This window comes from Anopheles cruzii, chromosome 2, assembly GCF_943734635.1.
Source record: "Anopheles cruzii chromosome 2, idAnoCruzAS_RS32_06, whole genome shotgun sequence".
NCBI classification, from domain to species: domain Eukaryota; kingdom Metazoa; phylum Arthropoda; class Insecta; order Diptera; family Culicidae; genus Anopheles; species Anopheles cruzii.
The window spans coordinates 52,698,370-52,766,730 of NC_069144.1; the positions used below are offsets into that span (position 1 = coordinate 52,698,370).

The following is a 68,361-nucleotide window of genomic DNA, read 5'->3' on the forward strand; positions in this document are numbered from 1 at the left end:
ACTACTTTATGACTCCTTCAAAACTTTCCCAACGTCTGTAGCCGTTAGGGATGGAATCGTTACAATTGCACACGTGTGTCGAGTAGAAACATTTACATTCTACTTCGAGCGTCATGATGCAAGCAAAAAACTTATTTCATATTTCTTTGGCGATCAAGATCGTAGTTGTCTATCGGCACGGTTCTATTCACAAGTTCCACTTCTCGCTGGAACAGGAATCTGGAATCAAGCAGATCAATAAAACAAAACTAAGACAACCCCAAAAAATGCAAACGTATCATTAACTTCGATTCATGATTTAACAATTTCACCACTCAACCGCCTAGAGGTGATAACTGTGGTGATCCGATTGTATCTTCCCACGGTTCAGCGGAAGATTCCGCTTTGCGGTGCCAATTTGACTAACAACAACATTACCCGTCGCCCCCGGACCCCACCTGTAGCCCTTGTCTCATTATGAGTCTAATATTTACTTCCCACATAGAACCATAGAAGCTTCGCGGTCCCTCAGAGTGATCTGCTTTTTTTGCGTATGAGCTAATCGAAAGCGATTAATGGCGAAAACAAATCATTGGCTGCGGCGTGTTACTCGAGTAGGCGACGGGTGGCAACAACAACTCTCGGTACCGCGCAGCATCGTTGCTTCGATGTGAGAGGCGTGGGCAATGCGTTGAGGCGCGAGCAACCGCCAGTTCAATTATGCAAATCACATTCGCTTCGCACCTCGCATGAAAGTGAGGTTAGGGGAAATCGAAGCTGCTGGGAACTTAACGGGCAGGGAAAAATGATGATTCCCAACACATACCCCCGCGGGAGGAGATGCTTCCTGAAAGGCCTAACCTCGAAACACACACACACACTTGCACCGGTCCAGAGGTACCCGAACAATGGCGATTTGGCGCGACGCCCGACTGTGTCTCACGAGGAACAGAGCAATAGAGGGAAACCAAGTGGCTGGTGCTTTACATACGATAAAGTAAGTTGGCGTGACGCCGATCACTAATCACGATCATGATCGAGAGTAGTGTAATTTATGGTCAATTTGTTGCTCGAGAAGCAGATGGTGAATTCGTGATGCTTTCTACAGCCGGGCTTGGCTTTTTCCCCATTAATACTGTATAAAACAAAGAAATATTAGAAGTATTAATTAGATTTGGAATTAGCACTGTCAAGAAAATACTGACGGAATAAAACCAGCTTGAAGATGAACACGACACAATGAGCTACAAAGAGCGCAATGACACCTTACTTTTTGTCCAGCCAGTAAACCGACTGGCTGACTCTGCCGGAGCACGATGCTCGTCGTAAAATGGCATAATTAAAGTGTGCAGAAAAAAGCATCCGGTTGTAGTGGCACACGGCGGTGGAAACATTAGTTCCTCCTGCACTGGAACAAATATTTTGCCTGGCCAAACATTTCCTCGTCGAGCCCGTTAGTAGCCCCGACACGGGGGTAGACACACCACTGCATACACAACTGCCATCATCTTGAAGCAACGCTTTTTATCTTATCAACCCACCGGCCGCAACGACACCGAGAGTTGCCGCGCCACCACAGGCAAGAAGATCGTTAATCATGGCCCAGCCTGCCAGCTGGAGAGGGCTGCTTTTTCGTTCTTATGTCGTTGCCACCGATGGACAACAGGTGCACCGGGCATGATGCAACGATGCACTCCGTATCGAACGTAAAAACAATGATAGTGGCCACTCGTTAGTGGCCCCGACCAGTAGCCACACAGTGCCAGACAAAGCTCGATCTTACTAGTACTCGTGATCCATAAGCCCTTATGAACACTCCAGACATCAGGCTCAGTCCCTCAGTGGTGGCCGTAAATCGCGCACGACATACTGAACGGTTTGGCGCAATTAAACGAAATTTACGACCGCAGCAGCGCCACATTATTTGATTAATATCGAAAGATGCATCTCGCTGCAGATGCATTGATAGGTGGGCGGCCATTTTTTGCACTTTGTTCGTTCCCCTGGCGGTACAGTGGCGTGGCATGTCGTGGAAGACACACACAGGTTGTTGTTACACACAGTGATTGGCGCGAAAGTGAATGTACTGGCGATGCGCATTCATTCATGCGCAGTTATTATTACTATTTTCTAGCTGAATGGGTCGATCCTGTAGGAACCGTGAAATGTTTAGCACCATTCGCGCGAGAGCGTCGGATTTGAATGTTGGCAATTCAGTTGGCCGCAGGCGTGTGGCACGCGCAGTAATCTACCGTTTAATTGCAGTGAAGGGCGATTCGGTGGTCAATTTGCTTGAAATTGCTTGAGGTTTTGCATCCCATCAACGGGTGCTGGTGGCAAACTTCGTCGACCAGGGAGCGGGTAAATTAGATGCAACGATCTATACCGATCGAGAAGTGGGTAAATTTATCGCAATCGAATTCGAATCGAAACAATGCCTGGCGGCGGCGACTGGACCGCACGTTGGATGAAACATTAGCAACGATATGGCGCGTTCGGAAAAGGTGACTACAAATCAACGGTCAATCGAGCCACTCGCCCATCGCATGCTTGGCTAGTTCCAGGTGCGAAGACTATACTTAGGTGGGAAAAATGATAGCTAATATTGTACATCAACCACTAGCCTGTGACGAGTTTATGGTGAATAATTGTAGTACCGGCAGCCGGCGGGAACATTTGCCACCACACGCCAAAGGATAATTTGAGAAGCATTTCCTCGCCGTTATATGTTGAAAATACATATTTAAAAAAAAAACGCGTCCATTTGGTATTCGTCCACCTGTCGCGAATGGTCGCGCCTCGTGGTTTCAATCCGCCGACATCTTTAGTTGCTATCAGCGGTGCAAAACCTCAAAAATCGTACCGAGGTGTACCGAACCACGGGGTCCGTCGGAATGATGTGAAGGTATTAAAAATAGCACAGCACAGCAGGCCAAAAACGCGAGTAACGTTGTTCGGCACACGACAGGCCCAAGCGTGGCCCAAGGTGGTCGTCCATAAGTGCTTATGTTGGGAGAAGAAAACCCTTCTCCGTTTGGTGAAACAGAAGAAAAACGCTACGAGCTACTTACCTTGCTGTGTTCAAACTATCCACGTCCTTTGTGTACGTTAAACGATTTCCGACTTTCTGTAGCCGCCGGATGTTTCGAGGCGTGTTGTGGAGTATGTTTCGAACAGGGTATTTTAGGCCGGATGTATCGTGAAGAGCACGCTTAGAGACTGCCTCCTAAATAACATGCATTGAAAATTGTTCCGTCCCAGTCGTGAGTAACACTTGCAGCAATGGGTTCTAGGACAGGAGCACTAACGCCGGTGTAGATTTGAACGCGGAACACAGGGGTCAAGTTCATGGCCAAAACGTGAGCTGTGTTGCGGTGGTACAGAAACATAACAAACCGACATAATTGTCTCCACTATTTTCACTTCAATAATCGTACACTAAAACTTAGGACCCGTTTTGACCCACAAGACACGTGTCAGTAAAGAACCACCGCGAAATGGATAGTACGATAAAGCGAAATGCAAGTAAACAAATCCACTGATGAAAAGTAACACAACTATCGCACGGCATGTGCAATGAAATTCGTCGCCAGCAGCTGACCGTCAGTGGAAGGACGAATGCATTGCCCAGGATTGGCAAGTCCAGTGAAATGCCGCATTAGACTAACTTCGCTTCGTTGTCTCGGCAACACCTTTATACACCATGACGATTGCATCAGACACACTCACCCGAACTGCAGAAGCCGCAGGAATCGGAAAACCGGCCCGCCGGGAAACACGGCGGCCTGCAGACCAGCGGAAAATGAGTGCCTCGGCGGCACGAACGACGAAGGCACTCGCGAGTGAGCCAACCGAAGATTTGAACCACGAGTTTGAACCATACAAAACGAAAACAAACCCGAAAATGCGTAGCCTGCTCGGCATGAACTGCACCGCTGCATGAAAAACATTTTCCAACGTCAAGTGGTTGCATTCGGTCGAAAGCCGAGCGCTGCAGGTGGAAACCCTTTCTCTGCCTTCCGGCGGAAAATCACCGGCTCTACCGCAGACGATGGGGACGCAGGGTTCAAAGCGAACCATTAGTAGCGCCAAGTGCAAGGTCAATGAATCAAGCGTAGCTCACAAGGTGAAGGGAGTCCGTGTCGTACCGTTTGTCGGTTTTTTGCTGGATTGGACCTGGCGGCGTGTGCCTGTGGTCGCACCGGTCACTTTTCTGTCTAATTCATCGTCGTCGTTTCGTGTTTCACACTTGGGGGGCAGAGAGAGAGACAGAAAGGTGGAGTCATAAAAATTGATCATGCTTTAATTGGACGCGTTTGTGACCGAGTCACGATCGCAACGCGTCGACGATTTTTCGTTTGACCATTACATTTGAATCGTAAGCGGCAAAAACCCCCGAAAGCTGAAATTAAAAGGTTTGCCTCATGAACATTAATTGCAAAAATGTTACATTGAATATTCTTCAAGGTGGGCTAACGAAAAAAAAATCAAGGTGATTAGCCTAGTGAATAATTTTGCGATTGTTATCAAAATGATGAATTTTAATATTTTAAGTAGCAATTTGAGTCAGCAACCAAGCAACCAAGCAACCAAGTGTGTTCGTGTGGGTATAATTTGTATAGTGTAAAGACTTCAGCTGTTGTATTATTGCACTTTAAACACACACCCACAAAAACCAATAATTATAGATAATAAAACAAACCTTATTCTATAAAAATGTGATGAATTTAGACAATTTGTTGCATAAATTGGTGTCGGAACATAAAACAAACGAAAATAAAATAACGTGTTTATCTATCTTTATTTTCTAAACGGAATCTTTGTAGATAATGTTCCGAACCACGTGGAGCAAACGCAGTTCGATTTGAAACGAGCTTGGGTCAATAGAGAAGCAAAATGAAAATGGAAACCGATCGGAACCGGCCCTGCCGTATACTTACGATGATTCGCGATTCGGCGGGCGGGTCCGTGACGGTCATGTCTTTGATCGGTAGCCACAGCTCTTCGGTACTAAACTTCAGCTTGCCCGGGTCTGCCCACTGGCATCACCGGTGAAGCACTTCGGATCGAGAAAGTACGTCGCCGAGCCGAGACTGCGCTGGCTTTCGCTCGTGGAGAACTTCTTCGGGCTCGGCTTCTGGTCGCCGTTTCCGTTCCTCTCGTTCGCCGGGTCGATATCCTTGACCAGCTCTCCGATCACCGGTTTATCCTTCAACCGCTGGCTGCCTTGCCGGATGCTATGCGGGCGGGTGTGTGCACCTCGTCCTTCAGACGCATCTGCAGTTTTCCTTCAAACTGTTTTTCAGCAATTGGCCCGCAAAAGTGCTGGCCATGCTGGCCCACAGTGCTTCGCATCTGCTTCGAGTACTAAGTTGGCTCCGGGACGTACATGGCGCCCCGTTTAAATAAAAACGCCCGTTGGAATATAAACGCAGCTCGATAACATCGCACTGATTCTATGTTTAGAAACTGCGCGATGTTTTTGTTCCCGCGTTTAAGGTGCTAAGTTAGGATTGACAGCTTCTGTCACAAAGTAAATAAACAAACAAGAGTTCGTAAAAGAGGTGCGAAAATTAGTGACTTAATTTTTCCAGAAGTAATTATTGAATAATACACAATAATGGCGCACATACCGGCAACATCGCTAGGAAATAAGAACAAGAAGCATTTTCTCGGTGTTCCGGCTCCGCTCGGCTACGTAGCAGGCGTTGGACGAGGGTAAGTATGCGACAACCGGCCCCACGGGCCTTTACCGGAAAAGCGACCAGCAAGTATGAAACAAAGAGATTAATCATCGGTTTCTGCCTTTTTCAGTGCCACCGGATTCACTACACGATCTGATATTGGTCCGGCCCGTGATGCAAATGATGTTTCGTAAGTTCCACAATTGTTCCTTGTAACGCCGGATAGTTCGGTGCTCACCTTGCATTTTGCCCTCTGCGTTTCAGGGATGACCGACATGCGCCACCAGCAGCCAAGCGCAAAAAGAAGGAAGAGGAGGAGGAGGATGATGAAGATTTGAACGATTCCAACTACGACGAGTTCAGCGGGTACAGTGGTTCACTGTTCTCGAAAGACCCGTACGATAAGGATGATGCCGAAGCGGATGCCATCTACGAGAGCATCGACAAGCGAATGGACGAGAAGCGAAAGGAGTACCGCGAGAAGCGTTTGAAGGAAGATTTGGAACGCTACCGCCAGGAGCGCCCAAAGATTCAGCAGCAGTTTTCCGATCTGAAGCGAAATCTGATCGCTGTCTCGGAAGAGGAGTGGTCCAATCTGCCGGAGGTTGGCGACAGCCGCAACAAAAAGCAGCGTAATCCGCGGGCTGAAAAATTCACCCCGCTTCCGGATAGCGTGTTGTCACGCAATCTTGGCGGTGAGGCGACCACGGCCATCGATGGACGGTCCGGGTTAGCTTCCATGATACCGGGAGTGGCCACACCGGGCATGCTGACTCCCAGCGGTGATCTTGATCTGCGTAAAATCGGTCAAGCGCGTAACACGTTGATGAACGTGAAGCTATCGCAGGTATCGGATTCCGTCACCGGTCAGACGGTGGTCGATCCGAAGGGTTATCTAACGGATCTACAAAGCATGATTCCCACGTACGGTGGTGACATCAACGACATCAAAAAGGCGCGCATGCTGCTGAAGAGTGTGCGCGAAACCAATCCGTATCATCCGCCGGCATGGATCGCCTCGGCCCGTTTGGAGGAAGTAACCGGAAAGCTGCAAATGGCTCGCAATCTTATCATGCGCGGTTGTGAGCAAAATCCGCAGAGCGAAGATCTGTGGCTGGAGGCGGCCCGTCTACAGCCCCCGGACACGGCCAAAGGTGTGATCGCGCAGGCCGCCCGACGTATTCCGACTTCGGTGCGTATCTGGATTAAGGCGGCCGATCTCGAGACCGAAGCTAAGGCGAAGCGTCGTGTATTTCGCAAAGCCCTTGAGCACATTCCAAACTCGGTGCGCCTGTGGAAAGCGGCGGTCGAAATGGAAAATCCGGAAGATGCTAAAATTCTGCTGTCCCGCGCCGTCGAGTGTTGTGGCACCAGCGTCGAACTGTGGCTGGCTCTGGCTCGGTTGGAAACGTACGAAAATGCCCGTAAGGTACTGAACAAGGCGCGTGAAAAGATCCCCACTGATCGTCAGATTTGGACAACGGCTGCTAAGCTGGAGGAAGCAAACGGTAATATCCACATGGTGGAGAAGATCATCGATCGAGCACTGTCTTCGTTGGGCGCAAACGGTGTAGAGATCAATCGCGACCAGTGGCTACAGGAAGCGATCGAGGCGGAGAAATCGGGAGCGATTCGCTGCTGCCAAGCGATCGTACGTGCCGTCATTGCGATCGGCATCGATGATGAAGACCGCAAACAATCGTGGATTGACGATGCGGAGAATTGCGCCAAAGAGGGCGCGTTCGAATGCGCCCGAGCGGTGTATGGATTCGCATTGACCGAGTTCCCATCCAAGAAGAGCATCTGGTTGCGTGCGGCGTACTTTGAGAAGAATCACGGAACGCGCGAAAGTCTTGAGGCATTGCTGCAAAATGCCGTGGCCCACTGTCCGCAGTCGGAGGTACTGTGGTTGATGGGAGCCAAATCGAAGTGGTTGGCCGGAGATGTACCAGCCGCTCGGGGTATCCTCTCGTTTGCTTTCCAGGCCAATCCCAACTCCGAGGACATTTGGTTGGCGGCGGTGAAGCTCGAGTCGGAGAACGCCGAATATGAGCGTGCTCGGCGGCTGTTGGCAAAGGCACGGGCTTCCGCTCCGACACCACGGGTCATGATGAAATCGGCCAAGCTCGAGTGGGCTCTCAATGATCTCGAGGAGGCACTTGGACTGCTCGAGGATGCCGTCAAGGTATTTCCGGACTTTGCCAAGTTGTGGATGATGAAAGGACAGATCGAGGAGCAAAAGCAGTTGCTGGAACGCGCAGCTGAATCGTACAATGCTGGACTGAAGAAGTGTCCCAATTCAATACCACTCTGGTTGCTGCTGGCTGCGCTCGAAGAGAAGCGGCAACTGCTGACGAAGGCGCGTTCGGTCCTCGAACGCGGTCGATTGAAGAACCCAAAAAATCCACTACTCTGGTTAGCGGCCATACGCATCGAAATTCGCGCCGGCATGAAGGACATGGCACACACACTGATGGCTCGTGCGCTCCAGGATTGCCCGAATGCTGGTGAACTGTGGGCGGAATCGATCTTTCTCGAAGCGCGTCCACAAAGGAAAACCAAATCGGTGAGTAGAGATGCCGTTCAATCGACAATGGACACGTCAGCTTATGATTTATTTTAATTTAATTCTTTTCGTTCCTTACAGGTTGATGCGTTGAAGAAGTGTGAACACGATCCACATGTGCTGTTGGCCGTTTCGAAGCTCTTCTGGAGTGAACGTAAGCTCCAAAAATGTCGTGACTGGTTCAATCGAACGGTAAGTGTACAAAATAAAGCCCTTCGTTCGTTTTAATTTTACTTTATAAATTCAACATCAACGTGTTTCCCGCATTTTCAGATAAAAATTGATCCAGATTTTGGTGATGCTTGGGCATACTTTTACAAGTTCGAACAGCAGCACGGAACAGAACAGCAGCAGAACGAGCTGATCGAGCGATGCAACGTGGCGGAACCGAAGCATGGGGAAGAGTGGTGCAAGGTCAGCAAGGACATCGCTAACTGGTGTTTCAAGACAGATGATGTGCTGAAGGCGGTCGTCCGTGATCTACCCACACCGATTTAAATCGGGAATGATAGGATAACTTTGCCCTTTATAACTAGACGAGACAGAGTTTTCACGTGTTAATATATTACGAATAAAAATGGCACGATTCCAACTCTCATCGATATTTGTGAACCAAAGCTCAGTCCGGTTTGTTTCATTCTTTATTTAATTTTTGTTTATAACTATTACCATTTTTGAGTTATTTGTAAAGCTTGAAACTTTAATTATCTCAAGATTCCATTTCCATTTGCATATTCCTGTGAGCTTCACATTGTTCCGATTACAGCTAATGTTTCCGGTATACATGTATGTTATTCGTCCATTATCACTCCACGAACCTTGGAAGGAATTAGGAATTAGTTTCGAAGAAAACTGTACAAGAACGATCAAACTATTAGGAACACAAGCCATGAGATATTAAAACAACAAATATTGATGAACAATATTTCAATGTTAAAAATACTATGATAAAAATAAACAATCTAACAAGGTTCTAACGTAAAACAAGAGCCTTAAGCTCTATACTTTCAAAGCTCCCACTTAGGTAAGTATGATTGCAAAACATTCTTCTCTTCCGAACTCGGAAAAACCGTAACCTAGAGGCCTGGCATTACGTAGGCAATGTTGTCCAGCGTGTTTTGAAACAGGTGTCTCAAGTGGTCCGAGTTCCGCTCCATTCCTGGTATTTGCAGCGTGAGACACATCAGCGGGCCAAGTGAGCAGATCAAACTGTCCAATAGCACCGATAAACTGCCGGACACCGCAATCTGTCCCTAGAACACCGAATGCATTAAAAACGCCCGGAATACAATAAACTTTCCAGAAGTGTTTCTCCTTACTTCATGTTCCTTCAAGCGTTCTCCGATGAGCATCAAACTGTCGCCGAGCAGGGTTAGATGTGCCGCTACATCCGTTGGCTGATAATCGGGAGGCTTGAATACTCCCAGCTTGTCCTTCTTACGGTACGAGTTACTTCTCGTTCGCTTTTTCCCTTTCCGACGCTTCGTTCGATTTCCGTCACTTCGAGAATGCTTTCGGCGAGTTTTGTCCTCTTTACTTTTTGACCCCTTAAAATGTTGTACAAACAAAGGCAAAGTTAGCTTCACTAATCAGCAGCTTTCGAGCAAAGGGGTTACCTTTTTCAGCTTCTCCGCCGGATGATGGTCTAGTTTGAACGGAGCATCAATCATTAGTTCGCCCTCGCTTCTATCCGCGTCTTCCTGTGTCCCGAACCCTTCTTCGTGTTCCATCGCTTCCTCTTCATCGCTACTAAAGGATTCGCTTCCGCTCGGATCGGATTCACCATATCCATCGGATTCTGTGTGCGCCTCGTCGAGCAGCCCGTGCACGGCATCCTGGTCATGAAATTGTTTTGCTCAAAAGCTTTGTAAAACACCACTTTTCTTACAATATTCCTACCTGTGAGTTGAACAGCTTTATCGTGGTACGGACGGGCTTTTTCTGTTTCGCCTCGATGTCGTCCGGCGATTGAAAGTCCATCAACTTGGACGGTTTCTTGCAAACTCGACCACTTCGCGACACACCAGACACATGAGATCCATGATCCAGATTTAGATCCATGGGTTTGGGTAGAAAGGGACTGCTGCACTGCATGGAGTCGCAGACTTCGGTTTGTGCTTCCTACAATTGGATTAAAGCAGTTTATTAAAAAATGTAGTTTATTAAATATGTAGGAACGCACAATGTATCAGAATTTTTGTTTGTTTACCAAATTTGACATTTCACCAAACTGTGAAATGTCACAGGGTGATCCATACAAAACAATGCAGGTACACACACACACAACTGCAGTTCAACGGAAAATTTTTCAGTTAAGGCGGGAAAACGCATGGCATCAGTTGTTTCTCAGTTGTTGATTGTTTTGTGTTTTGTACCTACTCTCCTACAATAACCTTTCCGCTTTCGATGTGAATCTTGCCATTTGCACGTTTACTTGGTTGTTGTTCTAGGGTGTTTTTAGAGAAATAAAAGTTTGTAAACTGCGGCTTCGTTCTGTGAGTGACTGGTCGTGTTCGTCTGATCAAATACTGATTTGTTTCTGTTCCGCTAACAGCGAAAGCGATGGCTCACCAAGGTACACCGCGATTGCGTGCACCTCTTGCCGAAATTACGACCGCTCACCATGTAACGCCGGACCAGGTAGCACCCGGCACGACGCGTCGCACGGCTCTCAACCCGAGAATCATCGACAGCCCGACGGACAATATTCCCGACAGCATTCTCAGCCCGACACTATCGCCAGAAGAAGCTCTCATCCAGCAGCGTGGACGACGCCGTATGGCCGTCATGTGGTCTCCCGACAATCGATCACTCTATCCGTCGCCGATGAAAACACCCACCAAAAGCATGACGTCGATGACGCTTCGAAGCTCGCCGCGCAAACGTTCTCTAATCCAGGAACTATCTGATGTGTCTGGCCAATCGATTGGTTCACCCGCGAAACGACTTCTATCCCCTCGAACATCCTCCGGTTGCGCCACACCGAGCACGACCGCCGCTAAGAAAATGAAGCTGGAAGAATCGGCCATGAATCGCCAGAACGATGGCATCCCGTTGGAAACTATTCTCAATGGCTATAGCAAAGCGCAGCTGATCGAGATCATTGGCTCATTGGTTGATGGTAACGAGCAGATTGAGAAATCAGTACGCAACGAATTACCTCTCCCGGACATTGGTCCACTCGAGGCCGAGCTATCTAAGTTGAAGAAGAACATCTTTGCCAGCGTCCCCCAGCAGAAGCTTTACAGTCGTACCGATGGCCACGGCTTTCTCCGCGCGGCAACCCATCTTACCACCTTCAAGCAAACGATCCACAGTCAATCGCAAACGCTACACACTTCCCGTCACTGGGATGCACTGCTCGATTACGTTCTGGTTGCATGGCCTTACGTGCGCGACACGCCAGTTTACGAGAACGCTAAGCACAACGCTATCCGGCGATACTGTTTCAAATTGCTTTCGCACCATGCCACCAACGCACTGAAGCACGGATCGACCGGACTGGGACAGGAGCGTATCGTTCGCTTGCAGCAGAAGCTCCCGGCCATGGTGGCTGACTGGTCAGAGATTGGCGAATGCAATCGATGTCTTGATTATATTCTGAACAGCTTCTAAAGGAAGCGTACGCTCACAAATTTCTACCGAGAAAAAGGTAGCCGTCTAGTTTAATCTGTCTTGCATGTTTTGTGTTTGTAATTTCCACCGCATGATAATCATTAATAAAGCAATTATTTTACCTATAAATCAGTTTTTCACAAATGCTTAGTTCCAGTTCCTTTGTTTTTTATTCCCTTCGTTGACTCGCAAGCCATAGCAAGCAGGATTACGTAAAGCTTAAATAAAATAATTGACTGTCATGTGTAAGGATTCGTTCCAGCATTTAAACTATTGACTTATGAGTGAGGTAAGCAAACCTTTATTTAAATCCTTATATAGTGGTCCCTCCCCAAAATAGGAATGTAACGTTTCGCCGGAAATAATCCATTTTAAAATCTCATCAATATGACAATCTCGTGCTCGACCAAACTATTGCCTCGTGTTAAAAAGCATTGCCGCGCGGAACCTTAGCTCCATTGCGCTGATGATGCTAACAGTCTTTTAGTGTAAAATAAAGGTTCGGTTTACGATCAGATTTGCAGCACTAAGCCGGACCCGGAAATGTTATCGCCAGCACCGACCGTTTGTATCGCATTTTTGCAGATCAAAACAGGAGCGACACAAATTTCTACGTCAATCGACTGCCGCTGGTGCGCTGTTGGTTCATTTCCCAACGGAATGGTCTCCTCCCAGCACGATACCGGATTGCGGTTCTCGAAATGAATGCGCCGAGCATTTGGTGTGGCTGATACAGCGAAGCTGCCATCCATTTGAAGGTAGGCCGCATCCGGGTTAACGATGTTGGTTGCACACACGTGACGATGTGCGGTAAGCGAAGCTTTGGCCGCTGCCTGTTTCGTATGACGCCAGCTACTTCCTTTTGTCACAATGAACGCCTGATAAGCTAGAGTGTGAAGATGCATTCGAGACAGTGGCCTTCGGCCAACAACATTGCTTGCCTGGTTCAACAGGGCAAACACCGATCGTGCTTGATCGAGCGAGTGAGCAACGCGTGGATTGCAATCGGCCACGAAGCTGATGCGGCCCGTTTCCAACACCTGCTGCAGATTGTCCAGTTCCTGTTCGTTCATGCCGATCGAGTCGCTAAACGGCAAAACGTTGCGCATCAATAGCTGCAATAATTTCAGCTCCACAAAGCTGGCCATTTCGAAGTGGATGCGTGTGTGGGGTGATTGCGCTTGCAGCTGTTGCCGTACTTTACCCAGGCGCGTTTCACGCACTCCCTCCGGGTACACGTAGTTGTCCATCATTTGGAGACCACTTACGATGAACAAATCTGGATCGAAGCCTTCGAGGGCTGCTTCAAACTCCTCCAGCGAACTGACTAGTGGATTGTGATGATCGTTGTGTAGAATGTAGCGATTGGCCCGCGGGGAAACTAACCCTCCCCACGTGTCGCCGGTATTGTACTCCAGGATGAGATGTATATCGTCGTCCTCGACGAGGCTCCCGGTGAGACGCACCTCTGGCCGCAAGTGCGTTTTTAATCTTAAACCACAGTCGTTTGAGAATGAATTTGAGGATTATGGACTTTTAAGCAACTTTGGCCGGCCAACTTACTTGGAAGACATTTTTGCACCAAGCACTACGTTCGCACCTTCAATGGCCATTCGTGTACCTATTACTGGTGCGTTGCCACCCAGCGCCCAGTGGTGCTCGGCGGTGGAAGATTTTTTTGCCCTTTGCACCAGGTTGAGGAACAGCTCCCGATTGGCAGTGAAACGTCTACGAGAAAAAACAAATCAAAACATTAATTATAAGAATCATGCCTTCGGATTGCAAACTGTGACCCTTACTCGGCAGCAGCCCCACGTTGAAAATAATACGCAAAGTTAAGCAGAAACTCCTGTTCGCTGGTAATGTCGCCGAACGTATACTCGCTGGTGTTTAGGGCTCTGCCAATGTTTTCGTCGTATCGCAGAAAATCTACTGCCCGCACGTGAAGATCACCGCAAGAACCGTAACCAATGGCGACCCGTACTTGGTCCGTGACCGAGTGCTCCACTTCCAAGTCTCGTAAATGCTGCAGAATAACCGTTAGCCGGACCAGTTCGTTCGACGATAGATATGCTTGGAAGACGATGGCGAACAGTGCGGTAAACGCACCCAGCATACTCGCTGTACTGAGCAGGGAAAACATCGTGGCGGGTTTGCCGCTTCGCTCTAAAGGCACCAATCTTACATAAAGGAACCTAATTATCACTTTTAGCGAGGAATTTTAAAAGACCGCCGGTCGAATCTTTTCAGCCGGTCGAATCGATTTTATTTGTTGACGTTGCAATAAGCCGGCCAATTCCGGTTTGTTTTGGTTGTTAACGTCATTTTGCATTTGACAGCTTGAGTGAAATATGTCATCGAACGTTCGTGAAATATATCCGCTTTATTTGAATGCACAGAAAATTAAAGTTAAGTTTATTTAAAATCTTCTTCTATAACATAACCCCAGATAAATTGTACTAGTGTTTTTACCCTTTAGTTACCCCATTTAGCCACTTTTTACTGTTTCAATTGCTTGGTAAACTATTTCGAAGCGTCGCTAGATAAGGCCGATCCAACGTGGGACAACTGAAACGCTCAAATTCCCTCTGTACTAGTTCTGATTTATTGCCCAATGGTTCCAGCATGTTGTTCCAGTAGCTGTTGGCCGCAATCGCGTGGCCCCGTTGACTAAAGTGAAAACAATCAACCGAAGCAAAACTCGCATCCGTATCACCGTTTGGCAGCGAGGGCAAGCGTATCCGCTCCGGAAACGATTGATAGTTGACCGTAAAATCTGTGACATTTTGGAACTCTAGTAGACTGGCAACCCGCTCCTCTACGCGATTCCATTCATTCATGATACGGTTCAAGCGTGGCTGCAGGTCCTTAAACGTGGAACCGAAAATGCAGGAACACTCCGCCAGGTGTGTGGTAACGCATTGGGAAGGCCGAGGGCGGAAGGTCCTTAAAACGTTGACATCTGAGAAGGAACGATAAATGAGTGTGAGCCGTCCTAATTACCCCACTGTAAAGCCGTACTTATGGCGGCCACAATGTTGACCATCGTCCTGGGCAGATATTTCTTCAAGAGCCGCAATGCAGTGATCAGGTTCTGTTCGTGATAATATAGGGCCTTTTCCGGTCGCGGCAGATAGCACACTCTGCTGCAGAAATCGTTGTGCCCGATCAGGATGGTGATCAACTTCCAATGGTTCTTCATGTCCACGTTGCGGTCCCCGAGCATTCGTTTGATTAGGTTGCGCGCTTGATGCGGTAAATCAGCACTCATTCCGCCGATTTCGGCCACGTCAAACCTGAACCAGCACTTGAATTAGCGTACAACTCGAAAAGATAACGGTGATCTGCTGCACCCGCTCCTACCTTGATGCCTTGTCGATCGAGAGGCTGTCAGCCACAACGTATCCGTTCAGGTTAGGATTGAACATTTTCAGAATGTTGGGGACAGTGAGGTACTCGCGCCACGTACCTTGACCTCCGATACTCCACGAGAGTCCACGATTCTCTATTACTAATTCCAATATCCCGGTTGCGAGAACTCCGGTTCCTGCTGTCAAGGAATCGCCCATGGACGCTATCACATCGATGTCCCCGGGTCGCAACTCGTGTACCGACGTCGGTGGTTGTGGGCTTCGCATTCCTTGTGTTGCACACGGAAAGCTTTGATCAGATGGTATCCGAGTTTGAATTTTCTGCAAAAGCAATCGGTCAATGTGGAATCCAAACCGTACTGCGCTCGGTGCACTTTATCCATACCCCAAGAGACCGGGCACGATTCAGGCGATCAGGGTTGGCGCTATTGGGGCCAACAAAATTGAACAGGAGACCGTGAAGCTCGCGATATAACGCGAGAAACGGTGGTCCATCAAGGAACGTTATTTGGTCCTGGGTTCGCCCGATTGTTGGACCACAGGACAAGATTCCTACCAGGATAGCTAGCAGCGTGATGATGGTCATGTTTCCTTCAAAGATCAATAATATAGCATGGTTATGGAAGATTTTTATTGAAATGACAAGTACCGCATCATCCGCACAGTCGTGATGTGATGACCTTCGCAGCGATCGTACCTCCTCACTGAAATTGTTCGGATCGGGAAGGCAGCTACAACGCTTTGTTCCAGAATAGCAAGAGATAAACTACGGACTAAGCTGCTCGGTTCTGGTACCGGGCGCTTTTATAGCCGCGTGCAAATCCTTCACGATGCAAAACAGAATATACACGTAACTGCTGTAACTCTAAACCCGTTGCTCTTCGGAGAACCGTTCGTTCAGAGTTACCGAGCCTCGTTCAGTACCATCTACATTTCACGATCGGCTTAATTGTGTAAAAACTGTGCAGGGGGACTCGTCTGTGAGCGTAGCCAAGATCAAGCGTAGTTGTTATGAACGAATGATATCCAACGCATTGTCGACACCGTTTGGTGTGAATTTTGTCACAGAGTCACGTACATCGACTAACCTTGAGATGCGATGCATGCGAAGCGCGGCTTCTTAAGGAAATCAACCTGAAATTTGGGGTTTGCCCATCCCAGGAAAGACCATTCAATACTATGGCTAAGACTTTTCGGATGCATTTCCCGACCAAAGAGAACCAGCCAAGCGTGTTTGACATGAGATGCAGATGAGATTTCTTTTTCTTTAATGAGATAACCTAAAGTAGCTTTGCTTTAAATGTACTGGAGTGCATTGGCGTAGTGTCGGCCTTTCCTTACTCCCGGTGATGAGCTGCGATGAGAAGCGATGCACCTTAACCAAAATCTTTGCTTAGTAGAAAAATTGCACATGAGAGAATGGGTGCCAGCGCCTTACACCGTCGCGATGCCCATTTGCTACTGAACCTACTATAAATATCACAATCAGTTACAATGCCGGCAGTGTTTGTCCGCTACTTCCTCCCGTCCTTCCTAACTGTTTCCGGGGGTCCGCAGAAACGGCATCTCGGCGCTGGGACACTTGAACCGCGTAAACTCCCGTTCCCAGCTCATCGTTTTTCCACCGACCGGTTCGAGCATATTATTCCACAGTGCGTTCGAGGCCAGTGCGTAGCCCTTCTGGCTCAGATGGAAGCAGTCGAGCGACATGTACGTAAAGTCTGTGCCACCCGTCGGTGTCTCTGGGAAGGTAAGATTCATCGTAAATGGTTGATAAACAACGGCAAAGTCTGGCTTGCTGTGGAACTCTTCCCGCGCGACAATCTCCATCTGCAGCATGTTCCAGTCTTCGATCAGCTTGCTGAAGCGCCGCCGCTGCTTCCGGAACCGAGACGCGATCAGACACGGACACTCGATCACGTGCATCGAAACGCACTCCTGCGGTTTGTTCTTGAACCGGGCCAGAATGTCGACCTCTGTAGGCGAAAGTGGGACGAGAGAAACCCAAGTAGTGCCGGTTCGATTTTTTACCTGCGTAACTCTGCGGGACTCACTGGGACTGGCGGCAAGATTTACGAACGTCCGCGGCAGATAATCCCGGAAGGTGCGTAGAGCGCTGACTATGTTCTTCTCATGATACTGTAGAATCTTCTCCGGGGTGGACATGTAGCAGATCTCGGCGCAAAAGTCGTTGCCTCCGATCATGAGCGTGATCACTTTCCAGTGGTTCGCAACGTCTACGTGCCGATCGGACAGCATCCGCTTGACGAGGTTGCGCGCCTGATACGGAATGTCCTGCGACATGGCACCGCCCTCCGCTGCGTTGAACCTAGACTCCCGGCGAGTGATGGGAACGATTGTATTCAGGAAAAGTTAGCACCTGAGGACTCTCAGTGGACTTACAGAGCGGCCTTTCTCGACGAGAGCCCGTCGCTGGTCGGATACCCGTACAATTGCGGGTTGAACTCTTTCAAAATGTTGGGCAGCGTAAGGTACTGGCGCCACGTGCCCTGGCCCCCGATGCTCCACGAGAGGCCCTTGTTCTCGATCAGTACCTCCATCATGTTCGTAGCCATCGCTCCGTTGCCCGCCGTCAGGGAATCTCCGATGGCGCCCACAATGTCGATGTCTCCCGGCCGAAGCCGATCCACCGAAGTGGGCACCGTTTCGCTGCGCATTCCCGCTGTGTCACAAAAAAACGGCTCGTCGGAACTGAACTGCCGTTGAACTTTCTGCAAGGAGCATATGATGGAACATAAACATAAGGCACTAGCGAAATCGTTTGTTCTGTGGCTACTTACCCCTTTCTTGAGATTGGCCAGAAACTTGTTCTTGCTGGTGCCGGTCGGGCCGATGAAGTTGAACATAATTTCGCGCATTTTCCGGTACTGGGTGAGGAACAGTGGTGAATCGAGCGCTGTGATCTGCGCCTGACCTTCACACGGCTGCAAGGCGGCGAGCGAAACCACTAGCATCACTAGCGCCAACAGACACCGATCCGCCGTGCCGTAGACAGAAAGCGTGCGTGCTCTGAAGCTGGCAGATGCCATGATGATGATACTTTTACCGAAGTGCGTTCTGTGCGTGATGTCTGAGTGCGAAATTCGAAGTGGAATTGGAATGCAATCGTAGAACCCTGCGTACTGGTCTAGGTGATAGGACCTCACTCAAAACGAGACGTCAAACCGCGGCCAACCTAACCGGCCTTTTCGAGCCGCGCCCTTAATTAAATCTAATTGTCCTAGGGTAGTCTAAATCAAAAGTTGTTAATAAACCGAGAACCGTGTGGCCTTACGACGCGGAAGCCCAAAACCGGACTTGAGTATGGGTTGTCCAAGATGCTAACCGACCAGGGTCGGCCACGTGAGTGAACAAGAGCGCGATAACGTGAAACGAAGTTTAGGGGAGGCCTGTTTTAAAATCCTAGTTCCGAAAGTTTCGACACCACCAGAATGCTCTATATGAATTCAGGTCCAACTAGTTTAACCACTACGCCAACAAGGGTATGTTGAACTTGGAAGCGAGTGGCACTGAATGGCAGACCAATACTGTCCATTGAACCGTTTCGGGTCGATAGTTGTATGACTCAACTAGTTTTTGGTCCGCCACAAACAGACCAATAAAACAACAGTAAATAAAGCATCATAAAAAGTGGTTTAAATGCTTCCACTTTAGATCTTTACGTTCAGTTTTATGCACAGAACTATGCTGCTGGCAACATATTGTGGTGTTTTTTAATACTCAACATACGAACGCTATTTTTGGGGTATCTAAAAAAACGATCAAACAAAAACTCCGCTACTATGGACAAAAATAATATTTTTATCTTCTCCAAACAGGGAAACGGTATTCATTCACATTAAGGTTTGTTGAGTTAGTTAATGTGACAAAAGCAGTTCTAAATATAGCAATGCAAGCATCGAAATAGAAGAGTCCTCCTGAGGCCGCTGATGTGGACATTTCAGATAGTGCCAAGTTCTGCTTGACGCGATTTGATCGCTCTTTAGCCGCCGTTCCGTTCGTCACGCAAACCTGATCCTCGATAGCATTGTGAAGGCCCATCAAACTGTGCAGCTGATCGCTTCTGGCCACAAGGAATGTACTTAACGCGGGATGGTTCACACGGCGCATGGTAGCCCAGCAGTGACCGTTACCGGTAGTGGCGGCAAGTGGGCTGCGTTCGCATATTAATTCATATCATGCCGCTGCTCAAACAATCTACCCAAACGGAATGGTAAAATGTTGAGTAAATTGCAAACAACCAACAGCGCCGTTGTTTTCCTAAGGCCTCAGGAAGGGTGTGGCCTCGGTACGGTTCTAATCGACAGTCGTCGCTTCCATGAGCTCATTACCATACAACTCAAAGCTTTCTCGCCAAAGCTTTTCAAACTGTTCCGTAAGTCGTACCGATTCCATTCTGAGGTTAATCAACCCAGGTTCAATGCCGGTCGCCAGTTGATGGGTACTCCCACCCGAAGATGGGTATTGCCGCTCGGCACCCGTAGACCTCAACATTCCCATGTGACCCCATAAAGCATAACGAACCCTGCCTGCTGAACCCCTAGGACGCATCGCAAAAAATGACATGAAAAACGCAATGATAAATGCATCGATTGCATTCCGTCGCGTGCATCGGCACGATACCCACGATACGCGCACAGACAAACGAGTCACGAAATGCAACGACGGGGCGAACGTGCCGACAACGGCGTATTGCCACCGGAAACCGGATTCTCGCCAGATCCTAACTGTTGTTGGTGCTGGCGGTTCAAGGACGAACTCTCCTGACCTGCCGTGATCGCCGTGCAAGACGGTCCCCGTCCCAAGACAGCGCTTGTGGTAGGTTCGCTAGTTTGTTTACTGAAGAAAGCGAACCTGAGCTATGTTGTCTGGGCCAAACAGGAATATCGAACGGCAATGAAATGGATGCGTACATTTACTTGCTTCCATCTACTGTTCCAAGCGAGACACTTTTGGGTAAAGAATTTCACCGTCACTCAAGTACCGGAATACTTGGCATAGTTTGCTGCTAAAAAAGGAGTCTTTCACGTGCCGTATAAACCACGGGTTGACCTTCACGGGGTCGATGAAAAGGTGAATCTTCACCCAGTCTATGTTGACATCGCGATCATGAATCATCGCTTCCCGTTTCTTTGCCCTTTTCTCTGCTTAATTTCACACGCATCGCAGGCTTCCAGAAAGAGATTCCTCCGGAAGTAAAAATAAGCCCGCCGAAGGATGAACACGGCACGCAATTGTTTCCCGCTGTGTGTTTCTGTTTAACACAACCAGTCACAAATTTATCATCATTACTGTGGCTTCCGTCGTGGTGAATCGGTTACAAAGGAAAGGTCTGTTCGATATTGAGCATTAAATATTTCTTTTATAGGACATTATTGTTGACACTGGACACCGCGGATTGGTCCACCCGCCTCGGTTACAGTACGCTGCATCGCAATTATAAATTTAAACATGGTTCCGTGAGGTTATTACTACGTAAGGCGTATGTAATCATAGCGTGTCCCATTTGTCACCAAGATAAATCGTGTGCCACTTGCTGCATTATCGATGATTTTATTACTGTCCCATCACTTGTTTTCTATACACAGTTGGTGGGAAATTATTCATACTTCAAGCAATAAAAAAACAGTGCATCGGAAATGAGTTGACACATGAACACTAATAAAATCACAGCTTTTTTATCTAATTCTATTCCTGTTAGATATTACAACAACCAAACCGTGACCACACGTAGCTTTTATCCACTTTATCGTCGCCTATAGATTGGGATACACTTGGCAGGATGCATTAGACAAACTCCTAATGTTATTTACTACGTCGCGATCCCATGCTCGAGCCTCAGTATCAAGTGTAGTATTGTGTAAGGGAGAACCCAGAGGAAAGCGAAACGTGTGTCAAGATCACGGTCCCACCACCTCGAAGGTGGGGCCTCCATCGACACTCAGTGGCTCGTATTAGCCTTCGGCTAATTCAGTGCTTGACGTACACTCAGCTCCCGACCTGCGGTATGCATCGCGATCCGGGGGCCTGAGTAGAGTTAATTCTAGTCTTGTTACACTCTGCTTTACATCATCGAGTGGGCCGATGTCGATGATGGGGCCGTTTGAGATGTTTACGAAACAACATTGTAGAAGTTCACTGTAGTGCATTTGTTGTTCAAATATTGTCCGTTGCACTTGACGTAACAAGTGTCTTGCCCTAAAATATGCTTAATTCTTGTAAGGCTTTGATGGACGTATCCTGAACTAGCTAGTAATCGAATAAAGTGACATACCTTTTCGTACTTGAATCGTCGATATCGATATCATTACAATGTTTTCGCGTAGCCATTGGGGCGCAATCGGTTCAACAACCCCAAGACGCGGTTACAACTGGTTCGCCTACTTCGAGGAACGTTTCAATCCATAGAAACCCTCGGCAGTGACTTTGAACTACATTCTGAAACCGATCCACATCCCACCCGAAAACCGGAATCGTGCTAGCTGTCGTCAAGGTGCACGTGTCTTGGATGGACCGCACCAGAAGGTGCAATTCTGCCGGCCCTGGTGCATAGGGCAAGCAATATTCCGTCAACCCTCGGCTCCATGGGCCGTACTACGTTCGGCGATGGCCGATGCCGATGGAAATAAATTCGCTTTCTCCCCAACAAGACCGGGCCACCGGGATTCCCTTTCCAGAAACCGGTATCAGACTTTTGACGTCGGTCATGGTGCCGGTCGAAAGTGACACGGGGCACGGGTCTGCTGCCTACTAGAATTGTTAAGCATCACTCGTGGCGATGCGGCATAAAGACCGTCGTCGTCGTCGTCATCGTCAGCAAGGCACGGCACTGCGATAAATCATCATGCCTCATGCCGTTGCTGCTGGTGATGCTGGCCACCGTATGCTGTACACGACAGCGCGGCCTGTCCATGCAAAATTCATCGCCCTCGCGGATATGCTGAACACGCACGGCACCACACCCCACTTGCTACGCCCTTCGCACTCTTTCTTCCCGGACATGCTGTGATCGCTCGGAATTAGACAAACAGCTTCATTCCTACCGGCTCCGTGTTGCTAATCCGACCTAAGCTACACCGTCCAGCGCACGAGAAGTTTGTAGGCCCGCTGGCGATGCTGGCTGGCTGGCCGCCGGAAGGATGTTTGTTTGCGCAGGACAAACAGCAGCCGTTGCTGCGACCGAGGACCGACCGCCCTCGTCAAAAAGCCCAACTTAAGGGAGTTGCTTACTCGGTCGGCAAATAGTGTAGTTTAAATTTTTGACAACTCATCCATCCGGACTACATGAACCTGGGAATCACTTCCGGAAACCCGGAGGCGTCGGGCCGTTCCGGCAAAGCCGGCGCCGATTCCGAATCACTAGGCACTGAGCACGGGGGAACCAGTTTTATGGCTGGCTCTACGATGTGACGCACAAGGAGTGTGACGCTAATAAAACACATCTTCAGAAACCGGTGCGCCCCTCGGAGGAATTCAAATTTTACTTTGCGATATAAATTTTGGGAGGCTTTGAACGAAACGAAACACAAGTGTGGGGGTAAACAGGCGATAAAACAAACAATAGACCCCAGAGGAACGATTGCAATTAATTGTGGTACTAAATTTGTGGCCACCCGGATTGACGTCACGACACATGCCTGTCAAGAATGTCTCAAGCTTTTCTGAAGTGCCCACGCGGTTAGCATTCTGGCGCCGAAAGGCTACTCCGATGTCAGAAGTTGAGTAAAGGAGCGAAACATCGTGACGTCTGAGATGCCTCAGATTATTCTTGGTCCCAAAATAATTACGTCAGAATACTATAAATCGGGTTCTACGGGTTGTTTTGTTCCTGTTTTAATCATGGGCTACGATTATCTCATCTCAGCTCCCTGGTCCCAGTCCGCGTAATGAGACGCAATCACTGGATCGTTGCGTCGCTGGTCATCAATTTCTCTCTACGCAGATCCTCACAGACAACCCCTGGGTCTCCGGACTAGGCAAGTTTGCCTTGGCGTTGGGGCAAATCAAAGATGATACGAGGATAATTGTGACCCCTCCGTTCGGACGGACCTGTCCACCACCAGCCATTGGAACCGTTACAGACTCAACAACGATCCGACCGTCAGACTGGTGATGAACAGTACATCATCACGAAGGCGCCAGCTAACTGCTCATCAACCGTTCACGGGGGCCGTCGAGCGTCGAGGTCGCTAAACGGCCCGCCTGCCGGTCGATCGACTGATTAACCCATCTTTGGCCGCACCGGGTTGCACCGAGCATTTCCGCCATCCTTGGATGGACGATGAGACGAGCTTCCGAGAGATGAGACGCGTATGGTGCTCTTATTTGAAATTGATTTGCTGTTACATGGCGAGCGACCCTCTAATCAGCGACCAATTTGACATTTGGTGCAACGCCACAGTGACATTGAACCGGGCGACAAGCTGCCATTACCATTGGTAGCGTCCGTATTCAAATTGCCCGTTCGGTGCAAGCGCGGAACACGCGGTACCGATCTATTTCCGGGCTCTCCGGTGATGGTCACGGTTGCATTTATCTCCACGTGGTGCCCGCATCGGTGAATTGTTTTGGCGGGAAAACAACCACAATCTTGCGTCGGTCAAGGACTGTGGGTTTGGGTGTAACAGTGGTCACGGGTCGAAGATTTCCGTTTGTTTGTCCGAGATTGAGTAATTGTAGCTCACGCTGGGTCACCTATGCATATTGTGGAGCTTGCCACAAAGTCCGTTTTCTAAAATTAAAAGCAAAATTACCCATTTGAGGCATACGGCTGTCCAGCCATGCGGAAGTCGTGGCCGCTCCTCGGAGTGGCCGACTACATTAACACACACGTGCTAATTGGGCGTCGACACGGCCCGTGGGGGGGGGTTGATGGTTGAACATCAAACACGCGGTGCACGACGTGACAAGTCAACGTCCGATCCGATCGGCGATTGCACGATGATGGAGCGATGTTCTCGTTTGTAAATTTAATTCGTTGGGCATCTAATCTGCAAATCATCTTTATTGAAAGCGTTTACTGTTTCTTTGGATGGCACCCGGTTTTACTTTATTCTTTCTTCATTCAATATTTACTATCGAGTGGCATCAATGCTTGGTGAAAAAAGAAGGCCTCTGAACGATTCTTTAATTTCTTTTGGCGATTCCATCGCGAACTGCTTTGTGAGGTCCGATGCGGTGTGATGTAATCGGCAAGTTGGGCTCGGTTGGCTGTAAACCTTCGGCTGAACACCGCGATAAAAATTGATACTTGATACATTGATAACCGAATGAGAATGTTTTATGAATCCAACATGAGTCATAAATTCGTCGCTTATCAGTCGAACGATGAACGAGTTGAAGATTGAAGTTTGCGTTCGCTCAAATAAAAATTTAAATAAAAAGCTTAACTAGCGGCCAATAGTTATGAAAGTGGAGAAAAAGGCAAAATATATAGAAGTGTAAGGAAATACACTTTGAACCCAACTGGAATTAAGTTACACACAATCCACTTCACATCGCTAAATACCCGATCGCCCTCGAAAGTCCTGCTGTACGCCGTGCAATGTCCACCTAACCGTGAACCGCCGGGTGGTCCCGGTCGAGATAATTTGTATCAAAACTGTATCACTATGATTGACCTTCATCAGCGCCATCGATAAGCGCCACCCGACTTGTGATTACTACCGCCGGAGCCCCCAGAGCCCCCGGAGTAATGATCCGGTCGGTGGCCGGGCGCGGTCACAACCTTTAGGGTCGAGATCCCGCGCCCATTAATCACACCGGCGGAGTGTAATCGAAGTGTGGGGCTACGGTCCGTAGTATGCAGATTTTGACGGTCTCTCTTAATTGCTGGCCAGCGAAAGACGCTACCGACTTCCCGTCCCCGTGACCTAGACCTAGGACTTGGCCAAGGGGCAGAGCACGCCGCACGCCGAGGAAAGCCGGCACCGTATGGCGGTGCTAATTTTAGTGTGTCTCCAAAAACCTGTTGCTGTTGTTGTCGTTGCGCGGTCGACCATTTTACGATCATTGACCGGGCTAACTACTTCTCGGCCTGCCACGGGAGGTAAACACAATTCGGTCCAGCGAGAGGTACGTGTCACACCACGGAGGGGAAGGTACATAAACGCCCCGGCGAGGGGCTGCCAGCCCTTGAACTTGTTTGCTTTATCGGTCGCGAACGACCGACCGAGAGGGGTCGAGATTTCGGTCGCCAAAAAGGCGGAAGTGCGCGCGGAGAGGACCACACAGTGGGGTAGTTTAAGTACCATTAGATCGGTGTGATCTCCAGCCCAAGTGTTCGTGGTTTTTTTTCTCACGACAATCGCACCAAAATGCCAACGGCAGCGCGGTGTCTCAGCGATTGCATCAGCTCGCCGCGTGTCGAGTGCGGAATACCGGGCGAAGTTACTACTTGAGTACCCTCCTCCGGCTCTTGGAGGATGCTGACACATTTCCGAAATGTTGTTGGACCATTGAGAGAATTTTGCATATCATTGGAGCGCCTTCGTGAGTCAACGATTGGGAACCTACGTTGAAGATCATTCTGGGCCGCATTCCCGCCGTATTCTGCTCGAGCTTCCAAAGCCTATTCCCTTTCGGCTTGCTCTTCATTCTTACTCTTGACAGTTGAAATGATAATCATCCCCATCCGAGCCGTTAGTGACGCCAGTCTTCAGAAGGTTCTGAACAGCATCGCTGGAAGGCCTCGTGGCTAGGGCAACGGAAGGCACCTCTTATTGCCTGTGCCTCTGCTACGTCCTCTCCCCGCCGTGTACACAAAGGTTATGTCATTACTTTCAAGTTTAAGCTTCTTCGGCCACCAAGCCGATGGGCATGTAATCGTCTTACGTGGAAAGGCTGGGCCTGACGGATGTTCTTTGTGTCCCCGCCGAAGCCAACGGTTGACGATTGTGACAATTGTGACAATTGTTTCTCACTCGCCTTGCGGGCCCACCACCGGCATATTTTATGTGCCAATGAACCAGAACAATGTGGTCATGCGCTCGGCGACACACCAATTTGGCACATCGCATTTGGCATTCAAGCGTCTCCCTGTCGTCGTCGGATGCGATATGCGACATGATTTATGAGGGCGAAACATGGGCTCAAACATGATGTTTCTTTTTTCTCTCTGTGACCGCGGCAAAAGTTCCGAGCGCCAAATGAGTGGCAATTGTGGCGGTGAATCGAGAACTACCACCTGCTGAGAGCTTTCGTGGATCGTGGATCCTATCGCTTCTCAGGGCATCGTTTTGAAGAAGTAACCATGTGGTGTTTTTAAAGGGAGAACAGAGTGCTTACGGTTGATAGGATCCGTCCGTCATTTCAAAGTGTTCGAAGTCCATTTTTAGGATAATTGTTTTGCCTTGTTTTCCATAACACTATACCAGTCAAAGCGTTAGCCTTATTGGGTTAGTGACACTACTTTTTGATTATAAATAATTCGTTTTTTAACATTTCGTAAACAGTCCATGATGAACACATCATTAGTACATCATTTCCACTAACTAAACCTACCTTTAGAGTTTTTAAACCACTGGTTTTGCACTACGAGGAACATAGAATGAACTGCACTACTTCGATTAGAGGGCCGTGTCAAGGTTGAACTACTTTCCACAAACACTACACTCTTAGTTCATAAGAAGAAAGATAATGCCTTTTGGGTTGTCGTTTGCAGCATTAAATTCACAGCACGTTCATCTCGTTTCGCAAAGAAAATTACTCGTTGTACTACACCGTACGATAATCGTCCGTAATTACACGTTCACACCCACGAGGGAGATGCCTTTTTCTAGCCTCACAAACGAAGCACCGATGTTCGTTCGCCAAACATTATCATGCAGATCGGAGAATATGGAGACTGCATTGTAAAGTGCGAACCGGAGGCGCTTCGCAATCACTGCCGCCGAGCAGCACGGTCGAGAACAGAATGCTGATGACCGAACGCGATCGGGTGCCTCATATACGATCCCGCGGACGCGGAACGCCGGATCCGCGAAGTAAAAGGACCGTCGCGCCGCGGTTCTAGCGTTCCGTTCTACGCCAGAACGGTTCGGCAATCGCAGTCGCTCTCTCTCTTCCGTTCGAGAACGCTCTCTCTCTTTCTCAGTCTCTTTCGTTTCTCACATCGCGCGCGAGTAGGTGAGATGGCGTGAGATGAGCTTTTCACCATGGCAACCATCAGGCACAGGCTGGTGGGGCCGCGGGAGGCTGCTGATCGGCGCCCGGTGAACCCGTTAGCAACCGTAACCTTATGTTAACTCTATCAATTAATTGTCCCTGCCCACCCATGCACATGACTAAAAGTGGACGGCACACACACGCACGCGCCTCGCACGCAAATTAAATTGTTTACACACGAGAAACACATGCGCACGGTAATGACTGCCAATGAGATCGCGATGATGATGATCGGTTGATTGATCGAACCGTCAGTCGATGAGAGAGGCATTGTTTTCACTCTCTTCCGTTTCGCCTCCGCGGTGCACTGCTAGGATGCTGTGTGTGTGTGTTTTTTTAATGGGAAGGGAAAAGCTAACCCCGATCAGTGCTTTCCGGCTCATTTGATTATGTCAGCTCCATTGGCCGGATCGATTATTGTGTCTGACCGTCGCCGTGGCCTTGACCATGGCAAGCAGTTTCGGTGCAACCGGTTCTAGATTCTTCTCCGGAACCGAGTGCAGTGGAGTTTCCCTTTTTCTGCAATTGGCAGCTACTGACAGCCGTAGGCTTTGAGCGTAATGTGGTGTACGCGGTGAAAGAAGATCATTAAAATCTTCGAGATGGAAGAGGTTATGGAACTTCGTTTTGAATTTTGTGAAAATATACTCTCGGGAAATGTTGGATGAATGTAGCAATATTCCTAAAACCAATGTTCTATAACTTATAGTATTATAAGTTAAAATATCATATTTATATATTCTCTATATTTTAAGGCATTTCTCGTAAAAGAAACTCTTAAAATAACGACGCGTTACAAGTAAATACTTGTCCCACAAATTGCATGTAATGCAATTAACATTTTGATGAAATACATAATTATGCGATGAACCTTTTACTTATTTGGTCTGACTTAGCCATTAGCTATGTTTATTCCTTCAGTCTCCATTTTTGCAAAATGCATTGCCAAGGTCCGAATTGGACTTCTTACGCACGACAACCGATTAATTGCTGAAATTGAGTTAAGTTAACCACTGAACCGACTGAATTTTAACAGCCGATGACAGTACATTTATAAATCATTATTTTCTAATTACTCGAACCAGGCACTGGGAGATTATTTGAGACAGTATCGCACAGTTCGAGAAAGTAACAAATGTTTGCCAAAGTCTCTTATCCAGACGCATCGATAGAATTTGATAACATAGCTAAGGCACAGCTCATTGATCTTTCCTGGAAAAGCGAAAAAACAAAACAAATAACGACATATCATAAATTGGGCTAGTATAGGTTTTATAATGCCCCATACATAGCACCAACGACCGGCGGACCCAAAACGATTGATGGAACAGCACAAATTTGTGGTTATCGGCTTTTTGGGCAGGGTAAAGCCATAACCATACTGTACGATGAGAACATTCTTATCAAAAATCGCAATAATGAACACGTAATGCCCTCGACCGCACAAAGTCGGCAGTTCCATTTGGATCGTCCGGAAAGAAGGACCCAAGTTCATCGCCACCATCCGACTACACATAATCATCAGCAAAAAATGTACAGACAGCGCGGTAATGATTTTCAAAACGACTTTTGTTGTAAGCATACTTAATCTTCGATGTTTTTTTCTGCGTAGCCTCCTGGCAACATTGCCAGCCCAACGTCCCGCTCCCTCGGAATGCCGTCTTAGCTGGCCACGATTCGGACGGCTCACCGCTCTTCGTTGGACGGGCGATCCACGAGGGTGGTCAGCTGCCAGGGAAAATTGTAGCAAACAGGCATATCGCCTATGTTTGCTGCAATGGCAAAGAGCACGAGAAACCGTTGTTTGAGGTGCTATGCGGCGGCAACGTTTCCTGGCAGCAGTCGGGATTTGGCCAAGTACCACCGAATGCTGTTCTCGGGGGACGTACCTCTGGTGGAGAACCCCTGTACATTGGTCGAGCCCATCATAACGGTAGCCTAACACCGGGAAAAGTTCACCCAAGTCACAGTGCGCTCTACATTCCGTACGGTGGTTCGGAACTCAATATGAAAAATTACGAAATTCTCGTAGAAAAGTGAGAAAAGTGGCGTAGTTTACACTGTTCGAAGGCTAAACTATAACAATAATAAACAACACATTTAGCGCAGAAAGTTAAACGATAGAAACTATTGAATGGTAAAAAAAATTCGTCTTTCTCCTACTGTAAAATTTAGGAGTGCTTTGGATTTCCTTATAATATGCTCATGATGATAAAATGGAATATGATGTAACTTTCCCTGAACTGTTCATGGAAAAGTGCAGTAAATTGTCGCAATCGTTCATTGTTGTGAATCTATACGATAAGATAAGATTAACAAGTGAATGTTTTATCAGCGAGCACGCTGCTAACGAAGATGTCGGTGTTATTGAAAAACTGCTCAGCTTATTAGGTTTGATTTGCTAAAAGTTAACCTTGCTAATCGACATGAAACGTAGATTGCAATGGCTTCCACTCCTGCAATTGAGGTGTAAATGTTCAGACAGGGAGTTTGTTAAAAGAGGTTCTTGGATTTTCGGATTTGGTTGCTTCGCCCGTTCGTTTATTTCAGCTAGGAAGAAACTTTAACAACTCACCACACTCAACTAACAGCTTGATTGATGTGACACATACATTCATATCTTCTTTCATACATTCATATCTTCATACACGATATTTTGATAATTAACATTCTTTTTTTAAGTATTATAGTTTTCTAAACAAAACAATCAATTAGTTTCATTAATTATTACAAACGTTAATAATTAAAAAATCTTCCTTTTCTGTCGCAGTCGCGACGTTGTTTGCTTGCGTGAAATGTTGCGTGCGAGTAGAGTAATCACCGCAACGTTGAACTTGAACTCAGCGAGGTTGTTGGAGCCGAACGGAAACCGAAGATCATCTCCAAAGCCGACTAAGCACGTGGAGCCGAAGCCGAACGACCGCGTGCTCACTTCGGAAACGATCGTGTCGATCTTGATTCAGACGCAATGATCGTGAAAGATGCTGTGAGTGAATGGTTGCCGGAGGTTCTAGCATCCGTGACAAACGTTCACTAAATGATAATATACAATTTAAAAAAGGGTGGGTTGTCAAAAGAACTTAATTAAGTTTTTAAATTTGCATATTAAATTCAAGATATCTTTACATCTCCCGGGGTCTGCACTTTAACAAAACAAAGTGTAAAAGCAAACAGTGTCCTTCTTTGCCATTCTCTTCACGTTACCAACACGCGACGTTCACTCGCTTGGTTCATTCCTAGATCGGCCGTTGCACATTCTCAATCTACGTATGTTTTTGTTTTACTAAGATTTTCAAACCACGCATTGCGGTGTGTAGTTTCTTTGAGTATGGGTATGGTAATCAAACAAGTTTTACGTCTGTAATGATACACCATCTTATCATTTCCCCTTTTTTATACCAGAATATATTGATACAAATTTCCCTTCTTTATCACATGCTTCGAGGTGACCGGCACTCAGTGCTCTATATAAGCTTAAGGCATCTGGTACGAGGTGAACAGTTCTGCCTAGATCGCTTCGACAGAAGGGCCCCCTACTCTGAGCTGAAAGCTGTGATCATTTACTATCGTCGCGCATCACAACCATTTGATAAGTCGAAATGGATAAAGGTAAGCAACACTGTGTAACCTTCCAACGGCATTTTACATTAAACTACACTAAATTCGTTTAGCGCTCTGTTTGCTTCTGCTGGCCACTTGGGAGTTCTGTCCACCCAACGCTCCAATCCCGCAAAATGCCATCTTAGCTGGTCACGATACGGATGGTTCTCCGCTTTACGTAGGGCGCGCGATTTACAAGGATGATCAACTACCAGGGAAGGTGGCAGCGAACAGGCATCTGGCCTATGTCAGCTACGGAGGCCGGGAGCATACGAAATCGTCGTTTGAGGTGCTGGTCAACGGCAACGTGTCGTGGGTACGGTCTGGGTTTGGCGAAGTACCACGTAACGCCATTGTGGGTGGCCGCACCACGAGCGATGAGCCAATGTACATAGGTCGTGCAAATTATCAGGGTAGCCTGACACCAGGCAAAATTTCCCAGCGCGACAGGGCGCTTTACATTGCGTACGGCGGTAGGGAAATCTATATCAGAAACTATGAAGTCCTGGTAGAGAATTAACGGCGCAGTTGTCGTCGGTAGACTTTAGAAGAAACTGCTCTGCCCGGGGTTTCCGCGGAGTTGTGGCATTGAAATTTCATTCATCTGGCGAGCTAGTGAGATGATAAATCGGGCCTCCGTGCCTTGCAAGTGCAGAGATTTCATTTCCCAGAAACGTAATCAAACACTTCCCTAAAAAGGTAATGAGCCTTTCCAATAAAAATATCATACCGAGCATAATATAGTAATATTCTGAATTTTATCTCAATTCGAAGTTGAGTCAATTTGTTGCGAATACTTGAGTAGCAAGCGGTAAATCTTATCTTTCTTACGATGTAAACATCCGATTCAAAACAGAAATCATTGCGCAAGGTTTTGAACTATTCCTTTTCTAGAAATTCTAAAAGCTTGCAAACAATAAGACGCGTGGCTCTTAATTTGCTCTTCGCTATCTGTCTCGCACTATTTTGTGTTTCTAGTAAATCACTATAAATAACGAGCTTTGTACATTTTCTCGAAAAGAGCTTTGTAGTTCACAAAACGTTCCTGCGTACTACGGCTGATTATGAAGACCTAAAGAAAGTGTTTGATTGCTGCGAAAGATAACGTGGAGAGTGTTTGATAACGCCTTTTAACAGTTCTTCGCATGCATCTCGCAATTTCACTGTCTAGTAAACCATCCAACGACACGCTACCGTAAACCACACGTTCCGTACCGTTGGAACAACAAAACAATCAAAATCGGCCAAAGTTGAAATTGTTCCTAAGTAGATTCTTTCAATTGTTAATTGTTAATTCAATTCTATTGGAATCATTCAAAAATAATTTTAACAAATCTCCGTTTGATTCGTTCCCACATTCATCGTCGCACCGAAAATATTGTAAGAAATTTGAATATCGGAAACATTTCGTCAATATTTCTTGTACAGGAAAAGTAAACAAAAATGAATGCTTTTCCACTATTATAAACACGGTACGTTGCCAATTGTATTCGACTGTGGGATTCAAATCTCTTTTACGCCTGAAATGATGCACCATCTTATCATTTCCCCTATTTATACCAGAATATATTGATACAAATTTCCCTTCTTTATCACATGCTTCGCAGCCCGAACAAAATGGTAACTCAGTTTTTCCATACTGAGAAGAAAAATTTGAGAGCCAATTCTTTTCTCACCAAAGGCCAGAAAGAGAACGCGACAGGGGGCAAAATTTTCTCTCTCTGTCACGCCAATATAGCGTCCAGTCCGCCACTCAAACGACAAACTGTTGGAGATTTTTGGTTCAGTGCAAAAGCATAAATGGATAAAGGCCAGAAAGAGAGCTCAAGCGAGAAATATTTTCTGTCTTCTTCGCACTATAGTGCCGCAGTATAATGCGGCACACTTCACGGAACGTTCCAAGCTGCCAAAATGTACGCTTCATTTTCTTGGTTTAGATTCGCGGTGTAAACGAAAATTATTGTGCGCGAAAATCTTGTTAAATAGATAATTTAAAGCATCTGTTTATTACGGTAAGTAACTTTAAAGTGAAGAGCAGTGAAAGTGGTTGTGTTTACATGAATCTTTGCACTCGGCTAATAGGTTTTATTATTGTTCTGGGGCAACACTTCAGTGAGCAGGGACTTTGGCGCGGAGCGTTCCGGTGCATTTCGGCAACAACGCGTCAGATTGGCAACAGCGCGACATTTCGATGCAACGTAATGTAAGTACATGTAATGTATACAGCAAATGTATCATTATACTAATCAATAAATTCAAAGTTTTTCAGATGCCTTCCCAAGCCAACCATTGCCTTTGGCATTGAATGCCAACGAAGGAGCGGACAATGCTGTGCGGACAATGCTGTGCGGATGATGGAATGCGGCCGCGTAGTGCTAAACTTAATCAAGGAGTGCAGTGAAAAGTGCTTGCCGGAAGCATTAAACAATTGTAGAAAAGTTGTAGAGTAAGGATAGTGAATAAATATAAAACATTGTTTACAAAACAGTCTGTTTGACAGTTCAATGGGAGTGAGAGGATAGTGAGAAAGAAAAATATATGAGACGGAGCACTCACGACGTGAGACTCACCAGTGAGACGCTTTTCTAATATAAAACGGGTATTGCCACATAACTGTACGAAAGTGAGCCGTTTTTCAAATATAAGACCATAGTGAGAGGGGTCTTCTCACAGGTTGAGATCTGCGATTAAAAAAATGAAAAATTGAGTGAATTTTTCGTTCGGGAAGCTTACAGCATCTGCTATGAGTTGAACAGTTCTGCCTGGATCGCTTCGACAGAAGGGCCTTCATATTCTGAGCTGAAATCTGTGATCATTTACTACCGTCGGTCATCGCAACCTCTTGATAAGTCTAAATGTATCAGGGTAAGCAACGTTGTGTAGTGTAACCTCGTAACGGCATTTTGCAACAACACCAAATCCTTTTAGCGATCTGTTTGCTCCTGCTGGCCAGATGGGAGTACTGGCCTCCCAACACTCCAATCCTTCAAAATGCCATCATAGCTGGCTACGATTCGGATGGCTTTCCACTTTACGTAGGCCGGGCGATCCACGAAGGTGATCAACTACCAGGGAAGGTGGCAGCGAACAGGCATCTGGCCTATGTAAGCTACGCAGGCCAGGAGTATCAGAAATCGACGTTCGAGTTGCTAATCAACGGCAACTTGTCCTGGGTTCGGTCTGGGTTTGGCGAAGTACCACGAAACGCCGTTTTAGGTGGCCGTATCGCGACCGGGGAACCACTGTACATAGGTCGTGCCGAGTACAAGGGTAGCTTGACACCAGGCAAGATTGCCAAGAGCCACAAAACGCTTTACATTCCGTACCTGGGCAAGGAAATCTCGATTAATGAGTATGAAGTCCTGGTAGAGAATTAACAGTGCAGTTGTCGTCGCTAGACTTTAGTAGAAACTGACCTACCTTGGAGTTCCATCGAGTTGTGGCAATGAAATCTCATTCATCTGTCGAGTTAGTCAGATGAGAATTCGGGCCTCCGTGCCTTGCAAGGTCCAAGGGCAGATATTTCATTTCCCAGAAACGTTATCAGACACTTCCCAAAAACGTAAATAGCCTTTCCAATAAAAATGTCATACTGGATATTATAATATTTTGAATTTTTGTTCAATTCGAAGTTAAACCCCTCGAAAGTAGTGTCCTTTACTTGCTACCTCATTGCTGTGCTGTTTTCAAAAAGTAAATCGAAACATTTGTGGCGAGTACTTAGCAAGTGGCCAATCTTATCTTTGTTTCGATGTTAACATCCGATTAAAAACCGAAATCAGCAAGGTTTGGGCAAGGTTCACAACTCTTCCTTTCCTAGAAATTCTGACAGCTTGCAAACAATAAGTCGCGAGACTCATAAATTGCTCTTCGCTATCTGCCTCACACTATTTTGTGTTTCTAGTAAATCACCATATTTGTATTTGCAGAAAGCTGTTTTGTAGTTTTCTTGATATTTGCAGAAAGCTTCGCTAGAAGAAGCAAAAACGCTGGAGACTTTTAACAAACCATATGCTGTAAATATTTGATTTGCGTCACAGAGCACTATGAGACGTTAATTTGCACGTAAAAATTGTGGCATAGTGTGAGTGTAGTGCTGCCAACACTAAACCACAAGAATTCAAATACCACAATAGCACTAATTGTTTTACAATCTACTTCTCAACAGTAACCAATGAGTTTATTGAACTAATTTACGTGTCATCATGAAAGCGTTTCACTAATCTCACATGCCTTAGTGCACAGTTCGTTTCAACGCAAGTAAGGTAGGTCACGGAACGGGGTGAGGAGTCACGATCGACACTACCGCTTCCAAAGCAAGCACGTGGTCGTTCGGCTCCACGTGGTTGGTCGGCACTTAGGCGAGATGCCACGAACTGGGAAAATTTGAAATTTATGAATAACAGATTTAAGAAAGATGTTTAAAATCTTAAAAACGAAGGCTCTTTAGATCGCGGAATAAATGGATGAAGCTCATTTTTTATTTCATTTGTTCATTGTTTTGTTTGTGGCACTCGTACACCTTTTATATGCATATGGTGTGTCTTGTGATATCTTGGAAAATACGGTCATCGGCACAACGACCGGAATAGGGAGATAAAAGAGTGTTTAGCAGGTATTCAACTTCGGTGTACTACGACTTCAAACAGCCACTTGTGTCCTGTAAGATATGCTAATATCAACCAACACAAGCTTCGAGTTTACTTATCACAGTTATCAATCAATTCGTCACAGCTTAAGACACCAGATATACACCAGACTGTTTCATTATGTCTAAGCACGATTTTGATAAATCACTACTCACTCCACATGACGTTTAAAGTGTCAAACTCGACAGATTCTTTTAGTATACACTTTAAATTAAAAAATGGTGTATCATACGTACAGGTTTCCTGAACTTTTGTGAAAATGCGAAACATTTCTCCAGAAAAGGGAAACGGATTCTGCACAAATGGTGCACTATTCCCAACATTTCACTGAGTCAGTTGGCAAAACAGGAAAAATAAGCATTGGAGTGGTTCGAAACGCAATAAGGAAATTAAAAAAAGAAAGCAGCTTTCAGGATAAAATGAAATCTGGGGGAAATCGGGTCCTTTGGATAAAAAATTGGATCAAAAAGGCATGCGTGTTTACGCTAGCAAGAAAAGTGCCTCCGTCCGAGATGTGGCTGAAAAGGTAGGATCAACTGCGAGTACCGTCCATCGAGCCAAAGTAAGATTAGGTCTATAGACATAAAAGAAGCAGAAAAAACCGAAACGGAGTGCAAACAAGATGCATTCGTTAGACCAAGGGCCCGTAAATTGTATGATCAACTGCTTCATGACAAACGAGTTTGCGTCATCATGGACGATGAAACATATTGCAAATTTGACTACAAAACTCTTCCGGATCTTCAGTATTACACTGTTCTGGATCGCCAGAATACTGATGATGCAGATACATCAATTTTTACTGAAAAATTCGGAAAAAAGGCAATGGTTTGGCAAGCCATTTGCGAGTGTGGCATGCATTCCGAACCGTTCGTGACAACAGAGACGATGAAACCCAAAATTTACATCCGCGAATGTCTGAATCAACGCCTACTGCCTATGATTCGAAACCATAAAGACCCGGTACTATTTTGGCCGGATTTAGCATCCGTGCATTACTCCAAGGATACGTTACCTGGTTCCAATCCAACGGGGTCCAGTTCGTTCCGAAGGAGATGAATCCGTCAAATTGTCCACAGGCAAGACCGATCGAAACTTTTTGGGCACTTACCAAGGCATACTTGAGAAAACATGTAAAGCCAACCAACACCATTGAAATATTTGCCAAAGATTGGAAGAAAGTGTCCAAAATGATTGCAAATCAGTCTGTGCAAAAGCTGATGCGTAGTGTTCGTTTAAAAGTTTGATCATTGGCATACGGTTAACCGGAATGTAATTTTGTAAAATTGTACTGTTAAGTAAGATAACAGAGCGTTAAATACAGAAAGAAAAATGGAGTTTGCTTGTAATTTGAATTTTTGGCGTTCATTTAAAATCGTGCTTAGACATAATGAAACAGTCTATATAAAAATGGAACTCTACTTTACAGATAAGTTCATCCTTGACGGCTAAAAGGTGAGCAAGAAACAATTGGCTAGACTTGTATTTGGAACGGATGGCACGAACGCAAGAGACAAAGAACATTTATTGGGCATATGCAAAGAAAGAAAACAAGATATTGAATATTTTCTTAGATAAGCTCGATGCAGTCAATTTATTTTCTCGATGATAAACTGACCGTCGATTGTTTCAACATACTTTCAGAACAAAGAATTCCTTTTTTTAGCAGTTTTTGCAATAATGTTTTTCATAGCTTTCATTAAAAAAATTAATTTTGTTGCTTAAGCAAATGTCGTTCGACTACTTGGAAAATTAACATCCAAACCATCCGAAATTGTGCAAATTTCTGACAACACAGTTACGATTTATTCTTCTCAAATGTTGGTGGTTTCGGTATCTGACAAGTTTTTTCCACTACCGTGTTGCTGTTGGCATTCTCAGTTCTCTATCAGAACTTCGTAGTTCTTGACGGAGATTTCCTTACCGCCGAACGTTATATAAAGTGTCTGGTGGCTCGGGTGGATCTTTCCAGAGGCTAGACTGCCCTTGTAATGAGCCCGGTTTACATACAGGCCCTCTCCGGACGATGTACGACCACCCAACACGGCGTTTGGCGGTACCACGCCAAAGCCGGACGAAACCCAGGACACGTTGCCGTCGCACAGTACGTCGAACGACTGTTTCGCTATCTCTTTGCCGTGGTATCCAACATACGCCATGTGCTTGTTCCCCAGGACCTTCCCGGGCAGTTGGTCGCTGTTGTGGTTTGCCCGCCCGACGTAAATCGGAGAGCCATCGGAATCGTGACCGGCTAAGATGGCACTCGAAGGAATTGGAGCGTGGTTCGAGCAGAACTGCCAGGAAGCTAACAGGAGAAAGTGTACCACGTTTTGGATTCTGCGTGTTTGCAATAAAGTATCGGCAGGCTTAACTTACAGTGTGGCTTTTTTGTTTCCATCTTTTAAGCAAATAAATTGCAGTGAACGATGCTGAAGAATGACCGCAGCTTTACTCCAACCTTCCAAAGCTCTTCTTTCGAAACGCTCTAGACGCAAATGTTAACATTGTAGCAGATGTTAAATGTTAATATAGAACCTTAAGACTGCGATAAAGAAGGGATACAGGCGTCAAGATGATAAAGAAGGGGTAGCACAGAGCTCACATTTGCAACGATGCCATATTCTGGTATAAATAGGGGAAATGATAAGATGGTGCATCATTTCAGGCGTAAAAGAGATTTGAATTGCGTTTTAGAGATATAGATACTTAACATTAACAAAAAGTTGGTGAAAAAGTTACGTAGAGCTGTTAAGAATCTACTGAGGAACAATTTCAACTATGGCCAATTTTAAATTGTATGTTCGTTATGCACAACCAACGGTTTTAATTGAAATGTTTAAATTCAAACTCGAAGGTCGCGCTTAACGATTAATATCGGTAGTTCCGAACGGAAACTGGAACCCATCATCACTATCTATTATGTGTTACCGCCATGATTCACGTTCTGGTTGCGTTAGCCCTGTGGCTTATTTGTTATTTCGAATGAATCACCCACTTTTCTGTATCGCTATTCAATCATTTTCCGTTGGTGTTGCATCTACACTAAACCTCCGGAACACAGAGGGTGTGTTAGATAAACACTCCGTCTCACAACACCACTTTAAATCATCTCCATAGGTGTGCGTGTGTGTTATCAGCTTATCAGCGGCTCCACGACCATCACATTACAAGCCGGCCACTTGTACCTTTTACGTACTTCCAGCGGCTACAAAGTCACCAGTCGTGTCAAGACCGTCCCGAAAGAAGGGCTGCCCAAAGTGTGGTTTGAAGCGAAGCCATCCATCACCGATTTGCGAGTTGCAACTCCTGATTATTACTAGCCCACAATGAACACCGGTAAGTTCCAGTCCCGGGAGTTGGATTTCCAGTCGCACCAGGTCTCTTATCAGGGCAGTTTACGCCAACGCCCTGTCCAAATCGATTCGTAACGGGGCGTAACCAGAAAACAGTGTTTTATCGTTATCACCAACCGCGTAAGTCGGTGCCAGTGGTCTGATTTCCGGTGCGAATTTCTGTTGCGTCATTTACTGGCCGTGGAGTGTTGGAGTGGCGCAATATTCATATCGGACCTTGTTGTTGTAGGTTTCACCTGGATTCCGTGGACCTCGCACCAGGGCATTCCGCCGGTGGCCGTTCACGCCGGCAACGATCAGGATGGGTCACCGATCTACGTCGGTCGAGCGTACCACGAAGGTGACCAGCTGCCAGCGAAGGTCCTCCCGAGCAAACAGGCAGCTTACGTGTCGCACAACGGGATGGAGATATTCAAATCCAACTTTGAGGTGCTGACGGGAACCGGATTCACGTGGGTTCACAGTGGCAATGGCCACGTCCCGGCTGGGGCAGTACTGGCTGGCAGCACAACTTCCGGGGAGCAGCTGTACGTCGGGCGGGCACATCACGAGGGAAGTTTGACTCCCGGAAAGGTTCATCGTTCGCACGGCTGTCTGTACATTCCGTTTGGCGGCGCCGAACAGAGCTTCCTGAGCTACGAGGTCCTCGTAGGACAGCAGCGCTGTAAGTGAAGCAGTTCACCGCAGTTACTAATCGAATGTTGCCACTTAACCTCAACATCTCTTCTGTGTTCTAGCCTCCTGGCAACACTGCTCGGCCCACGCTCCGGTCCCTCCGGGCGCTATCTTGGCCGGTCACGACTCCGACAGCTCGCCGATCTACGTCGGTCGGGCGTACCACGAGGGTGATCAGCTGCCAGCAAAGGTCCTGCCGAGCAAGCAGATCGCCTACGTGTGCCACAACGGCCAGGAGGTACCGAAGCACTCGTTCGAGATACTGTGCAACGGCAACGTGTCCTGGGTTCCGTCCGGATTTGGTAGCGTACCTCCGAACGCCGTGTTTGGCGGACGTACCTCGACCGGGGAGGCCCTGTACATTGGCCGGTCCCACTATATGGGCAGCCTGACACCGGGCAAGATCCACCCGAGCCACCAGACGCTCTACATCCCGTACGGTGGCAGCGAAGTCCCGATCAAGAACTACGAAGTTCTGATCGAGCACTAGAAGTTGATATCAGTGGCGGCTAGTCAGGCACTATTGTCGAAGGCATCATCTTCCACCGTGGCGTTTAGGAAAGGATTCCTCAAAATGTTTCAGATTCTTGCCAACTCGAATCGGATTGTAATGAAAGTACTTTGGACCCCGTATAATCTACTGCAACACAGGAAAATAAAACCATAGCAAATAATGGTTCGGATCCGGCAGACTATCTCCAGTTACTTTCTTGAGTTGCGGTACAATTTGAAATAGGGCCCGAAACGCTTTCATTACAGTTCGCATCGGTTTGGTAAGCCCTCTATTACGAGTCAGAAGCTACACAAATTACAAAATATAAATCGGCAACAAAACGCTGTGCTGTTTCTGTGGCGTTAAAGGCTGGCGGCTGACTTAGAAGGTACAGTCCCGCGTGTTGTCCGGAGTATTCTTGACCTGATCGAGTAACACCAGCTCGTAGGTGATGATCGTGCCGGCCATCTGTGGAGACAAACGTTAAACTTTAACGATGATTGCAACTATAAAATGAATCATTGAAGAAAAGGGACAAGACTCTTAAGAAAACAAATTCCTTTCCAGAAAACAATCGCTTGGGGCTGGGACAGAAAATCGGAATATGGACTGCTGCTTATCTAATCACCGGGTTCTGTTCCTATCTCGTGCCTTAGTCTGGTGTGCCGAATCGATAGGTAACTGATACGGAAGATCGATTTTATTTGCTTACTTCAAGCACCACGGCTCCGCTCCGATCGATAAGAAACGACCCGAGTGACCGGAGATGTTTGGTGCAGTCTTTGGTGCGGCCCGGAGATAAGATACGGTTGGAGACTGTTTGGCCACCTTCTGCGGTGGTTTTTCTGCAGACATTCCGCGACTTGCGCCAAGGTTTATTTATAGTCTAGAGGACCAAATCCTTCCCACGCAGCCACTTACCGCCAGTATGAGGGGCCGCCGGATGGAGAAGAACCGCATCCCCGAGAGGGCATTATCGGCGGTGGCCACCGAGTCGCAGAGTCGCCGCAGGTCCAGGTTCCAGTTGGAGCTCGGAAACCGGCGCAACGTTTCCAGTGGCAGATCGGCGGCACTGCTAACCGACGATACCACGAACAGCATCAAGAAGCAGCGGCCCATCAGAAAGGCGAGCGAGTACCAAAAGTAGATGGACGTCATGGTGGTCGGCTTCAAGCTAGGGACGCGGGACAGGGACAAGAAGGAAGCGGTTATGGTCCGAACGGGCGACTGGTGGGCGACTTCCGAAACCTACTCGAAGCTGTTGAAAAGTTGCATCGTGATGAAGAACATGTCGTTGGCGCAGGACACGAGAATGAGCCGCGAGAAGCGCCCATCCAGGAACCGGAGCAACTCGGTAAGGCGCACAAAATGGAGTCGCAGTTCGCGCCAAACGCCCACCGACTGCGGTTGTCCGGCCATCCGCTCGAGTCGCTCGTTGTACTGCAAGAACCGGCGCTGAAGACACACGCAGAGGCAGATGATAAACACGTCCACAAAGTGCCACGTAAATTTGGCAACGCGCATCGTCAGCTCAATGGCCCAGCCAACGGCCGGGTTGTAGGAGACGGCCCGCAGTACGTACGGATGCTCGCGGTGGAAGAAGTTCTTCCAGAATCCGTTCCGGTGCGGACAGTAGCGAATGTGGAGCACATTCAGCTGGTACGCCGAGATGAAGTTGAGGATGTCTTCGAGGAACGCGCAAAGAATCACACCGCACGCGATAAGCCGGACCTTGCGCCGGAGCGAGAGGGCCCCGACTGGCGGCCGGTATGGGGCGCTCCGGAACGGCAGCTCATCCTCGTACCAGCGCGTCATGATGGTGGACCAGTTTCGGGCCAACACTAGCAGCTCCAGCATGAACATCAGGATAATGGCGTAGTAGGCCAGCGACGCTGAAACGGAGCGCATTTCCGGTTGAATGGTGTGCTCCAACGGGAGTTCGCGGGTCGGACTTACACGCTACGGACACGCTGAACGCCGGCAGGTGGGTCGTGTGGTTCACAAGCATTACGACGAGTGTCAGCATCAGCGATAGGGTGACCGTGGCGTAGAGAAAGCGCACCGAACGGACACGCACCGTCACGTCGCGCGGATCACTTCCGGTGTAGCCCACGACCGGTAGGAGCGAGAACAGTTGGCCCATAAAGATGACTGCCGAGAGGGCTTCGTGTGCACTGCACTCTCTGTCCGTCCTTGACCCGCGTCCAACCGGGCTATCCGTCACCAGCACGGTCGATGTCGCCGAAATGATGGCAAGCCGCTTGACGGGAGTCTCTTCCGACTCGGCTGGTGTCATCGTGGACGGTTCTGCAAACCACACAAAAGAAGCTGACTCCACCCGCTAGGATCTAGACGAACCTGGACGGTGCTCGTCGAGACAGGAACTGTCAAGCCTGCCACTGGGCAGGCCAACGAATCCTGCCGGCCGACAATTGAATATGCCGTGCCGTGTCGGGCAGGAAACAAGTTGTAAACAAAACAATTATCCCTGGGCCATGGTTCCACTTTCACTTGGTATCCTGGGAATCTGGCCACATGACACCGCGCGGACACGGACGGATCGTGACGTCACAGATGTCTGGCTGATTGAAAGTCAACACAGGGGAGGGCAGCATGTTGGCTTCCGGTGTGATTACAGGGAGCTTTGCCCGCGCTGAGCTGATGAGCTTACTGGATGGAAGCCAATTATGCTGGGTAGACTCCCCATGACTCTATCACTCTCCGGTCCACCACCACCGGAGTCCACGGAGGCTGCCGGCTGGCCACCGTTTACCGAGCGTTTGACCGATAATTAAAAGGTAAACACCCGATGTTGATGGATCGGTTGTGGGCTTAGAGGCGCACTCTGACGCTAAATGGGCCTGAAAATAGTTCATCATCAGCCGGTTCGCCTTCGTTCGCAATGTGTTGGGTGAATGGGCAAATAAATTATATCTGCGGCAGCGGATTATTACACTGCGATTCGGACGGCAGACAATGAGATTGATACATCGAATGAGTGGACTTCTCATCCGAATGGTAACATTAAAGTTGCTGATGGTAAAGTAAATAACACCGTCGTCGGCAGACAACCGTTGCACATTCGCTACCAAAGTTTTGGTCAAGCGTACTGCTTCTATTATTGAACCTTTCTATAAGAGTTTTTTCCTTCTTTAGCAATGCGGTCACACAATTTCCGTTCACACAAGTAACCATATCCAAACTTGTCCACATTAATAAACGATTTGGTGTTTGTTAGAATTTATTAAAAGATTTTTTGCGCACTAGTCTAAATGTTCGCTAAATAAAAATAACTAACGAACATCAAACAACAAACGAAAAAAATTCAAAATTATTCCTCACAAGTTCGCTTGCATCGCACGGCACATTGCACGCAATTTGGGCAAAAGTATTACTTGCGGTACCTGACGCTAGATGTCGCTAGGAGATAGAGCGTGCTCGATTTCAAACAAAATTGCTTTCTCCAATGTTTGGTGATTACTGTGGGTTTGGTGTTTCGTAGTTACAATTTATTATTGTTTTCTGGAGTATCATAACTTTATTTTTAATCACTGCTCTGTTTCGACTTCTAGCATATGTTGTTAACCCAGAAACCGATTTCATAAAGCACGCCTAAAGTTCATCGACATTTTGTTTCTTTTTCATTCTCTCTGTCTCTCTCTCGCTGTCTTTCGCCCTCTTTTTCCTTAGCACCCTTCTTTAACCCCCGTTTACCGTTCCGCTTCACTTCCTTCCGTGTTCCGTTGCGGCTTTCGGTTCGGTTCCCGTTTTCGTCAAACCACACAAGATTTCCTCGCCATCGTCATCATCATCGTCAGTGTCAGCAGCGGTACTGATGGCTGATGGAGCTCCGCTGCCGCGACCGCCCTCCGAGAGAAGCGATACAATCACTTCACAAGCGCCGCGTTTCTCACGTCAGCCGTGGCCGCGTTTGGCGTCGTCGTCTCGTCGTCGGTCGAAAAATAGGAGCAAGAAAAGCAGAACAGAGCGCGAAAGCAAATCAGGTCGAGCAGCGGAACCGAAAACGATGCCACGCGGGAGACGCGCGGTTGAGGGGCCACTTTTCCACGGAGCCACGGGCCTTCGTCGTCGAGCAGAGAGCCCCTGAATCCGTTCCGAACGGCCCAACGACGTCACCAAGTAATCCAGTTGACGTCGGTGAAAGGACGGCAGGAGAGTGAGAGAGAGAAACGGTGGGGGAACGGGGCACAGTGCCAGTATAGTGACTTGCGCAATGAAGCCAACAACAACAGCAAAAAGACAACGACGAGCACCGCGAGCATCGGGAGTCGTCAAAGTAGCCCAGCCAAGAGACCTGCTGCGTGAAATTCCGTGGCCGTACCAGACACCCCAAAGGGAAAATGCGTCTCAGCGACGGGAAAACGTCGGCCGGAAGGGTAAAGGTCCTGGAGGCCGGGAAATGCTTTGTGACCTCGGAGACCTATAATCCTGGGGCGCAGAAAGGGTCGGCTTGGTATTGTTCTGTTTCGTAGACGACTTGGCCGCCGTATCGTAGGGTTCCTTCGAGGCAAACACTGCACGTATGCTAATGATATACCCTTTTGAGGTGCTGAAGGACATTGTACGGTCTTTCCGTGGCTGAGAAATTCACAACATCCCGGTATTTACACAATACTTGCGGACATTTGCAACATTTTTACGGATCTATAGTTTCTTGTTGTTTGATTAACAAAAAACCCAACCAGCACGTGTTGTCATTAAGGGCTGATATAATGTGCCAATATTTAAAAAGCCTTTGAAACCCGTGAGAGCTTTATTGCGGGCTTTGATAGAGTTTTATTCGAAAAGGCATTTACAGCAGTCTTCCTCAAAGCTCGCCGCGTTCTTCTGGCACCAAGGCGAGCCTTGCTCTATTAGTAACATTTCCGTCATCTCACGAGCGAAATTGAACACGATTATAGAACACGCAAAACTGAAACCCCTTTTTTGTAGAAGAAAAAAATCGAAATCTCTTGCATACTGCCAATTTTAAAGAAAACCATTTAGTACTTGAACCTTGGCAGCGCTTAAAGCAAAGAATCGTACGCGTTTAATCCACACAGGATAATAAGGCGATTAGGTAGGTATATTTATACAATTCACTGGCATCAAAGAGAACGCCTGAGTGGTAGCAGAATTCACGTAATCAGAATTTACTCCCGGTTCGTCTAACTTTCACAGTGACTGCGCTAGAGAATGGCACGAAACAGCTGGATAGGAGGCGCAAAAATGTCCCCATTCTGAGACGACGTTCCTACAAGCAGAAAACGTTTCGCAACCACAAACTCACAAGATTGGTATGCCAATTAATGTGCCACGTGTCACGAAGTTGAAACAATATCAATAAGAGCCTTCGTTCGTGACATTCCACGCATTCCGCCCAACAGACATAACATTCCGATTCAGAAAGCTGCGTAGATTCTCCTTAGAATGATGTTAACATTCGTCGGCTAGAAAGGCCAGGGGCAAATGTTAGCGAGTGGAGGTGTGGTATATAGTACAACACAAACAACGCTTGTTAATGGAACATGAAATGTTTGCATTAGCACTTTGAATTTATTTTGTCGGTATGACATAAGACTACTTTAAAAAACTAATCCTTAGAAGCGACATCCAATCAGAGATCCATTTTTCAATACTTTTATAAGAAGTGAACCACTGTGCTGCCAACTCGTTACTCATGCAACGGCACATGTAGTAGTCTGAAGGAGCAACATCTGGTGAATACAGTGGGGGGGTTAATAGTTCCCATCCGACATTTTCGGGATAGGTTTTGACCAGTTTGGCGATGTGTGGACGAGCGTTGTCATGTTAAAAATCAGTTTATTTTGTCTTTTATCTCTTTCTGGTCGTTTTATGGCCGAAGCTTGCTCCAAACGCATTCATTGTTGTCGATAGCGTTGTCCACCAATAATTTCATAAGGTTTTAAAAGCTCATAGTAAACCACACCTTACAAATCCCACCATATTGTATAACCTTTGCACAGTGAATATTTCGCTTTGGTTGCGATGGACCTGGTTCACCAGGCCAGGTATCCAGGCCTTTTTGGGTTTAGGATTCTCGTAATAAATCCCCTTTTCATGAGCGGTGAAAATTCGGTAAAGAACCCCGTTCTTTTCTGGCGAGCAAGCAGTAACTCGAAAACCACATCTGACACGTTCTCTCAGCAAAAGCATGTTCACCTTAGTCATCCATTAAAATACGATGACTTCCGAATTGGGTATCAAATATAAAAGAAAACATACAAGCATGTCTCAAAGGTCTGCTAGGGTTAATGAATGGCTAACGTTCTGACCAAATAGCTACATCGAGCACCATTGGCACAGCTTAACAACAACGGCATTTAGGCGTCGCGCCTTCGATCTCCATGACCGAGCCTGCCAGCCTGCGATAATCAATCGAAAGAACAATTGTAAACTGCCTCATCATTACCAACGTTGATCCACCGTTATCTACCCCGCTGTGGCTAACGGCACCCTCCTGGCTTCCGATAACGCAACGCGACAAAAAAGGAACAAACCTTGCAAAACAATCGTTGACCGTCTGGTGTGTCGTTTGGTGCTCGAGTGATCGAAGCAACCCACAATCAGCGGTATCGCCTTAGTTTCTGGCCTTAACGTCGTGCCGTGTGCAAAACTCTTAGCATTGCGCACGGCACTCGCATTCGCCAGTTTAAACTGCTCGAAAAGGAACGCCGATGCGCGTTCGAGCACCGGTGGTTTCCGCGTAGCTTCGTAGAATTTGTGGAGGATGTGGTTTCCCTAAATCGGAAAGCATCGGATATCTTTGGCCACTGTTGAAGCTATCTTTTAAGGCTCATCCTTCCAGACTCCAGCATTCCAGGCCCCAGAGACACTCCGTCGACACTGCATTCAAATCGTTGCGGTGCGAAGGTACGCCGACATTTATTCAACAACCTACGCCAACGACCTTATCAGATGCCTATAAAAAGGGCTGGCACACGCCTCGGCTACGGTCAGTAGGTTTCGCGCTGTGATTGACGACTGCCATCTGTGTACTGTGCGCGTGTGTGGCAAAAAAACGATTAGTGACTCTGGATGCTGTCAGGATGATGGGCGGCTCGACACTAGTAGCGACAGCGGTTTTGGTCCTCGCTGGATCCTTCTCTTTCGATGCGATTTTCGCACACGAGGAGCACGATGCACACTACTGGCAGCACATGGCACACGAGCTGCTGTTCGAGAAGAAGGATTACACCATGCAGAAGATTGTAATTATTGCCCACTCGCGGTTTAGACAGTTGTTAGGATAGTTATAGGACACATTTACACTAAACCAGTTAGTGACCAGTAGTGAATAGTGAAGCACTTTCTATCGTTAATCGGTATTCTATGCTGTGACTCAAATCAATGGAGCATGCCGCGTTACTTCTGTAAAGAATGAAACTAGGCAGCCGCTTATCAATCCGACACCGAAGAAGACATCGATAAGGAGTGTGGCGCAAGATTAACGCCAGATTGCCTATTATCGCGATTAGTGGACGAAGATATGAAACCATTCATAAAAGTTCGAACAGAGGCCACAGACAGAAAAAAACGAGCTAGAGCAATCAATCAATCAATGACCAGCGGCCACTTGATCCAGTGTTAAGTCCAAGCCGACCCAGCTGGTTGATAACAGTGTTCCCACAACGTTTTCTCTATCTGATCGGCAGACTTCTCTGATGGAACTGATACTGGCCGTGGCCGGTATCAAGTGGCTATGTTCGGTAGCTTACAGCTGTTACTGCGTGATGCACTTCGTAATCAGTTGCAAGTGTTTCTTAAAAGTTGAAAACAAATAGAAAAAGGATACAAAATGTTGGAGTGCTGTAGCTAGCGACACTTTGTATCATTTCGGTCATATAGTCCCAGTGGTGAGCCTATTGGCACCATTCCGCATTTTTTTAAATTTATATGACCAAATCGATACACGGTGCCATTGGCAAACCGGTCGTCTAATTTGCGAAAGGTGCAGGATATGAATCTGTGAGCCACAAGTAAACCAATATAAATTGAATCAGTATTTGAATTTCTAAAGGGTTCACCTGAAACTTTTGAACATTATTATTTAACATTACATTCTTTTAAACTCTGTGTGCTATCAGTCAATGCTAATTAAAGACTTACACTCTAAAGTAAATTTTACTGCATTTCATATATGACTTATCTCGTTTCATATTACTCGCCAAACCAGTGTAATTCTTTCGTACATTGTCTTTAGTTTAGTCTTTGAATCGATAGCCCGTAGTTGTGCTTTAAATCTGATGTGATTTGTTTCCCTTATACTCTCTTTTTCCACATGGCTCTGTATCGGTCCCATACATCACTTTGACTGCTTCCTCTATTATTTGCGCCGTTCGACCGACGGCCACCTAACACCGTATGAACAGAACATTGCCAAGAACATCATGGTGTTTGTCGGAGCCGGCATGTCCCAGACAACGGTCACAGCCGCCCGCTCCTACAACGGTGGAGACAACGCCACGCTGGCCTTCGAGGAGCTCAAGTGGAGCGGCAATGCTCGGGTAAGGATAGTTTCTCGGGAAGGCTTCGCATTCCGGGGTGGGCATATTGGTGGGCTTTAATTCAGAGTTGGGCTCGACGTTTGCTTGGCACTCTACTAAATTCTGCTGCCATTGTCATAAGAAAACCGGAAGGAGATCCGCAAACTAGTTTAGCTGAACAAGGCAAGGCTTTAATAAATGGTTTGTTCAAAAGTACGTTGATGTTGGGTTGTGAAATGGATTATATCCTTTTCTACGATTCGCTCCACGCTTTTGACCCGCAACATTACCAACCCCCTACTGCGCTCCTCGGCTTCAGCACTTTGCCTTGTGCTTACCGTACTTATTAGCAACAATCAAGGGAAATTAATAATGATGATTTTTTGGGCCAGTCCGGTTGAAGCGAAAAAACAAATGTGCGCCCGAAGGTCACAAAGCAAAACCGGACCGCCTCACCGGACGGCGGTGACCTCGCCGCGGAGCATATTTTTCCCTTCTTTAATTTCGTCAGCCGCTCCGTTGCCGTTGCCAGCCGGAGCTCGGTCATGCTCGGTGGACCGCAAAAAGAAGAAACACGGCGTGTGCAACATGATTACCGGTTCTGGACCGAGGACCATCGTAAGATATCCAGGCGGTCCGCGTGATGACGGGTGAGACTCGGGCGGTCGGTAAAGCTGCGTTTGCGTGGCCAACCGGGTCTGGGCCTGGCGGCCGAAGCCCCGAGGCCGAAAACACGGTGATGACACCTTTTTGGGGAGTCGGAGCGATACCAGAACCCCGGGTATTGATTGGGAGCGTATGGTACCGAGTCCACGATTCGTCCGTGTGGGAAGAGTGGATCCATTTTCCCGGCCCAGCACCGACGCGAACTAAGGAGTTGGAGGGTAATAAATTGGCAACTTAGTTCGGCACTTCGCACGGAACTACCCTTCGGTGTTCGAAGGGTGTTCCATACTGGCCACGCCGAAGAGACAAAACATCCACCCCCCGGATTCCCAGGGTTTGAAAGTGGCCGGCGGGCGGGCTGCGGGGGCATCGATTGGTTTTTCTTGCCACTTTTCCGATTGTTTATTTACCGATTTACGAGTTTTTCCACTTCTTTCTCTTCCACCAACGGTAGACATACTGTGTCGATAGCCGCGTCCCGGACAGCGCCTGTGCCGGGACGGCCTTCCTGACCGGCGTCAAGTCGAACCGGGGCACGGTGGCCGTGGACCCGACGGTCAACCGGGGCGACTGTACGCTCGATCCGGCCAAAAAACTCGCATCGATCGCCAAATGGGCCCTCGAGGCGGGCAAAGCTGTCGGTAAGTCGAAGCGGGGATGACTGGCCGGAAGCTCCCGGTTGAGGCGTGATTTATCGTGATTCAATCGTTTTCGCTTTGGTTCAATTAAATTTTTTATCGTTACGCCTCAGACAAACGTGGCACGTTTCTGTCGGGTTCCTCTGTTCCTGAAGCGATATCTGTGTCGCGCAATTGAAAATAGTCCGTCGTATCGGGCTGCCACGCTGTAAGGTTAAGCTCGGATTCTAAATCCGGAACGGCCAAAACCGTATCGACTTGCGCATTCCGTGCCGCGTTTTATTTTTGAAATGAAAATCGTCCGTTGCAGTTAGATTTTCTGTGGTCCCATATTGTCTAGTGGTTAGGATATCCGGCTCTCACCCGGAAGGCCCGGGTTCGATTCCCGGTATGGGAAAAGCAATTTTTTTCATGTTTAATGTAACTTGTGTAATAACTCAACGACTGCCCATTAAGTTGGTAGTAGATTTTATTACTGTCTTCTCGTCTTCAAAAAGATATCAAAACAAAACATTAAGCAACAATGTTTTTTTTGTCCACATTGAATAATTCACAGACTAATGGTTTCATGATTTTTCTTTTCCTTCTGTGATGTCTTTGTGGTTAAATTCACAGAATTGAAATAAGTATTTAATTGATAAAATAGATCTTATAATAAAGCAGCTTTAAAATAAGTGGCAACTTTGTTGTGTGTTACACACTCATTTATTATCACGCTAAAAGCAATTTAAGTAATTAGAAAAGGAACAGTAATTAAAATATTAGAGTACCCCAAACAACAAGAATACCTTCTACACAACACTTCTGGTGCCTCTTTGAAAACTCTAATTTTTCATGCGAAGAACATCAAGATAAGGCTGGAAAACTTTGCCTCTCGGTTGATCCTGATGTGGCCTTAACAAATTACTGTAGCTTTCGGCCCCCTTCCCGCCAAGAAGGCCCTCTAAACTCTCCACTAAACTCGCTCCAACTTGCAGGATTCGCGACAACTTCCCGCGTCACTTCCGGCTCGAACGCGGCCCTCTACGCCAACAGCCCGGACAGCCGGTGGGAAAGCGATGCGGATGTGACGGGGGCCGGTTGCAGTCCTACCAACGTCCCCGACATTGCCCATCAACTGATTCACGGAGACATTGGCAAGCATTTCAAGGTACGACGGTGCCAACCGAACGCAGAACGGAAGAGAGAGACTAAACTTTCTACACTTTCCATCATCGTCGCTTCGCGGCGCGAACTTCGTTTCCGGTTTCCAGGTCATACTCGGTGGCGGACGAAAGCAGTTTCTTCCCACAACCGAAACGGACGCTTCCGGCAACCGTGGGCTGCGAACCGATGGCAGCAACCTCATCAGCGAGTGGCAACAGTCGAAGGGTGCCGGAGTGAACGCCACCTACATCACGAGCGTGGTGCGTAATTTGAATTTTCCCATTTTTATTTCATTTCCCACTTCGACACTTCCAGCCATTCCATTGATTTCCCTTTCGCCACAGTTGGAGTGGTGCCACCACCACCGTGCCCAATCCGTGGTGGATGGGCGGCTTTTTCCCGGGAAAACCCTCGCGGCTAAGTAAAGCCCCGAATGAAACACTCCTTTAACAGCTGCCGCCCCGTGAACCGGGTTAGAGATTCGAAGTCCTATTTTTGGAAGCGTGAGAATTTATGCCACTGATGTGATTCCAGTGAGCGCCTATAAATTACCGGCTCACCGGCTTGAAGAATGTGTTTGTGTAGTGAATTCCTGCACACACAGACGTTTTGGGCTGTGTTTTGTTGTTTGTTTGTTGCTCTGTTGTTTGACGGTATTGTAACGAACGTGTACGCAAGAATGATTAACTGTTTTATGTTGTTGTTGGCACAGCATAGTTTCAACAACTCATGCTTGATGTTGCTTCAAAATGTGAACAGTACCAGGTAGATTAGCTGCACACTATTTTGGTGTGTCAACCCGGCCTTGGAGATTTGGTTGGACCACAGATGCTACAGACAGAAATGCGTCTCTTGAACCAACATTTCAAGTTCTTCTCATTCTATTCTTCACCTTCACGCACAATTTACATTTAATTACATTTAATTTTCCATAATGTTGGTATTACTTACTTTCATTGTCATTCATTACTGGAATAACTGTAATGAGTTTCTGAAATTGTGGACGTTTCCTATAGGAAATTCTGACTCACTGAAGGACTAACCGTAGTTTATGTAACACCCTTTTACTTCATTTAGAAATCGTAAGAGTTATGTGAACTTGATACGGCTCTTCACATTAATTCAAGAAGAATTTTATTGACAATCAGAGTTGAAGTCGTATCGGTACCAAAGTTAACTCACTCGATACAACAACAAAATTGAAGGACACTTTTGGGTCTTGCGTTGCCTTCTGTGCGATGTAAAAGAGAAGTAGAATGTCAGTAGACCTGTCGGATGCGTGAGGATGCATTTCTGAAGAATCATAAAAATCATCATTCATTATATGAACTGGCTTCGGAATGGGAAAACCTGACCAATAACTTTTAATAGCGACTGGTGCTAAGTTGCGACCATAAAATCAAAGTACATCGAATGCACTGGACGCTGGACAACTTGCAAAACCCCAGCCCGTCACCATAAATCAGTACCATAAACGGTGATTTCGCAGATGCTTAATCCATGCCGCCCGAACTCCGGGCGATAGGAGCGAGTTGGCACTTTGGAGGCACCAACGAAGCAAGTAATTGGTAAAGCAAAACTATTTAAACCCAAACGACGGGAGGTCGATGATTTATTGGCCGATAAAATGCACCATGCACCGCCTGGCCCGTTTGACATGCCACTTGCATCTCAATTTGTGCGACCTTCGGACACTGTCCACCGGCCGGCGGTCCAGCTGATGGATAGACAGAGTGAGCGGCAGTAATCAAGGTGAAAGCGATATACGGCGCTGACTCACAGTTGGCAAATATTGCACCAAATGTGCATCGGTGGGCCAGATTCCACCTCTTCCGTGGTGATGAAATAAAACGGGAAAAACTGAAACGAAACGAAAAGTTTGAAAATCGAGCTCAACGGAACATTCCGCCGGATGCACACGGAACGTACGCTTCGGCTGGTCGGTCGGCCGGCCGGACCGGATGCGGAGGATAGTTGTGATTTGATTTATCACCCCGTATGCGCGGCCGGCAGTGTAAAATGGCTGATATAAATCATTCGGCAAAACGTCAATTGCGATCCATGAATTGGCCCCAGCGCCAAGCCAATCCTTGTTTTCGCCGTTCGTTTTATGGGCGAGGAAGAGCGGCTGGTGGGGTGGGGACGGTAGGCACGGGGTCGCCTTGGGCGCGTAACACGTCTCGGGAGGAGCAAGGCGACGAGCCAAGCGCGAACCACGGGCCAAAGATTTTTCATCGCCAGGAACACCGTTCTCGTTCGTCCCGCGCACGGTGGGCGCTTTGCGTTTTTACTGATTGGCACAAATAGATAAATAAAATAAGTGAAAAATAAAGCAGTAGGGATTTTTTTATTAGCAATGACAATGGTTTTTGGAATTTCAACGAACAAATGGCATTTTACTGCAACGCAGGTTGCATTTCTCATTATGTTACTTTTCTCTTAAACTGCAATATGATAAATTATACAAACACGTTCAGTTCATTTTTAATAGGTTCACAATTATTGCTTTACGCAATAGGTTCCAGGTATGGAAACGCAATAGGTTCCAGCAGTGATTGGAACTAACGTTCTCATTGGAACTAGCTAAACGGTACAATTCGACCAGAAAGCAAGAGAAAAAGCAAAGGAAACGGAAACAAAAGTCAAGTTAATCTAACTAAGGACCTTAACAAACTAAGCAACTATTATACAAAAAATCTACACATTAATCAGGATGAGAGAAGATCAATACAAAGTTCAGATTTATAGTCAAACAACCTTAATATCTCATTTTCAAAACCATTTGTAAATTTGACCAGCTCTCTAGTGACGCGGCCCCATTGTGATTCTCCCCGCGGCAGGCACCGGGACACGTATTGCGGCACAGAAAAAAGCGGCCGCCTTTGCTTTGCCGGCGTAATCGGTGCATCGGCCAACATTGCCAACTCGGCCGACCTCGGCTCCGTGTTCGATTTTGCGTGCACTGCAACCGGATTGCAGTTCTACAAACACACGCTCCGGACGCTCTTCTTCTGCTGCAGCCGCCGTTCAAACGCCGATCGTCCCTCCTGGGCCCCCGGGGAAACTCCGCCAGAACCGACCTCGAAGCCCGAAGAAGCCCAACCGGAGCTTGGAACCGGATCGTGTCGGGTGCGAAACGCGTTTTCTTGGCCGCACAGACCACAGAGAGAGAGAGTGAGAGAGGTCGATAAAAAGACTCGATTCTTGATCGTCGTCGCTGATTATGCTCCGAGTTTGGAGTTTTTATTTCCACTCGTTCCTCGGTTACCTTGCACCAGCGTCTTTCGGGCATTCGCCAAAAATTTCGCAATCACAAACGCGGTCACGTCCCAATGTTGTGGCCTCCGTCTTTACTGTCAATCATTCGGCGCGGACAAGAGATTCTGATCAAACTCTCCTCGCAGCGGGATCGGCCGGCATTTATTTGGCATTTCATTTTAACGGCCTCGATGCCGATGCCGTCCGGCCGAAAAACGTTTATTTCTTTATCTCTGAAGAGGTTCAGCAATTAACTGAAATTTTAATTTATTGTTATCTGCTTTCATTTCTGTGGTGCTAGCCTTTACGAGACGGTCAATCTTTTACGGGATGGCTTTCGGGAATTAGCATTGCACTAATTCGCATTCCGCACACTCATCCGAAAGCGAAATGAAGTGTGATAAAAACCTGCAACTTATGGAAACTCTTCCGGATTATCTTTCTCCGATTATTCTCTTTATTACCCAGTGACCCGGGATAATCCGCCGGTTTTGGGCACTGTTAATCCGCTTGCCGGAGCAGTCGGCGCGAAACACGGTCCCAATTTTTCCACTAACCCAACATTCCAACATTGCGCCTCGTTTGCGCTGCGCAAACGATGGCGAATTCATTAAAATTGATCATCGTCATTAATTAACGGTATAAAAGTCGGCGGTCGGTTGACCGCCTAGCCGGGGCCGTTCGCGCCCCAAACCGCAACTTTTATTGAGACATAAAAATCTCGTCGTCTGCATGGGGTTCGTGATTTGGCCACATGTGGCCTGCGATGAGCATTGGCCCGTAGCATTTTTGTGCAACGCTCAGAGCACCTGGTGCATCCCGGGCGTGTTGTCCCGAGTTCACCTGCGGAGGTAACGGGGCCAATGCTCATCGACCGGGGCAACGGGGCCCTGTGGCAAAGGGATTAGGACACGGCAAACCGATTAAAGAGCCGAAGCACAAACACACAAATGCCCTCGCACACATGGGAAGGTGTGAACCCGAACCCGCTGCCACACCGCTGGAAACTAATCGTACTTTGGTCGCCCGAGAAAATTGCGACAACGAATCGATTTCGATTTCGCCAACAACCGCCGGTCAGCAAACGCGTGCGAAAGTGAAACGAAAAAACACAATCTCAATCGCAGCACACCGAATGGCGAATTGCAGCACGGCTAATGGCAGTACGGCCGTAGAAGGGACAGACAATTCTTTTAAAGGGTTTTCGCAAATCCTTTCGCCAGAAGCAATCTGCACACGGGGCCAATTAAAGTTGAGCGCCCGGGTGTGCCGAGGTTGCAAACTGTGTTTTGTGTGTGTTTTCGCGGAATGTGGGACAGTTTTGTGCCGAAAAAGGACGAGCAAAGCCACGGCCGGTGTGTGAGCTCCGCTATGCTTCACAATCACAATAAAGGGCTTTATGGTGAATGGAGAATCTTGATTGCATATCAGAAGCGGTTGCCGCGAATAATTAGAAATTCGTATCGTATCTTTAATATCGCATCGCCCTGGTTCGCACTCATGTTTCTCACCCTCGCCCAAGGATGGGGCCTTGTTTTGCCTACAGCAACACCGGACGATTAAAGCGGAACACTCGGCCACACCGTTGCTCTCGTGTTGCTCATCAATTTAAATTAAAAAATTAAAGGTTTCGCAAGAACGTTTCGTTAATAACGCTTCGGCCAACAGTTCCCGCAACTCGTGCGTCGTTGTGAATTGCGTAACCCTTGACGAAACAAGGATCGAAACATGCTATCAGTGTTTTAGTCAGCAGTCTGAAAGTCTTAACCCTAAAGCTTATTTTGAGTTTAAGAATATCGCTTAAAGTCACCCAAGTGTAAACAAACTATTGGTGCGGTTGGGAATTCTAACTATTATTGTTTAATTTATTTCAACACATTGAGCCATAAATTGAAGGCTCAATTGTACTTTCGAGTACTGAGTGGAAGGATACGAAACCCGATGAGAAAGCCGCTAGGATGGTCAAGCTAATGGTACCACGCTAACGTTTCAAATACACAGATTCTCATTAAATACTGACCTGCCCCATCTTCTTTTGTATTTTAGAAAACAGCTGCCAGAGAACCAGATGAGTTTTTGCATAATTTGGAACCTTTGTAATCCTTTGGATGCCAACTCAGTTGTACTGATTTACTGTCCAACTGACATACTTGAAATCTAGTACTTGACTAACGATATCTTACGATGGTTGTTATTTACCAAAGATACCATTTAAATGTTAATTTATCAAATTGAATGAACAGTTCGAGTCCTAGTATATTACCAAGCAAAGTAATCAGTTACAGACAACATCTTGGAATGATAACCGTCTTAAATATGGTCTGAAGTACTGTGACATCTCTTTGTTGGGACAATTCGAAAGCCCACCATAACTTGATGAAAGAAGTAATCATTCGTAATGCAAAACGTGTTATTGGTCAAGATTTCACCCCTCAACATGGTAATTCTCCAAATCACAAGGCACTAAAACGATGATATTGAAGTATAAAACCCTTTTCTAAAGTGGCCTTCCTCAGGGACGAAAACTTTTTGACAATATGGCCAGATTAACTTGTATCACGTTGTCTGCGTCGAATGGCTGTGCATATCATGACCCCGGTAAAAGGGACCTATTAGCTTTCTATATAATGTTTTAGTTGAACTTTGATGTTTTCGTTTTAGTTGACTAATAGATATGTTATGGTGGTTATTACATGTTTTGGTTATACAAAAAATTCGACTGTCTTTTTCGTTTTATCGATTACCGTGTCTTTTTTGTAATTTTTTGTTCATTCCCTGTTATTTCTACCTTCTACATCCATATTTATGGCCTATTACGTGTACTTCGTTCGTACTGGAAATGTTTTTTCTGTCAGCATTTGAACTCTCATAACATAATTAGTGTTTCGATGGTGAGATTGCCGTACAAAATCTGGGCATAATGCTATTGTTTTATTGAAACTCTCAGTCACGCCGTCTCAATAAAGTTGTAGGTCGATCGTAGCGAGGGCCATTTCCGGTTATTACTGCACCACATTTAGCATCACGGCATCCGCGTGATCGCTCCCACTTCAAATTCGTCCATCCACTTCCGCGACTAAGCACAACTTGTCTCTGCTTCTCGACCGTGGCGGGATCTAAATTTTAATCACAATTTTAAATATTTATTAAATTCTCTTCGCTGCCGGGCGCGGTTCCACCCTCGGTTCCGCGCTGGAACAATTGTTGCAATTTTCATACAACAACCCTCCTGCACACTGAAGAAGGGACGCTATCTGCTTCGGTCGCCCGGCGGCCGCAAGTGCTCGAAAGAGACACTGCCGCTCGCTGCCGAAGGACACGTCCCTTCGGAAGCGGAAAGTCCTGCCAGTAACACCCAGCAGGGAATAGGCTGCCTTAGGGAGCGGTCTCTGCTCTCCCCCCCACGACAACCGGTTGGTTGTTTAATTTGATTTTCAATCCCATTTAGAGGCAATATCGCCTCGCTTGTTATCGTCCTGTCCCATGCTATTTACTGGGACGCCGGAGAGTTTACACAAGGATTGCTAACTTTTGTACGAAGTGGCATGCTGTCGATGCTGGTGTGTGTGCGAGTGTTTGTTAATGGCACCGACGCTACAGATAGCTTCTTCCGGTGAAGTTGTCGTTCTTTGTGTGCCGAACAAAGACCGAACAAAACTTTCGGAGGTTCCGGAAGAGAGGAAAGCCCTTTAATCAGTCGGGCTGATATTTTTGATTAAGGTTTCTGATACTATCGTGTGGTTTGTTATATTTTCTTGCTTTTCATCGTGCAACCCTAAACAATCTCATTCTCACGTTTTATTCAAAATAATAAATATGAGCACCGAACCGCAGGAAATAAGGTGTGTTGCCTCATTTTCCTAGCCGTACTGAGTACCAATGATTTCTATTGTTCGCTTTGTAGATTGTGGACCACTTTTACAATTTATTTGACTATGTTACCACAACCGCATCAATTTAATAGTTTTAAGATAGGCTCAAATTGTTAATGAAACTATAACTAATTAATTACCGGATCAATCGGAGAGACGGATCGAATAACAATTTTTAAACAGAAATAAAACGCTTTTCCTGTACTTTTCTACGCCAACAGGATGAGCTCGGAAAGCTGGACACTTCGAAGATCGACTATCTGCTCGGTCTGTTCGACTACGACCATCTGCCGTTCAGTACGGACTTTGCCGGCCAGGAGGGTGCGGTGACTCCTCCCCTGGTGCGCATGGTCCACTACTCGCTCGAGATGCTCCAGAAGCCGGCACACACCGAGGGGTTCCTGCTGTTCGTCGAGGATGGCAACATCCAGCGGGCGCACCAACAGAACAAGGCTCGCAAGGCGCTGGAGCAGGTTCGCCACTATGCCGGGGCCTTCAACATGGCCAAAATGATGGGCAGCGAGCAGGACACCCTGTTCATCTCGATGAACGACGTCGGCAGCACGCTGACCCTTCCGGGCTATCCGGCCCGTAACTCCGACATCGTGTCCGCCCCGGCCGGAACCAGCGATGCCGACGCGTTGCCCTACCTCGGGCTGAGCTACGCCAGCGGGCCCGCTCACTCCACGTTCTACCGCACCGCTACCGGTCGCCTCGATCCGGTCACGGTGCTGGAAGGGATGGCCGACCCGCACGAACGAACCTGCCCGGCGTCCGTCCCACTGTCGGCGGGGGTTGACGGGGGTGAAGATGCGACCGTCTTTGCCGCCGGCCCTTGGGCTTTCATGCTGTCCGGCGGCTACGAGCAGCACTTTATCGCGCACACGATCGCATTCGCATCCTGCATGGATGGAGCATGCGACGGGGCCACCACGATGACCCTTTCTGTGGCCGCCCTGGCGACGGTTGTCCTGGCCAAACTATTCTCTTAAATGGCCAAACAAAAACACGGGTTTTTTGGTTGCCAAAATCATGAGGCCAAACTCCACTTTAACATTAATTCGGCAACCCAGTTCGGCGACGATGAAAGTGTTCAAATAGGCTAGCTTCATCCGGCACAACGGCCAGTAACTAACGGGAAGGATAGAATAAAAAACAATTTTCAAAGTACCTTCGTTTCCCTTCTGCTAAATATAATAATTGATAATATTAGTAACAATCTGAAATACGCAGATTTTCTATAGAAAAGTTTGCTTCTTTCTGAGAAAATGGTAGCTTGGTTCGCTTTCGAAAACATTCATGGTCAACATGAACAACATTCAAACATTCAAGTAGCTATTATGGAGTGTAGTTTTATTTTTGAATTGAAATCACGAATGTTGAACCACGAAATATTACCTGAATTGAGAACTTTTCGGGTTTTTTTTAATGAAATAGTTCTTTTGCTGGTTGGTGTTGAAAACGGAAAGCAACATAATTTGAAACAAGTCACAAAAAATGTATAAAAGAAGTGTTCGTGGGTTGAGTTTTTATTTTCTACGTACAAAAAGTATTGCAATTGCAATTGCTCTAATTGGCGTATAATGGCAGAGGTGCCAACGAAGATCAAGACATACCAACATATCCGTTCAAATATCCCGTAAAATAGCGCAAATATAGCCGAACAAACATTTTTTATTGATTGATGATTGAGGGTATTGATGGGTATTATTTGGTTATCTCTGTTGTAACCATAGTTTGAAAAAACTTTTGAAACATACGAAAAACTGTCGGAACCTTCCATACAAAAGCTGTAAGAAGTGGCGTTGGGAATGAAAGGTTTTGTGGGATTAAAAAGCTTCACCTCATGGTTTTCGCCTGAAACTGCCACTTGAGGACTCTTAATATTATAGACTATTATATTGAGGCCAAAACTGACCATCATGTCTTTGTTTTATTACAATGTTGCGATTGTAGTTCGTTAATGGTTCGTGGTGCAGTAAGCGTACCATAAATGTCCACAGGTCTCCAATCTCGTATGGCTTGCTTCAGCGCGATGATGAAAAGGAGACAAGCTAGGGCATCCCTTTTGGCGCAATCCCTTGGATTGCTTCTAATGCATTGGAAAAAATCAATCTGTGGATGGTCCATACAAAACTGGAAATCATCAACCACAAAACAAAAATGTTGTAAGGGGTCAAATTGAGAGAACCGTGGTAGTCATTAAGATCCTCACTAAAAGGAAAATATGTGTGAATCATTCAAACTTTATTTTTCTTTAACTGGCAATGGGGGATTACCAGCAATGCTTAAATGAACCACAATCCCGCTAACGACGAATGCTACCCAGTGATGTGTTTGGCGTCAGGGTAATCAATTTAAATTCATTTGATTCAACCGACCCAACATAAGTCCCACGATGCAGCATTCGAACGCAACCGTCCTCCGAAAACCTGTTCCTTTTCCACCGACTTTACGCAAAGCTCGTTTTCCTGCGTCGTCAAAAACTTGTTCTGCCACCATCATCATCATCATTGCCATCATCGCCATCATTCGTACCGTTCCTTCTTCTCGTGCGCCGCTTTCATTTCATTTTCTGCCCGGCGTCCGGTGGCCACCAATAACAAGGCCACCTCCACCTTTGGCCCTCCTTGGGAAGGACGAAGAATCGAACGAATCGATAGCGGAAAGTTCTGACTACCCAGGAAAAGGAAGTAAGTACGCTGCCCAATTTATCTTTGTCCGCTCGCCAGTAATCGGATTGGTCCGCAGTAAACCCGAAGCTCCGCCCTACCTTCGGCAGGTACGATCGGACCCGAACGAAAAGGGCCCGAACGCCCGAAGTAATCGGCATCCGAAAGCAGCCCGAAGCGGACACGAACTTCGGATGTCGTTTTTTTTCTTTTGTATTATAGAGGGGATCGATAATCTGAAATCGGCTTCACTTGACGTGATCTCCCGTTTTGGACGCTATTTACCATTCATTTCACATTAAAATGCTAATTTTCTTATGTCCCCCCTCATCATGGCGGGTGTTTGTCTGGATGATGACAACATTTCCATGCCAAGTAGTTGAAAGTTAATTTAGGAATTCAATTACACCAACAGGATAAATGTTGTTTTCCAAAACTCAAACTCTGTTCAATTACATGCAAAACGAGTTGCGTTTGCCTTTAGAACGATGTTCGTGGAGCAACCCTTGGCTGATTTTAGTTTTCTCGACCGCACATGCGCATTTGGTCTTCGCTCTGGCTGAGTTGCTTTTACAGTACTGTACTTTTCGACATTTTACTGCCGCATCGGAAGTAGTTTTCGTGCCGTGGGCGAACTGAAAGTTTTGCGACTAGTTTTAATATCTTAGCTGGGCTTCACTAGTAGGCTCGTTAGGCGAATACCGTTTGTAACATCTTCAGGCCATTGGGAATCTCGGTGGTGCGTCCCATTTAAAACGTCGCCCAAAGTACCGATGAATTCATACGAAACAATCGATGGATTGCAGTAAAGCGTTCTTTATCATTTATAATACTTATTTAAAGTGTTGTGTGTGGGAGTCTTTGCCAATGGGGATAAAACAATTTGCCAATTAGGGCATTAAGATTTTTACAAAACAAATAACACAAGCAAAGAATAGAACAATAAAAGTATATCCGATATGTGAGAATCATCACTACTTTTTTTGTAAAGTCTTAAGAACAATATTGAAATCTACTAACACTGCTTGATCATTTATATAACGGTAGGGATGTGTGTAGCCAGCCCGATATGTTCAATGACCCGAACTACCGAACTATCGAATAACTCGTATGCCTTAAATGATCTATTTTATGGCAGAAAAAGAATTATTAATTAATAAAATATATAAAACAAATTCTTCTGAAAAGTGTATCGCGTCTCTTGTACATAAAAACGACTGTTGCATTAGTTACAAGACTTTTTCCGTTCGTCATGAAAAAAAACTTGAGACGCACTTCGTAAGTATAAGACGAACTCACCGAGACGTTCAATTAGAAACACTCTATACAAATAGTTTGTTATGTGTTTTAAATACATACCCACACTTTATTTCACTCAACAAAATACTTTACCACCTAATGGTATTTTGATTTAAAATTTTGTTGAGTAAAATAATCAACAAAATGCCCATTTTCTCTACAGCAACGCCTCGGTGAGTTCTGCAAGGTTCATACGCACCCAACTTTGTTGGCTGCACAGAATATTATGGATGAGAGAAAACATGTTCACAAACGTTTTTAATGCTTAAGTTTGAACTTTCAGCAACGGAGACTAACTTCATCTGCTATTACTTATCAAATTAAAGTAATGCTCAGAATACTTAGGCAAACGAAACGTGCGTTTCGTTATATTGGTCCATAATTTCGCGAGACCCGACGAGTTCGACAGTTGGCGAAGATGAACCTACAGTTTAAAAGAGGCCACCAATAAACATTATTCGCGAAAAATGTTACTGAAATGTTACGATTTATAGGGTTTAGTTGATCGATTTATAGGGTTTAGAGTAAGAAATTGTAGAATTGATCCTTGAAAAAATGTTCCTTCGCTTTGATCAAAACTTTTCCATCATTTTTAGTACCTCAAATTACCCAGTAAATTATCTTTGGCGCTACGAAAAAATCCGTAATGTGGCAACAAGCCAATGGAATTGTATGCACATGTTGAACTAGTACAGCGTTATCTATTACTATTGGACGTAAAATAACGCACAAAATATGATATTCTTCCCGAAATCCAAAATGGCAGCCTCCAGCAGAGAGCGCGTTCGTGTTTGCCAGAATTCGTGAAAATATTATAGGGAAGCGTGTTTCCCCTAATTCGTTTATTCCGCGATGCTAGATAAGTACGTTGATTGAAAATCTTTTTCGTGTGGTGTCCCAGAAAGCATAGCGTCAGGTGTTTTTGTTGGTAATACCCCACCATTCAGTAACCTTTTCCAGAACATTCGTAGCTCGTCAGTAATTTTAGTAGCACAGAAGAAACGCGTTCTTTCTGCTGAAGAAAACATCGATTTGAGCGAAGCTAAACGACGATCATGCGCAGTAGGCACTGCACAGTCGCTGAGGATGCCACAGACACAGACTTGGCGTCATGAAAATTGTGAAACTATTTTCGAAATATTCGTCATTACTTCGTACGCTCAAAACTGTGCGGTTGTATCGTGGCGGAAGAATACCTTTTATTTAATACTTTTGAGGAAACTAGTAGGAAATGTAAGAGAAACTAGATTGGCGCGACGCTTATTTTTCGATGTAATGTAAGCAAGCGCAAAATGTTTCATTCAACATTGTTCCATTTACTAGCAGGTGATCTTCTTTCGCATTCTTTCGTGTACACTTCTAAACCTTCAGACAGCTTAGGCCATTTGTCTAACGATGTTCTATACCATAGCACTAACTCCTTGAGGGTTCTCGGCCTGTCTGTCTCACATCTAACAGGTAAGAAGAGTTGGAAAACTATAGGGCTTCTCCTGGACACCTGGAACAGTTTACCTCCAGCAGCTGCGACTCGGCTCTTCGTTCATTCTCTTGCTGCACTTTGGGCGCTGCATTTGGCCCAGGAAGTAGGTGTGACTTGGCGACGGCCGACGGTCAGAAATTATACACACTTTGCCGAAGGCTAAACAACCTTTCCAATAATAAGCACTTTTGCGTCGCCGGGTCGACATAGCGAATTCGATTATCGTTCGGTCGTTTTGTTCCAATTGTCCGGCCAAGTTCCTGGTGCGTAGGCTTCGGGATGTTAGACAGATGGTGTGTCTCGAGGGTCTCGGCTGTATCTGGGAAGAATTATTTTTGTCAGCATGCCCGTTTGAACCTTTGCTTTCCAAGCTGAGCATCGAACCGTCCATTTTATGATTCTTTCTTCGTGCCATCTTCATCACGTTTATTTGACTATTGGTCAAGGCTCTATTCACTTAGATTTAGAAGATTTAGACTGATACAGTTTGCTGCTTCGCTGTTTATATTTTGTGCAGCGTTCCTATTTTTGCAAAGGGATTTAAGACGCGGCAACAATTGTCTGAAACTTGAAAACACCCTTTACAGGAAGACACTGCGTTATCTCAGGTTCTAGGTATTTACAATTGAATTTTATATGGCAACACCGTCTCTCCAATGCCTTGCCATGACCAATTTCTGCCACCTTGTGTCACCTATTTTGGCGCCCCGCAGAAGCCGGACCCCGCTGGCCATCTATGGCAGAGCCACGCCGCGTATCATATTCGTAGTTCCTTCGCTTGTGATGCCCTCTCTGTACTGTCGACGTCGCGTCCTCGGCATGCTCCGCTTGGAGCTTAATTTATGTCCAGACGGACCGTCAGAGTGCGAGACCGAGACCAAGGGCAGCAAACGAGGAGACGGGGTCGCTTTCGAACCTCAACCGAACTTATCGCCCGCGACCGGGCACGCGGGATACCCAACGGCGATTGGGAGTTGGGGCCGTGTGCAATGTGCAATTAAAAACCGAACCAATGCAGCAGACGGCGGCGGAGGCGACGGCGACGGCTACGACGAATGACGTGCGGTGCATGTGCAATCGCTCGGCGGTTGTGGGTCTGCGTCGTGAGGGGCACCGTCACCTCCACCGTTGGCCGGACCTACGGAACGGTGGCATTGCGCGGTGCTCTTGGCAGTGTGCGTGCGTGCGTGCTTGCTGACGGCGTAGCTCGCTTCGCTTGCTCCGCTGACTCCGGTCTGACGTAAATGTGGGCCTTGGACCTTTTTTGGAAAATTAATTAACGACTGCCGAGTCCAGTCTAGTCTGAACCGAGGTCCGATTTGGGATGTCTGGCGGACTCGAGTTTCCGAATTTGGAATCGACCACGTAGAGTGGTGGAACTCTAGGTTGAACTCGGAAAACTCTTCAACTGAAACATTACTTAACTAGGTCCTAGTTTGGGCTACTGAAGTCACGCCACAAAGCTTGAGCCTCTTTATGCTCAACCGATTCAAGATGGTTCCCGCTATTGGGATAGGGATAATGAAAGATGGAGATTTGGGATTCCTTCAATTTTCCTGGTACTTTTTCCAGAACTTCCCGACGCCGAGTTTTCTTCTGAGTTGTCGTCGTTGTTGTCGTCAGGCAGATCGGCTCCCGCGTCTGGGCGTCGCGTTTGTCGCGCGCAAAACGATGGAGCAAATAAATCGATTTTCATCCCTCGTTGACCCACACACACACACAGATGGGCGCACACGCGCACGCACGCACCGACCGTTGTTTTAAAGTGCGTTGCTCCCGGGACACGAACGCGGCCCGTTCGGTCGGTCGTCTCGGTCGTCGGTCAGTCCGGTCCGAGATCCGCCCGAAGACCCGCAACGCGACGCGCGCGCGAAACGGAATCTCCGCGTTGCTAAGGGGCCACCGACTCACACACACACGGAGCCACGGTCGATGGAGCTGCCACGACGCAGTTTGGAGCGAAATGTGAAAATGATTTAACCCCTCCACCCGCGGCCACTTCCCGCTCCGAGCCAACCTTCAACGAACAAATCGAGCTCGAAAAGTCTGACTCCAACAACAATTGGGAGCCGCACTAGGAGCGAGAGAGAGAGAGAGCCACCCTTTGGGAGCAAATAGAGAGAGAGTGGGGGAGAGAGAGAGCGTGCGAGCCTCTCTCTCTTTCTCTCTCGCTGTGGAACGCTACCGTTCTCGCGAGCGCGTGAGTGCGAGCAGGACGGTGAACGGGTGGGCGATGGGCCCTGGGAGTGAGCGAGAGAGCGACAGTATGCTGCGCAGTTGCAGTGAAGGATTATTGATCGGTAGCAGAGTGTGCAGAGAGCGAGAGGCATCATTATTAATGAAATTGCCGTAATAAAAGTTTTATGTCCCAACCCAGCCGGCCAGGAGGCCCGCACAAGCCGCCACAGCGGAACCAGAGGATTGTCCTGGATGGGGCGGGTGATGGAGGCTTTCTTTTTGTGGTCATCACTCCGTCGGAGTGGTTGTGGTGCGCTGCTCAATTCAGCCTCCGGTATGGTCACAAAATTGGAGGATGTCTGCCTTTGATCACGACGACGCTTCCGGTCCGGCCACACTTCCGGTCACCGTGGAAAGTGGCACCGGCGACGCGAGAGACCTTCGGTTCGAAGCGGGAACTTCGCAGACCTAAGATCGGCTCGTAAACGGCAACTTTCTAAATTGGAACCGGAACCACCAAAGTAGCGCACAGCGTGCGTAGAGTGGACGGAGTTTCCAGGGCTGTGAAGTGATTGCTCACGGGTAGCCATAGGAATCCGATGGTCTGGCTAATGTATCAGGCCGCCGAGCACTTCGTTTCGTTTGGACAACTATCAGCTATCGGAGCTCGCTAGCTTTGTCTCGAAGAGCATAAAACTTAAAGTATTGCCAAAATGTCGGTGGTTCTTCTCATGTCTTGGTAAAAAAGACACAGAACTAGCTGAATTCAAACCTTCTTTCAGAATGTTCCTTATCCAGAGAACTTCTAGAATATCCATCAGCGAATCGCTGTAGCTCGGGAAAGTACCGATTTCTCTAAACTTGGTTTAGGATTCGATAGGAGTAACAGAACAAGTCTTGTAAAAAATTTGGTTGTAACAACCGAATATAAATTATGATTTGGTATCGTCTGTTACATTCAAGTTGATACACTGTCTGGGATCAAAATGACCCCTGGTCCCACCTACGGATGAACCATAAAATTATGATTCTAAGCACTGAAAGAAGAATGGATTTAGTGTTAATAGCTACTCATCTTTTGAGCTAGCTTTTGTGGGATTTTGGAGCATTCTTATTTGTCTCCAATAGATCAAAAGTGATGAGCAATGAATGAAAATATTCACCTAGATCTATGTCATCACCGTTCCCTAGTAATTCCTACTCTACACAGTACACTTTTGTCAACAGTTTTGAAGTTCTTTTGGAATAGTCTATAACATATACTTCTTTTCAGCTGTCCACTATCGACATAAAACGGTGCCCACGGAGCAGCCTCTTAAGTTTAGCGTCAGAAATGCCAGAGATACGAATACGGAGTCTGGCGAATACGATGATTGCGGAATGCTAAAGATGATCACGAAAGTGTGACGCAAAAATTCTTCGTAAGGCAAAATCTAAACATTCTCTCTCCATAAAACCGTTTCGAAGATTATAAAGCACCACGCCACAGTTATCAGAAAATTATTGTTGGTAAAATAACTGTAGTAAATGTGCCAACGATTCAATTTTGACAAATGTTGCAAAAAGCAATATTCCTGTAGCGTTTTTTGATTTGCATAAGATTTAAAGGTCGTTTAAGATAAAAATCAAATTAAAAAACTCCCACACTGAGTTGCTTTTATAGATCAGATAATTAAAACCCCAGACAAGACCCAAGTAAGTAGGAAGAAGCATAAACCAGCTAACAGATAAAAAAGCAGGTTGAAAATGGCGTTCCGTTTTGCTGGTTGCCTTCAAACATTGAAAATCGGTCGAAATGAATGTAAACGGTAACTGCAGAACTATTTCTCCGCATCGTCGACACTCTTGATTGAAACCACAAACGGCATATCATACCTCCGAGCTGCCAACTGTCGCTTGTGGTTGCGTCAAGCCGCCTGAAATGGGAGTCAATTTTGTGGTGAACTTCCTCCGCCGTTGTTTGTCGCTGGACCATTAAAATCAGCCTTGAGTGCGTGGTGCCGTTCCGGCGTCTGGTGCTGCATTGCCGATTGAAAGAGGCAGAATTCAAAATTAATCATAAAATCCAGGAGCGGAGCAAGCAGATTGCTTACCTTGCCACGAGATCACCCACGAGTATGGATCAAAGGCGCAAAACATCGGCCGAAACCGAACCGCGACAAACGATGTGTGAACGAAACAAAGAGACTCAGCTCATCTTCGGTTTCCAAAGCATTTCCCAGCGAAACGAACGGATTTCGCCAGCCCCGACGTCGTCTTTCATTTGCGGTTAAAACGGTGAAATGCTTGCTCGAAAGTTGTTTCGTGGCATCGCTTTTTCAGGCCGTTTGCGTTTTCATCACGATTATCCGTTGATGGCCACCGACAGCGGCGCGTTTTCTGCGATCAAAGGTTGCTTCGTCCGTTCGCCAGCTTCGTTTGATGGATTTCAAAGGGAATTCAATGACTGGAACCATAAGAACGGGAAAGCTACA

The 68,361-nt window shown here is 46.9% G+C and overlaps 11 protein-coding genes, 1 long non-coding RNA gene and 1 other non-coding gene across 14 annotated transcripts; 8 read left to right on the plus strand and 5 right to left on the minus strand.

Annotated features, from left to right (window-relative positions):
* The first annotated feature begins 5,590 nt into the window (after positions 1-5,590).
* LOC128278211 (pre-mRNA-processing factor 6) lies at positions 5,591-8,761 on the plus strand. The gene is made up of 5 exons (XM_053016888.1): positions 5,591-5,697; positions 5,794-5,853; positions 5,928-8,229; positions 8,311-8,421; positions 8,503-8,761. The coding sequence occupies exons 1-5, from the start codon at positions 5,600-5,602 to the stop codon at positions 8,725-8,727; spliced, it is 2,796 nt and encodes a 931-aa protein (XP_052872848.1). The 5' UTR covers positions 5,591-5,599; the 3' UTR covers positions 8,728-8,761.
* A 132-nt stretch (positions 8,762-8,893) lies between these two features.
* On the minus strand, positions 8,894-10,290 carry LOC128266941 (HMG box-containing protein 4). Its single transcript, XM_053003731.1, has 4 exons — positions 10,129-10,290; positions 9,846-10,064; positions 9,549-9,776; positions 8,894-9,482 (listed from the first exon to the last, which is right to left on the minus strand). The coding sequence occupies exons 1-4, from the start codon at positions 10,288-10,290 to the stop codon at positions 9,306-9,308; spliced, it is 786 nt and encodes a 261-aa protein (XP_052859691.1). The 3' UTR covers positions 8,894-9,305.
* Positions 10,291-10,791: 501 nt separating this feature from the next.
* Positions 10,792-11,844, plus strand: LOC128266942 (uncharacterized). Its single transcript, XM_053003732.1, has one exon. It carries the CDS (start codon positions 10,792-10,794, stop codon positions 11,842-11,844), a length of 1,053 nt encoding a protein of 350 aa, XP_052859692.1.
* A 512-nt stretch (positions 11,845-12,356) lies between these two features.
* LOC128268208 (ADP-dependent glucokinase) lies at positions 12,357-13,987 on the minus strand. The gene is made up of 3 exons (XM_053005244.1): positions 13,644-13,987; positions 13,408-13,572; positions 12,357-13,335 (listed from the first exon to the last, which is right to left on the minus strand). Exons 1-3 carry the CDS (start codon positions 13,985-13,987, stop codon positions 12,357-12,359), a joined length of 1,488 nt encoding a protein of 495 aa, XP_052861204.1.
* A 353-nt stretch (positions 13,988-14,340) lies between these two features.
* Positions 14,341-15,949, minus strand: LOC128268022 (phospholipase B1, membrane-associated-like). Its single transcript, XM_053005014.1, has 5 exons — positions 15,865-15,949; positions 15,601-15,806; positions 15,208-15,536; positions 14,866-15,140; positions 14,341-14,806 (listed from the first exon to the last, which is right to left on the minus strand). Exons 2-5 carry the CDS (start codon positions 15,799-15,801, stop codon positions 14,352-14,354), a joined length of 1,260 nt encoding a protein of 419 aa, XP_052860974.1. The 5' UTR covers positions 15,802-15,806; positions 15,865-15,949; the 3' UTR covers positions 14,341-14,351.
* Positions 15,950-16,546: 597 nt separating this feature from the next.
* Positions 16,547-27,089, minus strand: LOC128267528 (phospholipase B1, membrane-associated-like). Of its 2 annotated transcripts, XM_053004379.1 has the most exons (5): positions 26,739-27,089; positions 18,017-18,160; positions 17,619-17,947; positions 17,270-17,544; positions 16,547-17,191 (listed from the first exon to the last, which is right to left on the minus strand). In XM_053004379.1, the coding sequence occupies exons 2-5, from the start codon at positions 18,092-18,094 to the stop codon at positions 16,749-16,751; spliced, it is 1,125 nt and encodes a 374-aa protein (XP_052860339.1). In that variant the 5' UTR covers positions 18,095-18,160; positions 26,739-27,089; the 3' UTR covers positions 16,547-16,748. The 2 variants fall into 2 exon arrangements, with proteins under 2 accessions (XP_052860339.1, XP_052860338.1); XM_053004378.1 differs by lacking the exon at positions 26,739-27,089 and having other exon boundaries at positions 18,017-18,256.
* A 1,787-nt stretch (positions 27,090-28,876) lies between these two features.
* On the plus strand, positions 28,877-29,441 carry LOC128277951 (natterin-3-like). The gene is made up of 2 exons (XM_053016565.1): positions 28,877-28,948; positions 29,014-29,441. Exons 1-2 carry the CDS (start codon positions 28,933-28,935, stop codon positions 29,439-29,441), a joined length of 444 nt encoding a protein of 147 aa, XP_052872525.1. The 5' UTR covers positions 28,877-28,932.
* Positions 29,442-30,981: 1,540 nt separating this feature from the next.
* LOC128266943 (uncharacterized) lies at positions 30,982-31,521 on the plus strand. The gene is made up of 2 exons (XM_053003733.1): positions 30,982-31,010; positions 31,073-31,521. Exons 1-2 carry the CDS (start codon positions 31,001-31,003, stop codon positions 31,519-31,521), a joined length of 459 nt encoding a protein of 152 aa, XP_052859693.1. The 5' UTR covers positions 30,982-31,000.
* Positions 31,522-31,764: 243 nt separating this feature from the next.
* Positions 31,765-42,467, minus strand: LOC128266944 (gustatory receptor for sugar taste 64a-like). The gene is given in 4 exon segments (XM_053003734.1): positions 31,765-31,797; positions 40,595-40,639; positions 41,093-42,063; positions 42,128-42,467. Coding segments are annotated over 4 exon segments (1,389 nt in total).
* On the plus strand, positions 32,886-33,448 carry LOC128277954 (uncharacterized). Its single transcript, XR_008269408.1, has 3 exons — positions 32,886-33,013; positions 33,115-33,204; positions 33,263-33,448. It is a non-coding gene; the product is annotated as an uncharacterized LOC128277954 (long non-coding RNA).
* LOC128277950 (uncharacterized) lies at positions 38,857-40,641 on the plus strand. Its single transcript, XM_053016564.1, has 3 exons — positions 38,857-38,986; positions 39,233-39,667; positions 39,741-40,641. Exons 1-3 carry the CDS (start codon positions 38,977-38,979, stop codon positions 40,166-40,168), a joined length of 873 nt encoding a protein of 290 aa, XP_052872524.1. The 5' UTR covers positions 38,857-38,976; the 3' UTR covers positions 40,169-40,641.
* Positions 42,468-47,241: 4,774 nt separating the features above from the next.
* On the plus strand, positions 47,242-59,250 carry LOC128266945 (membrane-bound alkaline phosphatase-like). The gene is made up of 6 exons (XM_053003735.1): positions 47,242-47,403; positions 48,565-48,699; positions 49,799-49,985; positions 50,960-51,132; positions 51,236-51,388; positions 58,480-59,250. Exons 1-6 carry the CDS (start codon positions 47,242-47,244, stop codon positions 59,248-59,250), a joined length of 1,581 nt encoding a protein of 526 aa, XP_052859695.1.
* Positions 50,308-50,379, plus strand: Trnae-cuc (transfer RNA glutamic acid (anticodon CUC)). Its single transcript has one exon. It is a non-coding gene; the product is annotated as a tRNA-Glu (tRNA).
* Positions 59,251-68,361: the final 9,111 nt, after the last annotated feature.

Bases quoted from the DNA above. Each gene is read 5' to 3' on its own strand.
- LOC128268208 (XM_053005244.1), bottom strand. From the start codon at position 13,987: ATGTTTTCCCTGCTCAGTACAGCGAGTATGCTGGGTGCGTTTACCGCA. The intron at 13,573-13,643 runs GTAAGGGTCACA...TTTTTCTCGTAG, and splicing joins CAACGTGGGGCTGCTGCCGA to ACGTTTCACTGCCAATCGGG. The intron at 13,336-13,407 runs GTAAGTTGGCCG...CTGTGGTTTAAG, and splicing joins GGTGCAAAAATGTCTTCCAA to ATTAAAAACGCACTTGCGGC.
- LOC128266942 (XM_053003732.1), top strand. From the start codon at position 10,792: ATGGCTCACCAAGGTACACCGCGATTGCGTGCACCTCTTGCCGAAATT.
- LOC128267528 (XM_053004378.1), bottom strand. From the start codon at position 18,190: ATGCTAGTGGTTTCGCTCGCCGCCTTGCAGCCGTGTGAAGGTCAGGCG. The intron at 17,545-17,618 runs GTAAGTCCACTG...CCGGGAGTCTAG, and splicing joins TCGTCGAGAAAGGCCGCTCT to GTTCAACGCAGCGGAGGGCG. The intron at 17,192-17,269 runs GTGAGTCCCGCA...TTTCGCCTACAG, and splicing joins AAATCTTGCCGCCAGTCCCA to AGGTCGACATTCTGGCCCGG.
- LOC128277950 (XM_053016564.1), top strand. The intron at 39,668-39,740 runs GTAAGTGAAGCA...TCTGTGTTCTAG, and splicing joins CCTCGTAGGACAGCAGCGCT to CCTCCTGGCAACACTGCTCG.
- LOC128278211 (XM_053016888.1), top strand. From the start codon at position 5,600: ATGGCGCACATACCGGCAACATCGCTAGGAAATAAGAACAAGAAGCAT. The intron at 5,698-5,793 runs GTAAGTATGCGA...TGCCTTTTTCAG, and splicing joins GTAGCAGGCGTTGGACGAGG to TGCCACCGGATTCACTACAC. The intron at 8,230-8,310 runs GTGAGTAGAGAT...CGTTCCTTACAG, and splicing joins CACAAAGGAAAACCAAATCG to GTTGATGCGTTGAAGAAGTG.
- LOC128268022 (XM_053005014.1), bottom strand. From the start codon at position 15,801: ATGACCATCATCACGCTGCTAGCTATCCTGGTAGGAATCTTGTCCTGT. The intron at 15,537-15,600 runs GTATGGATAAAG...TTGCTTTTGCAG, and splicing joins ATCGTGCCCGGTCTCTTGGG to AAAATTCAAACTCGGATACC. The intron at 14,807-14,865 runs GTACGGCTTTAC...GTTCCTTCTCAG, and splicing joins CAACATTGTGGCCGCCATAA to ATGTCAACGTTTTAAGGACC.
- LOC128266941 (XM_053003731.1), bottom strand. From the start codon at position 10,290: ATGGATCTAAATCTGGATCATGGATCTCATGTGTCTGGTGTGTCGCGA. The intron at 10,065-10,128 runs GTAGGAATATTG...TTTCATGACCAG, and splicing joins TAAAGCTGTTCAACTCACAG to GATGCCGTGCACGGGCTGCT. The intron at 9,483-9,548 runs GTAAGGAGAAAC...TCGGTGTTCTAG, and splicing joins AACGCTTGAAGGAACATGAA to GGACAGATTGCGGTGTCCGG.
- LOC128266945 (XM_053003735.1), top strand. From the start codon at position 47,242: ATGATGGGCGGCTCGACACTAGTAGCGACAGCGGTTTTGGTCCTCGCT. The intron at 48,700-49,798 runs GTAAGGATAGTT...CACCAACGGTAG, and splicing joins AGTGGAGCGGCAATGCTCGG to ACATACTGTGTCGATAGCCG. The intron at 49,986-50,959 runs GTAAGTCGAAGC...TCCAACTTGCAG, and splicing joins CGAGGCGGGCAAAGCTGTCG to GATTCGCGACAACTTCCCGC.